Genomic DNA, 60,948 nt, shown 5'->3' on the forward strand with positions numbered 1-60,948 from the left:
AGGGAAAACAGAGAAGAATAAATACTTTGAGAAATGCCCCTTTAAGAAACATTTGGTGGGCCTCCACTGGTGGCGCAGCGGTTGAGCACTGGTTGAAAGGCTGCCTGCAGTGTCTCTGCAGGGCCAGTTGGATCCCTGGCCACCAGTGATGGTCCCACAAAAAAAAAAAAAATAAGAAAGAAACATTTGGTCTTAGGTCCTCTGATCCAGGTGAAGGACTTGCAGCTGAACTGGGCAGAGACTTCTGTGGATCTAACAGGGGAAAACAGATGTGCCAGTCCTTTGCCACTTTGTTATAGAAAGCATCAATAGGTTTCACTAATATTTTAGAAATTTGGAACTTAAGATTCAGATTCTTGAAATGCACAAAGAGGGTGCAGGGAGAGTACATTTCTATGCAGAAAGTTGCACATAGCTTGAGAAAGTGTCCCTTTTTTCCTGAAAGTCAGGTTCCTTATTTCAAAAATAAGATAAAAAATATCTCTGAGCATGGGTGGAAATGAGGTGTTTGAGGAATAGACGAGTTGCTGTTTATCTTCCTTCCCATAAGATGTCCTTCCAACTTGCTGTGTGTGATGCCATCTTATCAGAGAATCATGGAGAGTTAGACCCTGGGTAGGCCAACCCCCACCTCCTTTAAATGACACAGCCATGTTCTGAGAAATCTGATGACAGGCCTGAAACCACACAGGCCGCCAGGTTGGAACCACAACCTCCCAACCCACTCGTGAGTGGGTGGTATTTGCTGTTCTCCTTCTGGTGGACCTTGGGATCAATACCTGGGGCAACAGACTTGTACCATTAACTACAGGGCAAAGTCAACAGATGCCCCCACATTTTGTTCCATTTCCTGCCCGTGCAGGGTTGAAGATCCTGGTGGGCTTGCCTGGAGGACAAAGTCTTCAGAGAGGAAGGTGCTTTCACCTGGTCAGGGGCACTGGCCTGGGAGTGGCTGCTCATGGGCGGTCGGGGAAAGTCTGTCATCACACACAGCTGCTGGAGCTGCTGAGTGGACTCTCTCCCTGACTGTGTGACTTCAGGCATAGGTACAACCGAACCCTCTGCCAGCCACGTTCCTCATCCATAAAAACAGAGACACCATGTCTATTTTATAGCACTAAATAATATCATACCTGTGATTCATCCCCAGTGGAAAAAATCACAAATCATAGTAGTTCATAGATTTTTTTTTCTTTCTTTTGTCCCCAGGGGACTCATGTTTATTAATGGATGTGGGTGCAGGGCTTGGAGAACTTCCAGAAGTTTTCTAAATTTCTTTTTCATTAAAGGAAAGCAATGAATGCAACCTTAGCAAACCAATGAATGCAAATTATAGAAAAATTAAAAAAGGCAGGAATGTTAAAGATGAAAATAATTTATACGACACTATTAATAATAGTGACTGCATTTCTTTTTGATTTTCAAATGCATGCATCACACACATTTTTATGTAAAAATTATACTGTACTGAGTAAATTATAACATCTATATCCAACTATAGATGATAAAACTTTCACAAGTAACCCACTTACACTTAATTTTAATGAGTACATAGTATTACATTGACACTTGATAGAATTAGTTGAACCAATTCACTTTGATAGACATGTAGACTGCTTCCAAAATGCCACTATTATAAACAACCCTACGATTACCATTCTTGTGGGTGTATGTTCGTTCACACCCTTAATTATTTTCTTAGTGCAATGCATCTAAATGGAATTACTGGGCTAAAAGCAACACATAATGTAAAAGCTTTTGATGTTCTTTGCCATATTGCCCTTCAAAAAATTATAACAACCTGTATTCATATCAGTAGTGGGTGAGGATGGGTGTTAGTCCATCTCTATGAGATTCCAGTGCATGTTTTTGGGTTTCACCTTCTCTGATCTCCCCACTTAATATTGATCTTTTCTTCACAAACGCCTACACTGTGGACCTCAACCTCTATGGTCAGATACAGAGAGAGAGTTACAGGGAATGTTTACCCAGCCCCTACAATTGCACAGTTCGATTTCCTGCAAAAACCTCCCACTGGTTCTGTTCCTCTGGTTGAACCCTGACTGGCAAGAGCATCAAAAAGGAGACCATTGGAGGGGACCCTCCTGCAGAGACAGAGGTGATAGTGCAGTGAGAGAGGAAGTGAGGGATGTGAGATATATTTAGGATGTGGCAATTCAAGACTTGTGATCCACCCATTAGGGCAGTGAGGAAGGGGAGGGGTGAAGAATGACCCTGGAGGTTCATCTATGTGCCTGGGCTAAGAAGCGGGGCTACCATCACAGGTGTGGAGCAGGCCAAGAGGGGGAGATGGAGAACTGAGTCTGCAAGTGTTAAAGAGGGCCTGAAAGATCTCTACGTGCGATTTGTGGTCGTGCGTGGATACAAGGGTCTGAAGCTTTACTGAGATGAGTAGGATAATTAGTACCACAGGAGGTTGAGACAGTAGCTGTGGATGAGCTCACACTGGGAGGGCAAAAGAAGTGATAAAATGAGATTCAAGATGGAACGCTGAAAAATCTAATATGTAAGGGACAAATGGAGGAAAACAAATTAAAAAAACAATTTTAAGAGTCTGAGATTGGATGTTGCGGGGAAACCAGGCTGCACGGACTATGAAGGACTGAATAAAAAAAGGAAAAGGTGCTCAGATGGTCGGATGCCACTGAAAACTTGAATAAAATACGGGTTAATCAAGTGTCCATTGGATTCATCAGGCAGGAGGTCCCTGGCCTTTGTTGTCAGCAGTGCAGTGGCGTGGCGGGGTGAAGCCAAACTGCAGTAAATGAGTGGGAATTTAGGAAATGGCAACAAGTTGGCATAGGCTCTTGTAAGTAAAAGCTTAACTGAACAGGGAAAGCAGCACATGGAAGATATATGGGTATGTTTATACGCTGATGGTGTAGGGCCATTAGAGAGGAAAGACCAAAATTAACTATACTTACTGCAGAAGGAGGAAATGTTATAGAATGTGCTAAATATTGCTAAGCTTAATTTCTTTCTTTCTTTGTAAATATAAATAAAAAATAAATACCTTTCAGAGAGTGAGTGATAAACCAGATTGGGAGAAAATATTTATAAAAGATATATCTGATAAAGGACTTTATAAGAAACGTACAAAAAAGCTTTTAAAAATCACCACTAAAAAGTGAATAACTCAGTTTAAAAATCGTCAAAAGTTTGAACCTCACCAAAGATAATCAGATGACAATAAGCACATGAAAAGATACTCCACATCATATGTCAACAGGGAAATGAAAATTAAAACATTGACATAACACTACACTCCTATAAGAAAAGCCAAAATCAAAATACTGACAACACCCAATGCTGTGTGAATGTGGAGCAGCAAAACAATTATTCAAGGCTGGTGGGAATGCAAAATGTCATAGTCACTTCAGAAGACAGCTGAGCATTTCTTACAATATACAAGTATTCCAGCGACCACACTCCTTGGTATTTGCCCAAATGAGTTGAAAACTTATGTCCACACAGAAACCTGCACATGGGTATTTATAGCAGCTTTACTCATAATTTCTGAGCTTCTCCAGCAACAGACACTTTTCAGAGCTGAATCAATGAATAAATTATTCATATCCAGACAATGGAATATTACTCTAAACTAAAAAGAAATGAGCTATTAAGCCATGAGAAGACTGGAAGGATTATACATGGAACATAAACAAAATATGACAAAATCACAAAATATGACAAAAATAACTCTTAGACTCTAAGAAAAATCTGGTACTTACCAGAGGGGAAGAGAAAGGAGGTGAGAGGCAGGGCTCCAGGGAGTCAATCTGACATTGATGAATACAATTTGACTCTAGAACTATCATGGAGGGTGCAGTGAGGTACACACCTATATCAAAATGTGAAGCTGTACTCCCCGAATTTACATAGTATTAAACCAATGCTGTATCAAGAAAAATTTAATTTAAAAAATATAGGACAGAGCTTGCTGCTAGGTAAGTAAACACTGTAAGGTGTTAATTAACTAAAAAGAAAAGAAATATCATGCCATGTTTTTCTAATGCATTTTATAATGACACACAATTTGTTTTTTAAATTTTATTTATTTTTTACATCTTTTTTCGTTTTTGCACAGTGTATGCATTTTCATCTTGGTTATAGTCCCCATACAATTCCCACCCACCTTGTTTTGATCCTACTCCCTCCTTCCCCCCTGTAGTGTGTCTCTGGTTTGTAGTTGCTTGTTGACTTTGATTTTTACTTTATTATAGTCAGTCTTTTTCCTGGTCCCTTACTTAGGTTTTCTAAATTCCTGCTATGAGTGAGACCATCTGGTATTTTTCTTTTTCTTTCTGGCTAGTTTCGCTGAGCATGATCCCTTCCAGCTCCATCCGTGTTGCTGCAATTTGCATGAGTTTATCTTTTTTGATTGCTCAGTAATATTCCATTGTGTATATGTGCCACAGCTTCTTGATCCACTCATCTATTTTGGGGCATTTGGGTTGTTTCCATAGCTTAGTCACTGTCATATGGTAGTTGTATGCAAACAATAATGTAGTAAAATACATTATTTTCCACAGAAAGAATAGTAAAAGCTTCAGAAAATTCTTTAAAAACAGAAAGTTAGATTTCTCATACTTCTCCCCACAAGCCAGTGACTAATCTTGTGTGTGGTGGAGTTTGCACGCCCTGGTTTGTAGATCTGTGGGAACGTATAATCCTTGTGGGGGAGAGTATCAAAAATCTACTCTTTTCCCTTTCACAAAAGTTAATTTGGTTTGCCTATAGATCACCTGCCTGCCATGAAACACAACTTGATATCCATGTGCTCCCTCACAGACACACCTGTGTTTGGCAAGGGTGGAGAGCAGATTTCTTTTTTTTTACTGTTGGGTGAAAGGTATTTTTTCAGGATCCTCCTGCAAGGTCATTCAAGGAAGAATCCTGCCCAGACCACTGATTTCCACCCCTCCACCATAGATCTCCACAGCCCATCACCTCCCCATCTCACTGTCCTGCATCTCTTCCTATTCTTTGCCCTAAGTGCTCAAAATTCTTCTTCCCTGAAAACAAAGTCTTAACCCCACACAGTTACACTTTTCCAATACAACCTCTCTCTCCCCCTTCGTCGTGAATGTTACTAAGAGGGGAACACAGGTGTCTCTCCCTTTGCTCATCAGAACCACCTGGCAATCCTCTGCCACCAAGATTTCACATTCTCCTGCCTAGTAAAACTGATTCTGCTGCTGGTCGCTATGTCCTGTATGGTTACCATGACCGCCAGTCTGGTCACTAACCCAATGACCTTTCCTGTGTCCTCACTCTGGCTGTTTTTTCTATAGCATTTAGCTTCACTGACCATACCTTCCTTTAATTCCCTGGGTTTTGTGATACCTAGTGGTTCTCCTGCCTTCTTGGCATTCTTAATTTTTACTGGACTATTGGCAAAACTCTAGGCAAGAGTGATAATGTTAGTGTCAATGCTTGTTTCACTCTTCATGTTTCAGAAAAGCCTCTCACGCTATTAGTGCTAGCCATTAAAATTCCACCTGAGAGCCCATCATCGAGGTTGCTTAAAAACTTAAGCACAACTTAAGAACTACTTAATGCTAGTAGAGAAGAATGGAAATTGTCCTGGTATCATTCTATGAAGGAATTATTTATCCCCTTAGACTATCTAAGCACTTGCATTGTGTCTTACATATATGCCTGCAACTCACCTCCTCCAATTGTACTGTAAATCAGTTTTAACTTAAGGCCTTTCAACAGATTGGCTAGAAATACCAATCCCTTATCATGAAATGGCTTATATATGGGGCAATCGACAATTATTTTAAACATAAATAATGAATATATATAATTACAGTGAAAATCCAGTGTTAATTACCAATCCATCTTATCAGGGTGTGAGGGAATCCAGTGATTTCTTTGTATATACTGCTGCGCAAAAATCCTTTAGCAACATTTTCTGTCCTTTATGAAATGAAAATAATGATTTTTCTCATAAGAAAATGGACATAGGGCCTCCTCGGTGGCGCAGCGGTTGAGCTCTGGGTTACGAGATGCCTGTAGCCTCTGCAGCACCAGTTTGATCCCTGGCTGCTCCCCGGCCCCAGAGGAGGGTCCCGCATGGCACGCAGACCTCTTCTGCCACCCGCTGCTCCCCTCAGCAGTGTACTTCGGTCCTTCTTCCTGCTCTGCTCCCTGCTCTGGCTCTGGTGAATTCTCTCACAGTCCCGTGCTTCTGACTATACCCAGTGCTTATATAAATAAGTAAATAAATCTTAAAAAAAAAAAAAAAGAAAATGGACATATCCTCTGGATTTCCTCTGTATACAGGAAACGTTTATTTTCTTTTTTATTTTCACTTTGATTTTGCCAAGGGATTTTTGTGTGACTCATGAAGTAGGCAATAATCATGACCAAATACTAGCTTAGAACCTTTTTAGTAAGGAAGATCCTTCAGGCACTTTTATTAATAAGCAGATATAAACTTGACAAGAGCACCTTTCAAAGTCACAGTTCTAATTGTTTTTGTAAGGTCAACCAGAAGGCAGAGAACCCAATGGTGATGGCTTAGCATCCAAACAAGGACAACCAATTACCAGCCTATGCCTTCCAGAAAACATAAGCATCACCCCTTCTGTTTCTGTCCTCAGGTATGGAGAAAAGTTGGGGTTCAAGACTTGGCTTGTCTTGACCAAGCACTTGCTTTGTTAGTAGGTAAGGTCTCCAGGCCTCCCCAGATTCTTGGACACAATGGTGGCTATGCTCTCTGTGCCAAAACTTCTCATCCCTGACCTTCATCTAGACCTTAAAGTGTCTGATTCTCCCAGGGCATGGGCGAACCAGTGGACCAGCAGCAACGGCGGTGCCTGGCTTGGGCTGTTTCTTCGCACTGAAGGATTCTCCTGAGGCTGACTCCACAAGGCCACACTCGAGAAGGAATGGCGCAGATCATAGTGTGCTGGGGACACCGGCGGTCCCACAGGAGCTGCCACCTTGGCTGCCACGACCAGGGCCGCTGGAGCCAGATTAGCCGGAGAAGGTGCAGGAGCAGCTGCATCTGCCACAGGGGTAGGCCCCCCTCCATTGTTGCCAGCTGGTAGGGGCTGTGGGAACACATGAAAAGAAAGGACATTTCCTTAGGTTATCTACCTTTCTTCTTCCGGACCATGCCACCCATGTTCTGGCTGGAAGCTTCACCTTATTCTCTCACAGAATTACTTTTATCTGGAAGGGATCTGGCAACAAAGACCTATCTAGGTGCAAAGGATTGCCATCAGAGCTACAGAGAAGAGATAACAAGTCTATAATAGCCTCAGTCTCACCAACTGTATTGGGGACAGTGGAGTTACGCACACAAGTCCCATGAGCAAAAGCACACCACCTCACAGTTAACCCTCATCAACAGCATCACCCCCTTTATCATCTACACTCAGTCACTAGAAACTGCCAGGCAGAATGTGCCTCTGCACATTCAGAAAACCACTCCCAAACCTCTATAAATCAAAAGGTGGCCTTGTCGCTTCCCACTAGAGTAGTTCTACCCTGTAACCATTAGTTTGTGGGAAAGGAACACATAACTACAGTAGCCTTTCATTTATTGATGCTTTCACATACCCAGTGCTATTTAGACTATGGGGTCAGAAGGACAGGGCAGCAAGTACCCTGAAATTACTAACACAGTAAATAACCATGAGGCATTCATGAATTCTGAAGATGAGAGCAAGTGGATCCAAGAAACCATTCCCTGTGCTTGGAACATGGAAATTGTCTTTGATTTGGTTCCCCTGTTTTTGGGCCATTCTGTTTTGGACTCTGCCTATTTGGTTGAACTTTTGCCTATGAAGGAATGTTTGATTTCAGAAATTGATCAGGAGTCCTTTGAACTGATCACTAATTAAAAATCTTTGGGTACTCTAGAACATGATTGTTTTGTTGTTTATATGTGTATGAGTAGGAAGGCATGAACCCTTAGAAAGGGCAACATGGGTTTTTCACCTTAGCAATTTGGAGTTTCTGGGTGTAAGGTCAGGAAGGGACATGGTGCATGTTTTCTGATCCCATGCAGACCGGGTAAAGGAGGAGTCAGAGTCCTCAGTGGTTTTTTGCAGGTCTTTTATTGGGCTTCACCAGGCATATGGCAGGCAGGGGTGCTGGGGGGCCGGGAGGCTGGCAGGCCTCCCAGCCCCCAGCTGGTCTTCACTCTGGGCTCTCTGGCCTTCTCTCAGCTGTTGATTCTCTTGCTTCTCTTTCTTCTTTCTCGGCTTCTACTGGTGTCCCCGTGACACTGCCGCCCTTAAAAGCACACTTAGCCCAGGTGAATCCCATCTACCTATGCCCACACCCTATTCCAGGTGCCCGCCATCAGGCATGCATTCAGGACCGCAAGGATCCATCATCTATCCTGATGACGGGAGGTCAGAAAAGCCTGACATTATTCCTTACCCTCCACTGGGTATCCCACATTTCTCCCTGATAGCAATTTAAGCTAACTTTAATTTGTTTTCAAAATCCAACATTACACGAAGAGGGCCATCATAAAATGTAAATAACTACATGTAGAAGTTTTTAAAATTACTACATAGTAGTCCATTGAGAGTCAATTCAATTATTCAAACCAAAGTCATGTAGATTATTTCAAATTTCTGCTGTCACAACCAACACTGCGATTAACATTCTTGTGGGTGTATCTTTGTTTACACCCTTAATTATTAGTACAATGCCTCTAACTGGAATAACTGAGTTAAAGGCAATACATGTGAAAGCTATGGTGTAATTTGCCACATTGCTTTCCAAGAACATTAAGGTGGTACAGCATACACACCAACAGTGTGTAAAACAACGGGCTATGGCCTTCATTTGAATACCTCACACATGGTAAACAGAAAACCTTCCGTAGGCTAAGGTAAAAGTATCAGGCTTTTCTGCACTCCTGCCACTAGGATAGATGAGGGAACCCTGTGGTCTTGAATGCATGCCTGATGGCGGGCACCTGAAATGGGGACACCTGGGCTGACAGACTGAGTTTATAAGGGCGGCATCACAGGCACACCAGCAGAAGCCCAGAATGAGCAGAAGCAGAGAAGCAGAAGCACAAGAGAGCAGAGCAGCAGAGACCACCAGAGAACACCAGAGAGCCCAGATAGAGTGAAGACTTGCTGGGGGCTGGGAGGCCTGCCAGCCTCCCAGCCCCCCAGTACCCCTGCCTGCTGTGTACCTGGTAAATCCCAATAACATCCGGCAAAAGCCACTGAGGCCTCCAGGACTCCTCCTTTACCCTGTCTGGTGGATTAGAAACCTGCTCCATGTCCATTCCTGCCTCTACACCACCTCTTGAAAGGGCAGAGACATCCTTGATACTTGGATTTCTGGGCTGCTTAGTAGATGGATATATTAGGACTTTGGGGGAAAGAATCCCACCCTTTCAATTGTCCCTTTCTAGCAAATAGAATCACCACTCCTAGCACCATGCAGATACTGGGGATAAAGAAGCAAAAAGTGTCTACCTGCTCAGAGGGGTGCGATCACCTGAACCACAAAAGTAAATCTGAGGTGAGGCCCTAGCCCAGACCTGGGCACAGGAAGGGCAATAGGAATAGGCAAAGCTTCCTTGGAGGATGTGACCTCCCAGACCAGCTTGGAAGAGTGGACAGGGTAAGTTTCATGAGGAAATGGGGTAGGGCTGAGGGACCACATGTGAAAGGTCTTGAAGTGGGAGCCAGAAGACCTGGGAGAATTGTACCCAGCCATCTAAACACCAACAAATCCAAGCCCTGAGAGGTTTTTCGTGAGTGCCTGTTTTTCAGTTCACTCCATGGCAACAATCAGAGCATCGTTTGCTCCACTGGCACGTGCATAAGACACCAGGGGCTTCAAGTGACTGTTCTGTGACAAAGAGGGTAACCTAATGAGGAGCACAGGGTCAGGCGCTTTATCATGAGATCTCCTCTTGAAATGGGGGACACTTGGCTTGCAGCACATAATGGGCAATATCTCAGCAACTTTTGTTTTAGCATTGAATGACCCCAGAGGTTCAGGCTACGTGCCTGGGCCAAGAAGCGGTGCTTCCATCACAAGCGTGGAGCAGGTCAGGAGAGGGAGATGGAGAACTGAGTCTGCGACTGTTAAAATGAGGACCAGAAGGATCTCTGAGTGGAGATTTATGGTCGTGCGTGGATACAGGGGTCCGAAGATTTAGTGGGATGAGTAGGAGCATTAGTACGCAGGAGGCTGAGACAATGGCTATGGATGAGCTCACAGTAGGAGGGCAGGAGAAGTAATAAAATGAGATTCAAGGTGGAACTCTGGAAAAGGTAATATTTAAGGGACGGAGGAAGACAAACTAAAAGCGAAAAAAAGTATGAGAGTGAAAAGCTGCATGTAAGAAACCAGTGTCCATGGAGAGGGAAAGATTGAATTCTAAAAAGAAAAGGTGCTCAGAGGGTCTGATGCAACTAAGATCTAAAACAAATTGGGGTTAATCAAGTGTCCATTGGATTCATCAGGAAGGAGTTCCCTGCTGCCCTTTGCTGGCCGCAGTGCTGTGGCAAGGGTGAAGCTGAATTGCGGTAAATGAATGGCAATTTAGGAAATGGAAGCAAGCTGGCGTAGTAGTCTGTATTTAAAAGCTTGACTGAACTAGAGAAAGCAACACATGGAAGATATTTGTCTATGTTTATATGCTGAGATAGGACCGGAGAGGGAAGATTAAAATTGTAGCAGAAGGAAGAAATTTTATGGAATAAGACCTGTTGAATTGAAGTTGTTAGTGGATAAGCTGGCCAGGCAGAAGCTATTAAGTGAGAAAAGTCAAACCAGAAACCCAGGTTCACTAATATTTAGGGATGGGTGGAGGAGATAGAAAGAAAGAGCACCAAAGAGGATGTAGACAATAGCTCCAAATATGGCAGAGATTGAACAGTGTAAGATGATAAATCACTGGGTCAGTGGTCTGGCAAATAAGGAGGTCAGTTCTCCAGAGTAATTTTATTATACTGGTGTGATTATGAGCCAAAGTATAGTGATTGAGTTGTGATAGGGGTAGTATAAGTTACCTCTTAATTGTCGAGGGAACTGAAAGTTATGAATTTGTGAAAAGTGATACTGCTAAGTAAAGAATAAAGTTCAGTGAAATGTCTCTCTTTTAGTTTGGCAGTGTAAATATGTGAAATCTGTTTAGAATGCAATTTGACCATCAATCCCAATGATCTTAATGCATTCATATTAAGTTGGAGTATTACATTTATTAAGAGACTCTACTCTTAGAATGAATTCACATTGGAATAAAATTGGAAACATATTCATAATATTTTTTATTGCCATGTGCTTTAAACTTTGATAAGGTGGTAATCACTTAAACGTCTACAACAGAAGAATGTTTAAGAAAGTTATGGTGTGTCTGTTTCCTGGAAAAATGACAAGTTATATTACAGATATCACTACAGTAACATAGAAAAATGCTTATGTCTTAGTATTTGATTAAAAGCTATACAGACCATTGAATCTACAGGGTAATTTACTGTGTTTTATAGAATCCCCCATGGACTGTGGGTAGGATATAGAATGTATACAATACAGGAAAATGTTAAGTATGTAGGTATCCTAAAATATAGGACAATAGAAGACACTATTTTTTTAATTTCTCATATTTTTCTAGTTTAATGAACTTGTAATTTTAAAAATTTAAGTAAAAAATTCTTAAAAGAAGGTTTGATGGTAAAGGGAAAAGTGACTTGAGAAGGAGGTAAAATTGGTGGGAGAAGGACTTTTTTTTTTTAAGATTTATTTATTTATTTATACAAGTACTGGGTAGAGTCAGAAGCACGGGAGGGTGTGAGGATTCACCAGAGCCAGAGCAGGGAGCAGAACAGGCAGACTGACGAAATACACTGCTGAGGGAAGCAGTGGGCACGGCAGGAGGGGTCTGTTGCGCCAGGTGGGACCCTCGACTTTTGAAGCAGGGATTATCTGCAAGTGTTTGTGGTCAGTGGACGTAGGAGGCTGGTGTTGGGGGGTAGGCTGTTGGGGAAGGCAAGATGGTTTGGGGTGAGACACATGATAGGGGAGTAGTGCTGGGAGGAGAAATGCACTTTTTCTGAACAAGAGAGAAGATTAGAATGGGGAATTCTGGAGATACACTGGAGGGAAATTTTACCTAAAAGCATTTATATTACTTGGAAATTGGCAGTTTCAATCTATTGAGGGCTGAGATGAGAGAGTGTGTCGGGGACCTGAGAGAGGAAATGCATGGAATAGCTATTGCACAGAATGAATTGGGGTCAACAAGGATGAGGTGGATGAGGGTGGGTAGCAGTGTAGTCCATCTCAGGACAGGGAGCAGCATTTGTTACAGCTTTGAGTCAAGTGATGGAATGGCTTTGGGAGGACCCACAGACTGAGAACAGGAATGGGGAGTCAGTTGGAGTTGGACCTGAAAAAGTCTGTAGTCTCTGAAGCCCTCTGAGGCTGAAAATCAATTTTAACCTAATCTAGGGTGAATGAGAGGTGGAAGAAAGGTGATTAAGGGCAGAGCAAAGGTGAAGCAAGCTTTGCCACCAAGAAAGAGGACATTTCCTCCATGAGAGTGTGACAGTGACATCAAAGGGTGGCAGAAACAGGAGTCATAGAAGAAGGGACATGGGGAGATACTCAGATGTCAGGTGGGCGGCCGTCAGCAGGGAGCTGATAGTGATGGGACAGCAGAGGACAGACTAAAGCTGTGAATGAATGTGGGGGGGTCTCCAGGGGTGTCAGAGTAATAGGGACAAGTATAGGAATGGGCAGCCCATTGGCAGAGGAGATGAGCATGTCAGGGACCTTAGTAAAATATCCTCAATGCAGAGCAGAGGGGAGAGTGTCAACCCCTGTTGTGGGCCCTGAGGGTAGCAGAGAACACTGAGCCTCCCTGCTCTCCCTCTGCCCCTGCGGGGGTGGACAGGGAAGTGGTGTCCTTATACTGTGTTCATCTGAACAGAGATTTTATCTGAGCTTTTATAAAAAGGCAATGTCCTATGTAGGCTAAAGAATAAGAGACTGAGTTAAATATAAAGGACAATCTGAAAATATACCCTCAAAAAGTTTTTTTTTATAAAGTAATTAAAAAATGGACAGCCCAATTAAAAAATAGGCCAAAGACATGACTTCACAAAAAAAAAAAAAGATACACAATTGGCAAACAGGCATATTAAGGATACTCTACATTGATGTCATCAGGGAAATAAAAATTAAAGCAATATTGACTTGCTACTACATACCATTAGAGACCAAAATCTAAATTGACATCACCAAAAACCAGTGAGGATGTGAAGCAGCGGGACCCCCACTCATCACTAGTGGGAATGCACAAAGGTAGTGTCACACTGGAAAACAGTTTGGCAGTTTCTTATCATACTACACATACTCTTACCATCTGATCCAGCCATCACTCTTCCTGGTATTTAACCAAATGAATTGAAAACTAATATCCAGACAAAAACCTACATGTGGAAATTTATAGCAATTCATTCATAATTTCCAAAACTGTAGCAACCAAGATGCCCTTTAGCAGGTGAGTGGATGAATGATGTGGTACATCCAGACAATGGAATATTTTCAGGCCAAAAAAAGGTAAAGTTATGAAGCTATGAGAAGACATGACAGAGAAAGGCATTCATATTACCAAGTGAAATATGCTAATGGCTATACAATGCAAGCTCCAGTTAAATGACATTCTGGAAAAGGCAAAACTGTGAAGACTCTAATAAAATCAGTGGTTGCTCCAGGGAATTAAAGGTGAAGGAGGCATGCAAAAGGATATCTAGGGCAATGATACATTTCTGTATGATACAATAATGGTGGATATGTCATTATACATTTGTCCAAACCCATAGAATATCTGGCAACAAGAGTGAACCCTAATATGAAAGATGAACTTCAGTATTAACAATGTGTCAATGTAGGTTTATTGAATATAATAAATATGCTACTCTGGTGAAAGATGTTCATAATTAGGAATGCCAGACATAAGTTAGAACAGTGTTTTATGGGAAATACTTACCTTTTTTTGCATAATTTTGCTGTGACCCTAAATTACTCAAAAAGTAAAATATGTTTAATAGGAAATATATCACTGCAAATCAGTACAAAACTATCCACAGTAAAACCAGATTTTTTTTAATGAGTCAAAAGATATTAGGAGTCTGCCAGTTTGGGAGGCTTAAGTCTCAGTTTGGTGTTGTGGGTTTGTAAGTCACTCGATATTGGGTTTATTTTTCACAGTATTGTACAGAGTGATTTCACTGTGCAACACTTATTCATCTCTCCCTCCACCTATTCCCTGACTTTCACTGACATTTTCACTATTTTCAGAGTTTTGTCTTTTTCCATATCAGATAGTGGAATCATAGACAGTTTCTTTTACTCAGTGATATGCATTTATGGTTCTCTCACATGTTTTCAGGGCTTGATAACTTTTTTTAGCATTAAATAATATTCCATTGTGTGCATACCATAGTTTATCTACTCAACTATCAAAGGACAGCTAGGTAACTTTCATATCACTAGAAATGCTACAAACCTCCATGTACAGATTTTTGCATGGATGTAAGTTTTCAGTCATTTGAGTAAAGGATTATAATTACTGGACCTTATGGTATCTATATGTTTAGCTCTATAAGTAACTGCTATACTGTCTTCCAATATGGCTGTATCATTTTGTATACCCACCAACTGTGAAAGAGAACCCTGTTGCTCCACATTCTCACCAGCATTGGGGCTTGTCCATGTTCTGAAATGAGGCCATTCTAACAGTTTCATAGTGATAGCTCATTGCTGTATTAATTTTTAATTTCCTAATGACATATGAGGTGGATCTCTGTGACATATGCTTATTTGCCATTGTATTTCTTTTGGTGAGGTGTCTGGTCAAATCTTTTGGCCATTTATAATTTAGCTATTCATTTCCTTATTTTCAAGAAGGTTCATCAAGGAGGACTCTTAAAATACCACATAGCTATAAATTCCATAGCCTTGAACATTCAACATAGAAGATTATTGTTGGCAATTTGAAACAAAGGACACTCAAATGCTTAATGATTAGAGCATTTTGAATCTATTGGCGAGAGACTGTTGGATTAGTTTGCATCATAGATTTTACAGATTAGGAAAAATCCAGGGTCAGTAGGTAAAGATGAAGCATCCATGATTTGAGTCAAGGAAGAACCCGAGAAACTCAGAGGAAGTTGTATAAGCACCTGGAATAGGTGGGACGAAGCTCACATAAGAGTTTGAAGAAAGAGTAAGAGTTAATGTTGCCAGATGTGTGAAAGGGATGAGTAAATGTGAACGGCAATGTTTCCCCTGAACTTAATAAAATCATCTCAGCAACACCCCAGTCAAAGGTATTTCTCCTCCTGCATTCTCTATCTCTATCAATGGTGTCCTCATCTATTCAATAGGGACACAGTGCTGAGATATTTCTGCATTCTTTTTCAGTATGGAAGGGACTTGTAAAACCATGGGAAATCCCCTTATAAGGTTTGAAATGGTCTCCCTCTGTTTGCACCTGACCCATTCCTTCTATTCTCTCTTAAGTCTGTCTCAGGAGAATGACTGCCCTATGCTGATGAACCCAGTCTCCCCTTCTGTCAAGTTTACTATTGGGTCAAAGAGCCAATGGCCAAAGAGATCAGAGGGAAGGAGGGACAGGTCAGGGTGTTCATTGCCTGCTTCTGCTTCAGCCAGGTTCTGGCAATGGCTGCATCTCTCCACTAGGGGTCCCTGTCCACAGGCCAGCTCCCTGGCCTGGATGAGGCCATACCATCTCCTGCCTTGGGAGGCCTAGGCTGGTAAATGTTCCTGCTGCTGCTCTTCATCAGCTGCCTCCTAACCCTTGCCAGTCCTTTCAGTTGGCCCACAGGCTTCTCTGAGGTGTCTTTAGTTGAACTACAGAAATGCAATTGTGATTCTGCCAGACTCCAAAAGGGGGTCTGAGACACTAATTGACACCCCCACAAAATCATTGCTCCATCTATATGAAGCATGTAAGAGTAATAACATGTGACTATTGCCTACTGCTATTAAGCTAATGATGCCACAGCCCATGTGCATCTTTTAGGTATAATCAGCCAGGGTGGAAGACAATGATTACACCTGGAAAGTCTTCATCAAAATATCAATATGGGAGGGGACACGGGGAAAGGAGGGATTGGGGTCAGAATAAAGGGGGTGCAATTGTGTGGGGAATATAAAAATAAAAAATAGAAAATTAAAAAAATTGTAAGGCAATAAAAAAAACCAAAATATCAATATCTTTTACATAGGGAAGTGTGTGTATGTGTGTGTGTGTGTGTGCACATGCTAACTGAGGGAGAATTTGTCCTACTGATTTGTAACTTTGAGGAAAGACTACGATTGAATGTCATAATGGGCCCTTTCATATGTGTCCTCAGAGAAACTGCAAACGATAAAAGCTGTTGTGTCTGTTGTTCCCAAATGGTAAATAAACACAGTTCAGATGCACTTTTCTTCTACTCAAATAAGAGTTGCCCAACTTTGAGAGCCACAGATTTCCAGGCAGAGGAAAAGTGGCAGAGGTTGGAAATGGTATAGGGAATGCTCAGTAAAGGAATTTGGAAGTGAAAGGGATGCAGAGAGAGTGCAGCCCTCTGCTGGGTCTCTGTTCCTTGAACGAGGTGGTATTAGGGAAAGATTCATCTCAGATGAATTGCCATCATAAAAAGAGTGAAGCACATCCATAGATGAAAGGGTGAAAATATCAGTGAGAGAAAGACAAGACAGACATCTAGCCACGGCCCGAGGCCTTGAAGGCTTAGGAGGTCGGCAGCCCAGTGCACAAGTGGACAATTGACTTCATCATTTCTATGTCCAGTCAACATGCTGAGACCAAGAAGAGCCAAAGAGGTATTTATTAGCAACTTTCTACATTTGAATTGACCCCTTCTTCCCCTTTTCCCACCACCTCTCATCTCCTTCGGCCACCAGATGACTATGGAGTCTTTGATGTGGTTCTTATGGAGGAAGAAGAAGAGGGTTGTCCTCCTGGGCTGGTCCTGGGCACTCAGCAGAGCGTTGTTCTTTGGAGGGGAAAGGTAGCACCAGCACTGTCTCCTTCTCAGGCCCCATGAAGAGGAAGGAGATATCCACAGGTTCTCCCTGGGGATTCCTGGTTAGATCCAGATGCACAGGGAAGGCCTCCACAGGAACACTTTCCTGGGACCCTTGGGGCTTCTCATCACCTAGGTCTGGGAGGTATTGGACAGATCCTTTTGGCACTGCTGTGGCTGGTGCATCAGTGGGAGCTGACTTTTTCTGCTGGGAGTCTTCCACCTTGGGCAGTTGCGCAGGACCCAGGTTAACAGCAGAGTTTTCACCACCAGGAGCAGAAGTCTGAAATAAGAACACTTTCAAATAAGAGATTGCCCCCCATTTGAAATCCTTGCCATACCTATTACCAGGCTAAGCTGTCTGTGCCTTCCTGATGGAATGTTTTAAAGAGAGACCAGCTGTAGGGATGAGTCTTTGGATAAAGGATTAAAAAGTAAGACCAGTAAGGGCCAGGGGAACCAAGACCTGTAGAAGCTTGATAGCAAGTCATGCAAACTCAGAGCTGACAGTGGGCCAGGAAGGTCAAATGACTTGTTCAATACCCAATCAGCTGTCCCCCTGTTCCCAGCAGCGGTAGCAACAGCCACCTCTAATTAATGGCTTAATTTAGTTTTGTTTAGACGTTAACTACAGTCCCCTCCTCACACTTGTTTATCACAGGATCTGAATGAGAGAGCTGTTGCGATCTCATTCTATAGAGGAACCCCTGGCTCACAGTGGCAAACTTGCCCATGATCACACAACTCACAATTGGGAGGACTGGAGCCCAGGTGGCTCAACTCAACCATCCCTTTACTACACTATGCTTACTCCAAGTATGCGCTGAGTAATTATCATGGAATTGATTGAATGCCTTTTGGAAACAACTAACCCAACAGGTATGCATAAGGGTTTAGGAAACTGAATTTAATGCTACAGAGGCCTGAGTCATCCCAGCTAGTAGGTCCCTCTTTCTAAAGGAGTCTTATTTATTCTGCAGACAACATTGTTTCTGCAATGTTAGAACAGATCTTTTACTAGCTACCTTGTGGGTATGGCTTTAAAGCATTATGAGTAAAGTGGTGATCATACATTTTAGGGAGGTGAAAGGTAAGGTGAGCTAAAGGTTTAGGCACAGCTAAACACAAATATATCTTATACATATTTATAGATAATTTACATATGTATAGTTGCATTTCTTCTCAGCAAGACAAATATATTGAAAAGTACCTGTGATTTAAAGAAGTCACATGTCACAGAGACAGGCTTTACTCTGCTACTTTTTATCAGAGAACCTTTGCAAAGGCCAACAGCCTAAGGAAAGAAAAAATACAATGAAGCATATTATGATTATCTATTATTTTAAATGGAAAACAGTTTGATTTTCGCTCATGCAGAAACACAACCAATCAACATTTTTATGTACCTGCATGCAATAGGCAGGCTATCTGTTAACTCCTGCAAAATGATCCTTAGCAAATAATCACATTAACTATACTAAGTTGCTCAATGACAAGAAACTAAGTGTTTTTGGCAAACAAACTCTGATTATTAGAATTTAGTGTGTGTGTGTGTGTAGGAGAAAATCTGTTAGTTCTGCTTCTTGACTTCAAGAGCACTGAAGAACAATGATCTAGAATCCACCACAATATGTTTAAACAGATGGTCGCAATGATTCTCTATTGCCTATCTCCAGGTCATACAATGAGCAGGTTAGAAATTTTTCAGGCATGAAACTCCATTAAAGTAGGAAGTCCCTGGGGAATGGAACATAAGCCCTTCCCTTCTCCTGTTCATAACCAAGTCACATAAGGGAAGGGCTCTAAGAGAACATTCTGGAGAAAATCAGATACCACAGTAAGTATAACCTGGCCACTCCGATTCTGTCTAGGATTTACTGAGTTACCAAAATTCATAGACTTAGCTGTTGTACTAAATATATGAACTATAGAGTTTGGGGACACATACGCTATGGAAATTAGTATGTTTCTCTCTCAGAACTTTTTGAGGTCAGGAAACTGGTTAATTAGTTTACCTTAGTGTGTAAGTGGAAAGAACAGAACAAGGAAGGCTATTTCTACCTTTGCTATAGTAGAAACATACAAGGGTTCCATGGGAAAAGCAAATATGGTACAGCTATTTTGCTAGTAACTACCAATGGATGATCTTCCAGAGACTAAATAGGGGAATACATAGTTAACACAGAGGTGGTTCCAAGGAATCAGGAATCTTAGCAAGGAATCTTGCTAAGAAAGTTGTCTCTCTGGATGAACCAACACCTGTATCACTTAAGAGAACCAGCAAGAGCGCATTTCATAGAGAGCCTATGTAGAACAAGAGAAAATTGTAAATGCAAGTTTGTTATGTGAAAGACATTGTACTCTTTGTCTCTAATCTTCTTAGAACTTGGAAGAGCAAAAGTAAGCAAAAGATGGAAGAAAGGAAGCAAGAGTGAAACAGATCTTGACCACTTCTTTACAGCAGAACTTAAGTTCTACATCCACCTTGAGCTACAGAGGGAAAATTTTTTGATTGAATTAGAAATAAACATTTGATTCAGAATTGACTGAAGAAAACTTTTTTCATATATGAAAGTTAATCTTAGTTACCTAAGTGAAATTTTCTTCTAAAAATGACTAGAAAGTGATGGAATCTGCTCAAGATGTTACTGGCAAATGAGAAAGGTCACACAGAGGAGAGTGAAGAAATTTCCCTAATTATTTCTTGAACAAATTGAGAATATTCAATGGACTGATTTCAAAGGTTTTTTGAGAGTACATTTTAGATTCAAACACACACACATAGGTTGAAATTTAAAAAAAGATGGAAAGAATATACCATGCAACAGGAATCAAAAGAAAGCTGGAATGGGCCTCCCTGGTGGCACGAGGGTTTAAGACACAACCTATGAAGCTATTCACAGCCGCTGCAGGAGGAGTTCGATCCTGGCCAGGGAGCCACCCACATGGCACAGCAGACCTCTCCTGACTCGCTCGCTGTTCCCTTCAGCAGTGTATTTCAGTCAATCCACCTGTTCTGTTCCCCACTCTGTCTCTGGTGAATCCTCTCACCCCAGCACCTCTGGACTGTACCCCAGTTGTTGTATGCATAAATAAATAAATCTTTAAAAAAAAAAGTTGCAATGGTTATACAAGTATCAGGTATAATTGACTCTAAGACAAAACATGTAACTAGAAATGGAAATAGTTTTATAATAATAACAGTATTAGTATATTAGGAAGACATAACTAGTTTTAAATATATATGCAGCTAACAACAAAGCAAAAACTGAGAGCATTCAAGGGACATGTAGGCATATCTACAAAAATAATTGGAATATCCAGTTTGATAGAGACTAGAATAAGTATGCAGAACCTCAAGAAGGAAATAGAAGTGTGAATAACAATATAAGCCAACTAAAGTAACAGCAGAACATATTCTTTCTCAGTGTACATGGGATATTCTCCAAGAAGCACCTTTTATTAAAGTATAACATAAAACAAGCCTCAATAAAGTTAAGAGATTTGAGGTCATGCTAAGTATGTTCTCCAACCATGGAATAGTAATAGAAATGAATAACAGAAAGAAATTAGAATTTCACAAATATGTGGAAATGAAAAAATGTGACCAAAAAGTGCCAATTGGTGAGAGAAGAAATCACAAAGGAAATTAGAAAATACTTTGAGTTGAACATTCACAACTTCAGAGGTGAATCTAAAGCATTACTGAAAAGGAAAATTTCTAGCTGTATAATGCTTACGTTAAAAAATAAAATTAGCCATCTGTAACCTAAATCTCTCCTCTATTAAGCTAGAAAAAGAAAAAAATTAAGCCCCAAAAATTAAGCCCAAGAAAAAGAAGGCTGTAATAAATAATAAGGAAGAAATAAATGAACCAGACAATAAAAAAGAATAGACAAAATAAAACTAAAAGTAGGGGGTTTTGTAAAGATAATAAAATTGGCTAAACATTAGCTAGACTGATGAAGATAAAATTACTTAAATTGCTAACATTAGAATGAAAAATGAAACATTACTACCAATCTTTCAGAAATAAAAAGGATTCTAAGGGAATAATATAAGAACAAACTATGGTCCTTACAATGGTGGCAAATTAGATAACTTAGACATATTCCAAGGAGGAGAAATGCTATAAAAATTGAGGAAAAATAGACAATATGAACAGAACTATAAAAAACAATGAGTAGTTTTTTTTTGTGTGTGTGTGTGGGAAAAAAAAAGTCCATGAAGAAAAGTCCAGGCTCAGATGACTTCTCTGATGAATTCTAACAAACATTTAAAGAAGAATAACCACACCAATCACAGTCTCAAAAGAATGAACACACCAATTCAGAGTCTCAAAAATAAAATAGATGGGTGAAAAAATTGTCTAAGTCATTCTATAAGGTGAATAATAAACTCATTAAAATCAGCCAGAGACCACATCAGAAAACTAAAAAGACCAATATCTCTTATGCATATATTTGAATAATCTTAACACAAAAATACAGTAAAGTGAATTCAGCAACATTTTGAAAGGATTATACACCATGACCAACTGGGATTTATCTCTGAAGTGCAATATTGTTTTAACACATGAAAAACAATATTGTAATATGTAATACTCATATATTAAAGATGAAAAGATTCACACAATTATCTCATTAACTAGGAAAAGCATTTACATACTCCAACACTGTTTCTTGATAAAAGCATTTAACAAACTAGGCATAGAAAAGAACTTGCGGGCCTCCCCGGTGGCGCAGCGGTTGAGCGCTGGGTTGCGAAGCTGCCCGTGGCCGGTTCGATCCCCGGCTGCTCCCCGGCCACCGGAGGAGGGTCCCGTATGGCGCGCAGACCTCTCCTGCCGCCCGCTGCTCCCCTCAGCAGTGTACTTCGGTCCTTCTGCCTGCTCTGCTCCCCGCTCTGGCTCTGGTGAATTCTCTCACCCTCCCGCGCTTCTGACTGTACCCAGTGCATGTATAAACAAAACAAACAAACAAACCAGCAAAACAAATAAATAAAGCATGCCTCTATTAAAAAAAAAAAAAAAGTTTTTAAAAAAAAAAAAAAGAAAAGAACTTGCAACTCTGATAAAGGGCATGGAAAACCTACAGTAATCTTTTTATTAAATGATGAAATATTGAATGTGTCCTCCCTAAAATCTGGACTAACATAAGGATGTCTACTACCCCCATTTCTAGTCAACATTGTACTGTAAGTTCTACTCAGGAAAATAAATCAAGGAAAAGAATTAAAAGGTGTGCAGATTGGAAAGGAAGAAGTAAAACACCAATTTGTAGATGGCATAATCTTGTATATAAAAAATCCCAAGGAATCTACCAGAAAATGATTAGATGGTCTCATCAAACTTATAGCATAGAAGATAAATCTAAAAAATAAGTTTTATTTCTATACACTTGCAATGAACAATCCACATGAAACTAAGGAAATCGTTCCACCACATTACTACCTGAGAGAATAAACTATTTAGGTTCACAAAGCTCTGTAGGCTGAAAACTACAAAATATCATTGAGAGAAATTAAGTACCTCTGAAAACTGTGGAAAGAGCTGTTTTTCCTCATGTAGATTTGTTTTTTAGGTTAATTTTCCTCACTTTGATAATATCAACATAATTCAACTACAACTGAGTCTCTATTTCACATGCAGTATTACAAATGTAACTGGACTTTTTTTTACATAAAATCAGAACCATTAACACCACTGAGAAGATTCATCTATATTTTTGAGTCTCCTAAGATCATTCTTTTTCAGAGGCATCACATTGTTGATGAAAATTCTCCTTACAAGCGAATAAAACCTTATTAATGTGTGTGGGCCAGCACAATCTCCAACTAGCCCGTTGTTTCCTGAGGTGAACAAAAGCATCTCATGCCTTATAAAACCTCATGTGTAATTTATACTAACAAATAAGCCTGCTAAATATTTCTCACGTGTGAACACAAATCTTAAATTCTGAAGAAATTCAGAGATACTCACCTCTGAGTCAGGAGACTGATGCGTGCAGCTGCTGGCCTGGGATTTGGTACAAGGTGCCTCTTTGATTAAATATTCCACAGAGTATGAAGGTCCAGCCACCCACTGAATGAGACAATAGTTGAGAAATAAAAATCAGACTTTCCACATGGGGAAATGTTGATTGGCAGCATGATTTTTACAGAACCATACACGCCCAAGTTGGGTTAGCGCGGGTATTCCATTGTCCCTGTAACCCCACCATTATCAAAACATGTAATAGGATCCTGATATGTAGAAAACAACCACCACACCTCCCTCCCCTTCTCAGGATATAAATGGACACTAAGCCTTCACTTGGGTGACCTCATTTTTCCTCAGGTAAATGTATTTTTAGATTGGTTTTCCCCATTTTGATAGATAGCAACATAATGCAAATACAATTGAGGCTCCATTTCCCTCAGCATCCACTCCCAACCCTGACATGACCAGAAGCTGACTTGTTGAATGGCCCTCGGTCACTCAGATCTGAAATGTACCAATAAACAGTGACCCCAAGTAGGGAAACCAGAGACTGGGTTTCACATTTCCCTCCCTGCCTTAAGGCCAATGAAATAAAGGAGTCACACACTTGTGGAAATCCCATGAATAGCTCAGACACTGAAACACTATTGCGCGGGCATCAGGTATTCCAAGAACCCAAGAGGCTGCTTATCAAAAGGCACCCCTCACAGCCTCCTCTCAGCTCTGGCTCCATGGCTACACGCGGGAGACTCACTGTTGGTGTAATCACCAGGGGTGTTCAGTCTCACCTGGCGAGAAACCATGGTGACTTTGACCAGAGAATACTGCTTCGAGGTGCTCTCACTGTTGTATTTTGCAAGAGACTCAGTGGCAGTTTCCAAAACCCTGGGATCTGAGAAGTCACTGGAGACAGAACGACCAAGCACTGGGCAGTCAGGGCATGTTCGAAGAATGCTTCTTTTAGAAACTGTTGATTCCAAAGAGAGCACTTTTAAAACAAAGCTCCTTAATGATTTTTTTTTTTGTTAAAGATTTATTTGTTTATTCATACAAGCACTGGGTACAGTCAGAAGCGCAGAAGGGTGAGAGAATTCACCAGAGCCAGAGCAGAACAGAACAGGCAGACTGATGAAATACACTGCTGAGGGGAGCAGCGGGTGGTAGGAGAGGTCTGGGAGCCATGTGGGACCCTCGCCAGCGGCCGGGGATTGAACTGTCGCTGCAGAGGCTGCAGGCAGCTTCGCAGCCCAGCCCTCAACTGCTGTGCCACCATGGGAGGCCCTCCTTAATGATTTTTAATCCTGTTAACCATATAAACACAACAGAGGCAAAGACTGAAAAAAATAATAATAATACTAAATTTCAGCAAAGATGCAACAGAAAAGGTATTTTCTAGGGCCTCCCTGGTGGCACAAGGGGTTAAGCACAGCATTATGAAGCCATCTATAGCCTCTGCAGCACGAGTTCAATCCCTGGTCAGCCAGGTAGCAACACACATGGCACAGCAGACCTCTCCTGCTTCACCGGCTGCTCCCCTCAGCAGTGTTTTTCAGTCAGTCTGCCTGTTCTGCTCCCCACTCTGTCTCTGGTGAATCCACTCGCCCCTCCCATGACCCCCCACCACACCTCTGGCCTCTACCCTAGTTCTTATATACATAAATAAATAAATCTTTTTTCAAAAAGAAGAAAAGATATTTTCTGGATAGAAAGCTGCCTGGATAAAAAAATGAATTTTCTACTATGTGCATGTATTACTTTTGTAATTAAAAAACAGTAATATTTTCTTACTTCACATATATTTATTTACTCTAGGAATTTTATTAAAAAAACATACTATATATATTTATATTGATATAAACATTTTTTCTCAACTAGTTAAACATCTTCTAAAATCAACGCCTCTAAGTGAGACTGAATATCTTAAAAGCTTGGGATTTTAGTACTGTCATGTCTTACTCACAATTTGGTGCCTAACACCAAATATAATATGTTCCTTGTTTACCAAATGCTCATTGAATGAATAAGTGACTGAATGACCTAACAGAAGGTGGGTGCATACCTACCTTTGGTAGAAAATGCAAGTGAACCAGAAAAACAATGGTCAAATCACCATGATATTGGATAGTATAATTACACTAATGGTACAGTTAGAATTTCTGATTAGGTGGAAATGGGGCTGGCAATCTCTGTGTGCCAGTTAGCTAGGGAACTTACCTTAGCTTGTTTTTAGCAGCACAAACACATTGGTTTTGTCAACTGGAATCATCGCCAGGGGTCACTAGCTCCATCCTCATACCTTCGGTGGCTACATGTTCCCACTCTTTGTAATTGTTCTCTAATTTATTTTTAGGAGACTCATATGTTCACAACTAGGAAGCTTAAACCGTGGTAAATAAAATGTTTGCTCTTTTACGTTGTCCTTCCATGTAACCAGCCACATTGTTATCACCTGAAGCTTGTTTCAAATACAGACACTCAAGTCATCACCCCAGACAGAGAATCAGAATCTGCACTTGAACATGATCTAGCAGGGGAGAGCCATGCACATAATAACTTGACAATTGGTCATATCCTATTTCCTGGGCCTTGGATGCTGATTTCCCAAGAGGCCCCAGAATGATTTACAGTACATATATCAAAAATCATGAGCCTTATCCTCATTCCAGAACATTGATACATTTAAGTGAGTGTAAAGATTAATTATGGACTTCTAACATGTGACAGTGAGGAAGAATTGATAATTTTTCATTATATAAGGTAGAAAATGGAAGTAAATCAATGTATGGTGTGAGCTTCAGGAGTGGGCATATTAAAGTTTTACTGGGGTGTAGAGAGGACAGCACTAGTCATTTCTTGAACAGAGAACATTGTGGAAGAGGTAGCTGTGTCAACAGTGCTCCCAGAATGGCTTTGAGTTCAAGACAGAGGCTATCAGGGGAGGTATTCTCAGCAGAAGGAGCCAAATGAGCAAGAAGCCCAGGCTGGAAAGTGCAAGGTGTGTTCAGAAAAGAGGGGGGCATCCAGCTGCGTGGAGTGCAGAGTGGTGCAGTCACAGAGATAGCCACCATATCTTCAGACATGGTGAGAAAGGGCACCTGAGCACCAGATGTAGAAATTATGACATTTGTAACAGAACAAAGAGTTAGGATTTCATACCCAATGCTGAGTAATTACTGTGGGTGATTGTGGAAGTGGGAAAGGCCAATTCTGGGTATAGCAGGAACATGGTCTTGGAATGAATAGATAGTAAGGAAAGGAAAATTCCTACACATGTGGGCATTGCCCTATTTAAATGCTTTTGCCCTTATTTTAATAAAATGAACAAAATCAAATGAATGTCTTACCTGGGCGAAGAGTACAGTTATAAGAAAGTGTATGGAGAATTCTAGCTGTCTTGTGCATGTAAAATAATGCTTTGCATTGACCATAAACCTGGAACAAACACATGCACTTTATGACATGGAAGAAGAGTCTAAGACTTAAAAAAAACAGAACCCAAAGTGAACATTTTATTTTTAAGTTCTGAAAATCTGAAAGACTATTCTGGTGGCTTTGACTGTGGGAAACCACCAGCTGATTATCAAGTAGTTTAACCTACTTCTGGGGCACAGCCAGACCTCATCCCCCACGCTCCTTCCTGGTCCCCCATGACTGGGCACAACTGAGTTGTAACACAGGGAGGTGAGCGGAAGTGACTGTAACCACTGCCAGGTAGGGCCCATGAAGACCTCCCCTGAGCCATCTGTACTGCTGCTGGTTCTCTTCCCAGAGCTGAGGCAGATGTGCTGGTGATCCCAGAAGCCTGGACTAGGAGGTGGCAGAGTCATAGCCACAAAACAGGAAGACCCCTGGTCTCCTAATCACTCATGGAGAAAACACCTTCTTGTTCAGACATTTTTATTTTGAACTTTACATGAGTAGGAAACAAACTTCTGTCACTTTTAAGTCTAGTACACAGCAAGTACCTCCTTTAAAAGTATTAAATTTTCAGCAGGGTAAATAGATTATTTGCTTTTCAAAAGTCAGCTTAGAAAGTGTGATTAAATGATTAGGAAAGATACCTTAAACAGTTTACTAATATGATCTTGCATTCAAGTTATAAAATTCTTATTAATCCATGGAGAAAAACCACTGAATGATTAAGTATAAAGTAAAACACTTATTCTGTGATTTTCAAGACGCTTCAGTGGTCATCTTTTAAAGACTCAACTCTGAAGCCCTTTACTTTCCATTCTAGTCAGTTCTCCCATGAAATATCTGAGAATTCTATCCTGCTTCCCTCTCTCAGCAACAAACCAACATCAATGCTCATTAAAATAAAACCAAGCAACATAAACCAAATGCTATCCCATCATTATTTATACAGTTTCCTTACACCCACAATGGAGGACTTCACCTCAGACCTTTATTTCACAAGTTAAACACTGGCTTAGCATCCACAGGAGAGTCCTGGAGGTAGAAAATAAATTGGGGCAACTTTCCAATTCTGGGCTTCACAGTCCCAACGGGACTTTCAGGAATCCCTCAGAACATAAGTTAAACACTATATTCTGTTTATAGAACTAGAATGACCGCAAGGCACCATGTCCAAGAGATGATATTAATTGGCATTTAAAAGATGGTGCACCCTGAACAATCTTTACCCCAAAGCTAGAGGACACCTCTTTTCTCCCCTGGAGTCCCTGGACACAAGCACTTACTGAATGGAACAGTGCTCTCCCTTTACAGTCCTTCCATGACTTCCTGCTGAGCACATGGCAGTCAGTCTCTATCACGTCCAGGGTGAGATAGTACAGAGCTGCTGGTCCATCCTGTAGGCAGGGGCGGAGAAACAAACATGAGCAGCAACCCCTATAGACTGCCCCCAAATTCTCTGTTTTATAGCACAGTCAAGGCTAAGATGCCTGTCAAAACTTCTCATCACATCTGCAATACTAGACAAGGGTAGCGATTAGCTTTGTCTCCAGTGACAGTGAGAGCATTGCAGACACCCTGGCTGAGGGGAGCAGAGCTGCTCAGCAGCTTCCAATTTGGAAAGCACCGGCAACATGTGTCCCTGGTCCCCAGCCCTGGCCAGCCCAGCGAGCACCTGCCCGGGTAGGGGACCATCACTTGCCTGTCTGTGTTCACGGACGTCGCTCACTCGGTTGAGGCTCAGCACGTAGCCATCCTTGCGGTCCCTGTTGATGTCCCCCAGGGCAAAATTAGCAAATGACAGCACATCTGAGTCATTGCAGCCACGGGAGAGTAAAGGCGATGGGTTGAAGACTTGCTGGGGTGGAGATGTAGCCCCAGAGCCCACAGCCAGGGCGCAGAGCACCAGGGGCAGGAGCAGACCCATTCTGTGGGGAGCAGATCCCAGGAGGTGGCAGTACAGGGAACTGCAGAGAGGAGGCGTTATATAATGCTCTGTAAGGCCAAGCAGAGGTGTTTTGTAATCACAATCTGAACCTATGATATGAAACCAGTATTTGAAACATGATGTCCCATTTTATCTCCTTGAATAATAAATGTAGATTTCCCTGAGTCAGTACTTGGGAAAATGTTTGCCAAATTTTCTAACCTTAGGTCCTTGAGCAATCTCTATTAATGTGTACATGTAAACAAATTTGTTTCCTAATCTTTTCCTAGGAAATCCTAATAAACACCGATGTCAGGGCTACTGGTTGGTCATGATTGGATTCTGCTGTGTCCAGGGATCCGCCTGAATCAGAATATGCAGTATTCTCACACCCTCCCTGGTCCCCTTGCACCTCCCTCCAGCTGATGTCCTCAGCCACTCAGAGGAGTCTCAGGCTTGGGGCCTGGGGCCTTGGTGCCAGTGGTGACAAGTGTGTTCCTACTTCCTGCCTGATGCCCATGTCACTGTTGATGTTAAATGCTCAGTGACCAACATGAGGCACCACAGAAAGTACTAGGCACTTTGGGTATCTGACTAGAATTTGTTCTTTTTAGCCTTATTTGGGTTCTTTTCTTTAAACAAAGACCTATTGGGTCAAAATGAAAGTAAATGGCATACCAATAGCTCCCAAATCACATGCTAAATCTACGTTTCTTTCTGTGGGCTCCATGGTAACAAATTCATAAATAGGTTAAAAGCTATGACCACTGTTGAGAGATCAAGACTGGAAGGTGGTGGAGCACCAGTATCTACAGGCATGGTTCTGAAATGATGCTGCTGTCCTGCTGAAGGCCTCCTTCCCTCAGAGGTGCTGGTTGTCATGGGTTTCACTATAACAAAAGGCTTATTACTAGTTCCACCCTAACCAAGACATACCCACACACTGGTCAAAGAAAAGAAAGGGTATTAACAGTGCCAAGAAGCCTCCCAAAGTCTTGTTGGCTGGTATCTTCAACCTCATTTATTAACAGTGTCACCCCAAATCATGTGTCCTTTCCAATACCTTACATGTGGTGACATCTGTAAAAGTGACAGTGGCAGACCCGACTACAGGACACACACTCATGCAGAAGTTGCAGGTTTGGCACATTTTCTTTCAGTGGAAGTTCAGATATAATTCAGTTCCTTCTTCTCTGGATTGTTCTTAATGTTGGGGATTAAGGAGACCTAATGAAGAAATACAAAGGCTATGGGTTGGAGGGTGGGGGAAATGGGTGGTGTTGATCAAAGGTACAAACTTTGTTATAGGATGACTAAGTTGTGAGGATAATTAGATCCATGTGCAGCACAGTGACTACAGGTAGTGCTGTATTGTATGCTGGAAAGTTGCTAAGAGAGTAGATCTTAAATGTTCTCACCATGAGAAAAAAGAAAAAAGTCTGTGAATTGTAGATGTATTAACTAACTTGATTATGGTGATCATTTTGCAATAAAATATATATCAAATCATCACGCTATAAATCTTCAACTCACACAATGTTATATATAGTGTATATCTTAATAAAGTTGGGGGTGGGATGAGAACAATACCATGGTAACCAAATGATCAAAACTTACAACATCACCAATGGGAGAAACAGACACCACGTGTTTCTTGATGATGCACTGAAGACAATCTCACATCTCTGTTATTCCTGGGGGGGGGGCAGGAATGGCATAACAAATCTAATCATGAAGACTGGAAAAACCTGAACTGATGGACATTCCACAGAGCCATCAATAAGCTTGTGCTCTTCAAACACGTCCATTCATGTTACAAAAACAGGAGTTTGAAGGGATATATGCACTCCTATGTTCATTACAGCACTGTTTACAATAGACAAGCTATAGAAACTACCCAAATGCCCAAAGACAGATGAGTAGATTAAGAAGATACGGTGTACACACACACATTGGAATGGGACTCAGCTATAAAAAAGATAAAATTTTGTTATTTGCGATAACATGGATGGAATGAAAGGGGGGTAATGCTAAGTGAAATAAGTCAGAAGGACAAAGACAAATACCAGGTGGTTTCACTTACATGTGGAATATAGAAAACAAAGCAAAGGGGGCCTCCCTCGTGGCACAGGCAGTTGAGCGCCACACTGTGAAGTCCTCAGCCTCTGCAGTGCGGGTTCTTTTTTTTTTTTTTTTTTTACCATTTTATATTACTATCTTTATTATATAAGAGCATATACAGAAAGATATATTTTATTTTTTGAAGATGTCTTTAATATTTCAATTCCAAAATTTCATGAATTTTGAAAAACTAGATTTATCAGAGTATCTCAATGTGGATTTATTTATTTTTTTTATTTATTTATTTTTTTTGGTTTCGTGATTATTATTTTTATTTTTTTTCATCTTTTATTTTTTAATTTTTTTAATGAATAATAAATTTTATTTTTATATTCCCCATACAATTTCAAGCCCCCCATTCTGACCCCAGTCCCTCCCCTCCTGCCCCCCCACCTCCCAAAAAGTGTCTCTGGTTCATAGTGCGGGTTCTATCCTGGCCAGCCGGCAAGAATTAAACATGGCGCAGCCAGACCTCTCCTGTCTCGACTGCTGCTCCCCTCAGCAGTGTGTTTCAGTCAGTCTGCCTGTTCTGTTCCCCGCTCTGACCCTGGTGAATCCTCTCACCCTCCTGCGTATCTGGTTTGTTATTTTAACAAATAACATAGAGTGGGTGACTTAAACAACAAATTATTTCTCAAAATTCCAGAGGTTAGAAATCCTTCCCTAGAATTTCAAGGTCAGGGGGCCGACATGGTTGGGCATGTGAAAAGGACATTTTCTGGGTTATAGACAGTCCCCTTCTTGCTCCATCTTCATGTGGTAGAGAGAGAAAGTGATGATATTATCATCTTCTTTGGACAACAGTCCCATCTACAGGGATCCACCCCAATGATGCCATCCAACCCAGTCATTGGGTTGGATGAAAGAAAGAAAGAAAGAAAAGAAAGCAAAGGGTCAGACAAAACTGAACAACAAAAAAAAAATAGCCTAGAAATCTGACTGTAGAATTGAGGCTACCAGAGTGGAAGCGGGAGGGGCTGGGGCAAAGTGTGGACGGAGTACAATGGACTATAGTGGAGAACTACTAGTGTGTTGGTGGTGGGTGTGGTGCAGTGACATGCATGTGAGCCACATGGTGTTGTAAACCAATGTAGCCTCAATTAAAAAAAAAAATTAAAAAAGCAAAAAGAACAATTAGGGGAAAACATTACCAAAATATAAATTAATAAACTCTAGAACCAGGGCCTCCCTAGTGGCAAAATGGGTTAAGATGCAGCACTATGAAGCTATCTGCAGCCACTGCAACACAAGTACAATCCGTGGCTAGGGAGCCACCCACATGGCACAGCAGACCTCTCCTGACTTGCCCGCTACTCCCTTTCTGCACTGTATTTCAGTCAGTCTGCCTGTTCTGTTCCCCACTCTGTCTCTGGTGAATCCTCTCACCCCCAGCACCTCTGGCCTGTACCCCAGTTCTTATATGCATAAATAAATAAATCTTTTAAAAAATTAAATAAACTCTCAAACCCTATTGTTCTAGAGTAAAAGAGATTAAAATGACAATACGCAAATGTCTTAGATATATCTTAGGATGAGGTAGAAAGATTGCTTTAAGGAACAGCATTGGTACAGTTGGGAGATATGCACATGAAATGCAAATTGTATGTGTTAAAAGTTTCTGAATTTGAAAACCAGACAATGATTATGTAAACAAATGTGTTGTTCTTAAGAAATAGCACTGAAGTACCTTGAGATCAGGAGGAAAGTGCATGAGATTTGCAAGTTATTCTTTAAGGGTTCAGGAAAAAATGTATACTTGTGTATGTGTGCGTTTGTGTATGAAAGAAGAGGCAGAGACTGTGACAAAATATCAGCAGTTGTTAAGTCTGGACAAAAAGTGTATGGGAAGTATTTGTACTGCTGCAATTCTTCTGTGATTTTGAAGAAAATCAAAATCAAAATTTATAAATACTATAATGATTAATATTTGCTCTAAAAGTAATACATGATAAAGATCAAGAAGCAGGAGATTAAATTATTGTCATTATTTACCATAAATAGTCAAAGCTATGGACTGATTGCTTGTACCTACCCCAAAAAGTCTACTAGATGAAGCTATAGATCCCAATGTGAAGGTATTTGGAAGAGGGGTCTGAGGGAATGACTGGGTTGGATGGCATCATTGGGGTGGATCCCTGTAGATGGGACTGTTGTCCAAAGAAGATGCTAATATCATCACTTTCTCTCTCTACCACATGAAGATGGAGCAAGAAGGGGACTGTCTATAACCCAGAAAATGTCCTTCTCACATGCCCAACCATGTCGGCCCCCTGACCTTGAAATTCTAGGGAAGGATTTCTAACCTCTGGAATTTTGAGAAATAATTCGTTGTTTAAGTCACCCACTCTATGTTATTTGTTAAAATACTCCAAGCCAACTAGCACCAAATTATAGGAAATCCTGACGATAATGTGATGTCCCCGTGAGAGTTTCATTTTGGAGCCAAATGCTTATATAGCCTGAGACATTTCCAGCAGCAGCATTCTTCATGGATTCCAAGATTCACATTCCCACTAGCATTGTGTGAGTGCAAATGTTCACTTTCCATTTGCAACTAACCTCACAGGTGATCCCTGCACCTCTGCTGAAGCCCTGGGTCCATGAAGCCTGATGTTTTTCTGTGCTGACCTGGCTTCCATCCCTGAGTCTTCCTCCTTCATTACTTTTAGTAATTTCTGCCTCATCTCTTTAGATTCTAATGTCATAAAAGAAGAAATGTTTCATAGGTTGAGCCCAGGACTGGACCACTAACTGAGCTCCTAAGTCTGTTCATTCATCTAATACACAAGATGCTGTGATGGGAACACGGGAGCAGGGCCAGAAATGGCAGCAGAGTTGTGATTTGGGGAATATATGAAGGAGGAATAACAGGAAAGAGATGTACCAGGACAAGCGAGGAGTTGCCTTGAATGAAAGAGGAATGAGATAAGCCAATTTTTGGAACAAATACCAGGCTTAATGCTGGCAAAATACTCAGTTGATGTTTACAGCCCATGAGCTCACTGTTTGCCAATAAGGAGCCAGTGGAGGAAGATGACCTCTGGTTGCTGATAGCAGAAGCACTAAGGATCAGTAAGGTCATCAGGACTGAGTTTAGGATAAGGGTCAAGAACAGCTTTTCATACTAGCCTTACTGGGATTTTAGAGACTGGCTGTCAGTGTTCTATACATTTCTCTAATTTTCTTTTTTTTTTTTAAGATTTATTTATGCATACAAGAATGGGGGTACAGAGCAGAGGTGTGGGGCATGAGAGGATTCACTAGAGACAGAGTGGGGAACAGAACAGGCAGATGACTGAAAACACTGCTGAGGGGAACAGCGGGCAAGTAAGAGGTCTGCTGCGACAAGTGGGCTGCTCCCTGGCCAGGGATCGAACTCGTGCTGCAGTGGCTGCAGACAGCTTCTTAGGTTGTGTCTTAAGCTCTTGTGCCACCAGAGAAGCCCTCTCTAATTTTCTAAAGAGACTCCTTACTTTATAAGATGGACCTTGCCCTTTACCAAGGCCATTCAGTCTTTCTTATATATGTTGGCAGTGTTTACTCTCCCACAGTCAGGGAATCTAAAGGAACCCAGGCTTTCTCATATTATGAATATGCATATGGTAGTAAACAGGGAATCAAATTAAAGGTAAGATCTGGCATTTGCTTAATTCAGTTGTTACTACTCCAGATGACTTTATCAGGACACCTCCAAAACTGATCACCTAAAGAAAATGAGGAAACTATCCCCATGAGGTTTCAGGTTTGTCCAATAGCCTGGGGATTTCCTCTGTGGTTCAAACAGCTTTAGAAATGATCATTCATTGTTCATTCATAAACTCCTGCTGAGGAGAGACAAGGGCAAAGTACTAAGCAAGAATGGAGAGTAAAGCATGACTAACACAGGGCCCCGACTGAAAAAGTAGCCTGAAGAGAGCGGGTATTTCTAAGGAGAAATTACAATACATTTTCGTGTGTGTGTGTGTGTGTGTGAGTGTGTGTATGTTCCTCTCAGGTCACAAAGTTTTCATGGATCAATAATACACAACCTTATTTAAAATGAGTTTCTATTTAATATTATTAAATAGAAACATTGATTAATGATATTAAATAGAAACATTGCGGTTCATTAGCATTAAACTCAAGGACAACAGCACTATAACCCATGTCTGACTGAAGCTCATCAAACTGCATTTTCCACTTTTTAAATCTTATGAACTCCTTGTTCCAAGGAGCACCACACAGCATTTTGGTACTGTCTTTGCGGGCCAAGTAAAACAGCAAAATCATGACTAAAGAGCACAAAATTGCAAAAAAAAAAAAAAATGCAGTGCATTAAATATCCAGAAAGGTATATTTACTTACAGCATAAGAGCTGAATAAGATGGCAGAGGGCCCCCTTGTTTGACCTCAACTAAGAATTTGAATTGCATTGTGAGACTCAGCTTTTTCACTAAGACTGTGAATGATGGAGAAAGTGTTACCAATAGTGATCTGGGAGTTACACATGAGTTTTAGAAAGTAGATAAACTCGCAAATACAGAATCTGCAAATAATAGACACAAATGCACGTGCACTCTCGCGCGTGCACACACACAATAATCAATGACCCTGTTTACAGTGAGTTGAGGCAGTGATGGCAGTCATGTCTTCTGAGATGTAACACATCAATTATGCCTTTTGTTGGTCATTCCCAGATACCAATTGATGTGAACAATCCCTGTTGGTTTTTGAAGAGTGGAGGTGAATGTGGACAGAGAAGGGAGGTGAGAGCAGGGAATAGGGGTGAGACTATAGGTTGGGTAATGGAGAAGGAGGGAAGACTGAAAAGTCCTTCATAAAACCAGAGAGAGTTGTAGAAACTTTTACATTTCCTGTCCCTTCCCCACTACACCAGAATCTACACCAGCAGGATTTCAATAGAGAACAAATATCTGAAGACTTTATTTTTTTAAATTTTAATCATTACCATGGCACTTCTCAATGTTTAAGATATTTGTGAAGTTTTTTTGTGAAGATGTTACAGGGCAGGGAGAGGGGCAGCCCAGACCCCGCAAACCTGCCTGCTCTTCATAGGTTCTGCCATCCCGACCCATCAACACGAAACATGAGCCTTTAATGGGAAAGAACTTTAATACAATTAGGAAACAATACAGGAAAGGCAAAGCATATAGTTTCTAAATCAAGCACCCAAAGTTACCAGTCCCCTCGTGGGTAAAAGTCCATCCAAATGGGATTGGCCCAGAGCAAAGCTCCAAAGCCTGCCACAAGTCTAAAGCATCTTCCTGTGGGACCCACAGAAAAGGATCAGAAACAACCAGACAAGTCTGGAGGGAAAAGAGCAAAATCAAAAGCAAGACAAAAACCGCCATTGTCACCTCCCCACTGGTCTGTAACCCACATCTGTGTCACCCAGTCCATGACCAAAAGGCAAGTGCAGTTTCTTCATGTTTCTCTCAGCTCCACGTGCCCCTTCCAAGTCTCCTTTGGGCTCTCCACCCTGCTTCCTTCCTTCCTCAGTCTCCTCTGCAGCTCCCTCGCTCTCTGCTCAGTTCCACCCTCCATTGGGTGGAGACAGGAAACCTGAAACCTCCCCTTTTCCTGGGGACCACCCTGTTACAAAGATATTTGCGAAGTTTCCTTCACTTTCATGGTCTCATTGACTTGCAGAATATAAATAACCAAAGAAAACGAACTGGCGAAACAGCAGAGTAATTCCCAGGCTCTATGAATACTAGACTGGTCACCAGAATACGAGTATGCTGGTGTTGGGGGGTGCATGGAGGCAGGGAGACCACAGGGAGGTGGCCCTGAAACTTTGGTGCAGGGTGAGTGAGGCATATGTACAGACGGAGATGTGAAATTGTACTCCCAAAACTATAGTTATGTAAGTCAAGGCAAATCAACAAATACTTTTTTTTTAAAAAATGGCAGTGCAAACTCCAGGGAACTCTGGGCAGGGTGTCTAGCAGCACTGAGTGTCAGACCCTCAGGATCCAGCCGCTCTAAGCACATAGAGGAAGAAGAGGCTGTTGGGGAGTCCTGGGTAGAGACGAGGGTCTCCTATACTCAGTTTATTTCATGGAAAGCAGAGAAGAATAAATACACTTTGAGAAATGCCCCTTTAAGAAACATTTGGTCTTAGGTCCTCTGATCCAGGTGAAGGACTTGCAGCTGAACTGGGCAGAGACTTCTGTGGCTCTAACAGGGGAAAAAAGATGTGCCAGCCCTTTGCCACTTTGTTATAGAAAGCATCAGTAGCTTTCTTAATATTTTAGAAATTTGGAAGAATAGACACACAGACCAATGGAATCGAATAGAAAATCCAGAAACAAACCCACAGATTTATGGTCAACTAATCTTTGATAAGGGAGCAAAGAATATGCATTGGAGCAAAGAAAGTTTGTTCAGTAAATGGTGCTGGGAAAACTGGGTCGATACATGCAAAAGAATGAAGATTGACCACTACCTCACACCATGCACAAAAAACAACTCAAAATTGAGTAAAGAACTAGACATAAGACCTGAAACCATAAAATACATAGAAGGAAATATAGGCGAAACACTACATGACATGCACCTCAAAGACATATTTACAGACACATCACCCAAAGCAGTGATAGTGAAGGCAAAGATAAACAGCTGGGACTACATCAAATTAAAGAGCTTCTGCACAGCAAAAGAGACAATAACCAATGCAAAGAGAAACCCCACCGACTGGGAGAACATTTTTGCACACAACACTAATGATAAAGGACTGATCACAAAAATCTGCAAAGAGCTGATGAGACTCAACAACAACAAAGAAAATAATCCAGTCAAAAAATGGGCAGAAGAGCTAAAAAGAAACTTCTCTGAAGAAGAAATGCACATGGCCAACAGGCATATGAAAAAAATGTTCAACATCACTTGCAATCAGGGAAATGCAAATCAAAACTACCATGAGATAACATCTTACACCAGTGAGAATGGCACATATTAAAAAAAACTAGCAACAACAAATGTTGGCGAGGGTGTGGAGAAAAAGGAACTCTTCTGCACTGTTGGTGGAGTGCAAACTGGTCCAACCACTATGGAGAGCTGTGTGGAGATTCCTCGACCTACTAAACATAGAGCTTCCATATGATCCAGCAATTCCACTCCTAGGTATTTACCCAAATGACACAGAAACATCAATTCCAAAGGGCACCTGCACCCCTATGTTTATAGCAGCACTATTTACAATAGCTAAGCTATGGAAGCAACCCAAATGCCCAAAAATAGATGACTGGATCAAGAAGATGTGGTCCATATACACAAGGGAATATTACCCAGTAATCAAAAAAGATAAACACATGCAGTTTGCAGCAACATGGATGGAGCTGGAAGGGATCATGCTCAGCGAAATAAGTCAGAAAGAAAAAGAAAAATACCGGTAGGTCTCACTCATAGCAGGAATTTAGAAAACCTAAATAAGAGACCAGGAAAAAGACTAATTAATACAAAGTAAAAATCAAAATCAACAAGCAACTATAAACCAGAGACACACTGGGGAGGAGGGGAAGGGAGAGGCGGGAAAAGGAAGGACTAGAGTCAAAATAAGGGGGGAGGTGCAATTGTATGGGGAATATAACCAAAATGAAAATGCAAAAAAAAAATGTGCAAAGATGAAAAAAGATGTTAGAATGATATAAAATAAAATATTTAAATAAAAAAATTTTTAGAAATTTGGAACTATAGATTCAGATTCTTGAAATGCACAAAGAGGGGGCAGGGAGAGTGCATTTCTATGCAGAAAGTTGCACATAGCTTGAGAAAGTGTCCCTTTTTTCCTGAAAGTCAGGTTCCTTATTTCAAAAATAAGATAAAAAATATCTCTGAGCATGGGTGGAAATGGGGTGTTTGAGGAATAGACGAGTTGCTGTTTATCTTCCTTCCCATAAGATGTCCTTCCAACTTGCTGTGTGTGATGCCATCTTATCAAAGAATCATGGCGGGTTAGACCCTGGGCAGGCCAACCCCCACCTCCTTTAAATGACACAGCCACATCCTGAGATATTTGATGACAGGCCTGAAACCACACAGGCCGCCAGGTTGGAACCCCAACCTCCCAACCCACTCGGTGAGTGGGTGGTATTTGCTGTTCTCCTTCCGGTGGACCTTGGGATCAATACCTGGGGCAACAGACTCGTACCATTTACTACAGGGCAAAGTCAACAGACGCCCCCACATTTTGCTTCATTTCCTGCCCGTGCAGGGTTGCAGATCCTGGTGGGCTTGCCTGGAGGACAAAGTCTTCAGGGAGGAAGGTGCTTTCACCTGGTCAGGGCCACTGGCCTGAGAGCTGGATGCTCATGGGCGTTCGTGGAAAGGCTGTCATCACACGCAGTTGCTGGAGCTGCTGAGTGGACTCTCTCCCTGGCTGTGTGACTTCAGGCATAGGTACAACTGAACCCTCTGCCAGCCACGTTCCTCATCCATAAAAACAGAGACACCATGTCTATTTTATAGCACTAAATAAGATCATACCTATGATTCATCCCCAGTGAAAAAAATCACAAATCATAGTAGTTCATAGATTTTTATTTCTTTCTTTTGTCCCCAGGGGACTCATACTTATTAATGGATGTGGGTGCAGGGCTTGGAGAACTTCCCGCAAGTTTTCTAAATTGTTTTTTCATTAAAGGAAAGCAATGAATGCAACCTTAGCAAACCAATGAATGCAAATTATAGAAAAATAAAAAAAGGCAGGAATGTTAAAGATGAATATAATTTTCTACTACACTATTAATAATAGTGACTGCATCTCTTTTTGATTTTCTAATGCAAACATCACACACATTTTTATGTAAAAATAATACTGTACTGAGTAAATTATAACTTGCTTTTAATATCCAACTATAGATGATAAAACTTTCACAAGTAACCCACTTACAACTTAATTTTAATGAGTACATAGTGTTACATTGATACTTGATAGAATTAGTTGAACCAATTCACTTTGATAGACATGTAGATTGCTTCCAAAATGCCACTATTATAAACAACCCTATGATTAACATTCCTGTGGGTGTATGTTCGTTCACACCCTTAATTATTTTCTTAGTGCAATGCATCTAAATGGAATTACTGAGCTAAAAGCAACACATAATGTAAAAGCTTTTGATGCACTTTGCCATATTGCCCTTCAAAAAATTATAACAACCTGTATTCATATCAGTAGTGGGTGAGGATGGGTGTTAGTCCATCTCTATGAGATTCCAGTGCATGTTTTTGGGTTTCACCTTCTCTGATCTCCCCACTTAATATTGATCTTTTCTTCACAAACGCCTACACTGTGGACCTCAACCTCTATGGTCAGATACAGAGAGAGAGTTACAGGGAATGTTTACCCAGCCCCTACAATTGCACAGTTCGTTTTCCTGCAAAAACCTCCCACTGGTTCTGTTCCTCTGGTTGAACCCTGACTGGCAAGAGCATCAAAAAGGAGACCATTGGAGGGGACCCTCCTGCAGAGACAGAGGTGATAGTGCAGTGAGAGAGGAAGTGAGGGATGTGAGATATATTTAGGATGTGGCAATTCAAGACTTGTGATCCACCCATTAGGGCAGTGAGGAAGGGGAGGGGTGAAGAATGACCCTGGAGGTTCATCTATGTGCCTGGGCTAAGAAGCGGGGCTACCGTCACAGGTGTGGAGCAGGCCAAGAGGGGGAGATGGAGAACTGAATCTGCAAGTGTTAAAGAGGGCCTGAAAGATCTCTACGTGCGATTTGTGGTCGTGCGTGGATACAAGGGTCTGAAGCTTTACTGGGATGAGTAGGATAATTAGTACCACAGGAGGCTGAGACAGTGGCTGTGGATGAGCTCACACTGGGAGGGCAAAAGAAGTGATAAAATGAGATTCAAGATGGAACGCTGAAAAATCTAATATGTAAGGGACAAATGGAGATAAACATTTTTAAAAAAACAGTTTTAAGAGTCTGAGATTGGATGTTGCAGAGAAACCAGGCTGCACGGACTATGAAGGACTGAATAAAAAAAGGAAAAGGTGCTCAGAGGGTCGGATGCCACTGAAAACTTGAATAAAATACGGGTTAATCAAGTGTCCATTGGATTCATCAGGCAGGAGGTCCCTGGCCTTTGTTGTCAGCAGTGCAGTGGCGGCGGGGTGAAGCCAAACTGCAGTAAATGAGTGGGAATTTAGGAAATGGAAACAAGTTGGCATAGGCTCTTGTTAGTAAAAGCTTAACTGAACAGGGAAAGCAGCACATGGAAGATATATGGGTATGTTTATACCCTGAGGGTGCAGGGCCATTAGAGAGGAAAGACCAAAATTAACTATACTTACTGCAGAAGGAGGAAATGTTAAGGAATGTGCTAAATATTGCTAAGCTTAATTTCTTTCTTTCTTTGTAAATATAAATAAAAAGTAAATACCTTTCAGAGAGTGAGTGATAAACCAGATTGGGAGAAAATATTTATAAAAGATATATCTGATAAAGGACTTTATAAGAAACGTACAAAAAAGCTTTTAAAAATCACCACTAAAAAGTGAATAACTCAGTTTAAAAATCGTCAAAAGTTTGAACCTCACCAAAGATAATCAGATGACAATAAGCACATGAAAAGATACTCCACATCATATGTCAACAGGGAAATGAAAATTAAAACATTGACATAACACTACACTCCTATAAGAAAAGCCAAAATCAAAATACTGACAACACCCAATGCTGTGTGAATGTGGAGCAGCAAAACAATTATTCAAGGCTGGTGGGAATGCAAAATGTCATAGTCACTTCAGAAGACAGCTGAGCATTTCTTACAATATACAAGTATTCCAGCGACCACACTCCTTGGTATTTGCCCAAATGAGTTGAAAACTTATGTCCACACAGAAACCTGCACATGGGCATTTATAGCAGCTTTACTCATAATTTCTGAGCTTCTCCAGCAACAGACACTTTTCAGAGCTGAATCAATGAATAAATTATTCATATCCAGACAATGGAATATTACTCTAAACTAAAAAGAAATGAGCTATTAAGCCATGAGAAGACTGGAAGGATTATACATGGAACATAAACAAAATATGACAAAATCACAAAATATGACAAAAATAACTCTTAGACTCTAAGAAAAATCTGGTACTTACCAGAGGGGAAGAGAAAGGAGGTGAGAGGCAGGGCTCCAGGGAGTCAGTCTGACATTGATGAATACAATTTGACTCTAGACTACCATGGAGGGTGCAGTGAGGTACACACCTACATCAAAGTGTGAAGCTGTACTCCCAGAATTTACATAGTATTAAACCAATGCTATATCAAGAAAAATTTAATTTAAAAAATATAGGACAGAGCTTGCTGCTAGGTAAGTAAACACTGTAAAGTGTTAATTAACTAAAAAGAAAAGAAATATCATGCCATGTTTTTCTAATGCATTTTATAATGACACACAATTTATTTTTTAAATTTTATTTATTTTTACATCTTTTTTCATTTTTGTACAGTGTATGCATTTTCATCTTGGTTATAGTCCCCATACAATTCCCACCCCCCTTGTTTTGATCCTACTCCCTCCATCCCCCCTGTAGTGTGTCTGTCTCTGGTTTGTAGTTGCTTGTTGACTTTGATTTTTACTTTATTATAATCAGTCTTTTTCCTGGTCCCTTACTTCGGTTTTCTAAATTCCTGCTATGAGTGAGACCGTCGGGTATTTTTCTTTTTCTTTCTGACTTGCTTCACTGAGCATGATCCCTTCAGGCTCCATCCATGTTGCTGCAAATTGCATGAGTTTATCTTTTTTGATTGTTGAGTGATATTCCATTGTGTATATGTGCCACATCTTCTTGAGCCACTCATCTATTTAGGGGAATTTGGGTTGTTTCCATAGCTTAGTCACTGTCATATGGTAGTTGTATGCAAACAATAATGTAGTAAAATACATTATTTTCCACAGAAAGAGTAGTAAAAGCTTCAGAAAATTCTTTAAAAACAGAAAGTTAGATTTCTCATACTTCTCCCCACAAGCCAGTGACTAATCTTGTGTGTGGTGGAGTTTGCACGCCCTGGTTTGTAGATCTGTGGGAACATATAATCCCTGTGGGGGAGAGTATCAGAAATCTACTCTTTTCCCTTTCACAAAAGTTACTTTGGTTTGCCTATAGATCACCTGCCTGCCATGAAACACAACTTGATATCCATGTGCTCCCTCACAGACACACCTGTGTGTGGCAAGGGTGGAGAGCAGATTTCTTTTTTTTACTGTTGGGTGAAAGGTATCTTTTCAGGATCCTCTTGCAAGGTCATTCAAGGAAGAATCCTGCCCAGACCACTGATTTCCACCCCTCCACCATAGATCTCCACAGCCCATCACCTCCCCATCTCACTGTCCTGCATCTCTTCCTATTTTTTTCCCTAAATGGTCAAAATTCTTCTTCCCTGAAAACAAAGTCTTAACCCCACAAAGTTACACTTTTGCAATACAACCTCTCTCTCCCTCTTCGTCGTGAATGTTACTGAAGAGGGGAACACAGGTGTCTCTCCCTTTGCTCAACAGAACCACCAGGCAATCCTCTGCCGCCAAGATTTCACATTCTCCTGCCTAGTAAAACTGATTCTGCTGCTGGTCGCTATGTCTTGTATGATTACCTTGCCCGCCAGTTTGGTCACTCACCCAATGACCTTTCCTGTGTCCTCACTCTGGCTGCTTTTTCCATAGCATTTAGCTTGACTGACCATACCTTCCTTTAATTCCCTGGCTTCTGTGATACCTAGTGGTTCTCCTGCCTTCTTGGCATTCCTTATTTATACTAGACTATAGGCAAAACTCTAGGCAAGAGTGATAATGTTAGTGTCAATGCTTGTTTCACTCTTCTTGTTTCAGAAAAGCCTCTCACGCTATTAGTGCTAATCATTAAAATTCCACGTGAGAGCACATCATCGAGGTTGCTTAACAACTTAAGCACAACTTAAGAACTACTTAATACTAGTAGAGAAGAATGGAAATTGTCCAGATATCATTCCATAACGGAAAATATCCCCTTCGACTATCTAAGCACTTGCATTGTGTCTTACATATATGCCTGCAATTCACCTCCTCCAATTGTACTGTAAATCAGAGTTTTAACTTAAGGCCTTTCAACAGATTGGCTAGAAATACCAATCCTTTATCATAAATTGGCTTGTATATGGGGCAATCAAAAATTATTTTAAACATAAATAATGAACATATTTATGTTTTACAGTGAAAATCCAGTGTTAATTACCAATCCATCTTATCAGGGTCTGAGGGAATCCAGTGATTTCTTTGTGTATACTGCTGTGCAAAGATCCTTTAGCAATATTTTCTATCCTTTATGAAATGAAAATAATAATTTTTCTCATAAGAAAATGGACATATCCTCTGGATTTCCTCTGTATACAGGAAACTTTTATTTTCTTTTTTATTTTCACTTTGATTTTGCCAAGGGATTTTTGTGTGACTCATGAAGTAGGCAATAATCATGACCAAGTATTAGCTTAGAACCTTTTTAATAAGGAAGGTCCTTCAGGCACTTTTATTAATAAGCAGATATAAACTTGACAAGAGCACCTTTCAAAGTCACAGTTCTAGTTGTTTTTGTAAGGTTAACCAGAAGGCAGAGAACCCAATGGTGATGGCTTAGCATCCCAACAAGGACAACCAATTACCAGCCTATGCCTTCCAGAAAACATAAGCATCACCCCTTCTGTTTCTGTCCTCAGGTATGGAGAAAAGTTGGGGTTCAAGACTTGGCTTGTCTTGACCAAGCACTTGCTTTGTTAGTAGGCAAGGGCACTTGCTTTGTTAGTAGACAGGGTCTCCAGGCCTCCCCAGATTCTTGGACACAATGGTGGCTATGCTCTCTGTGCCAAAACTTCTCATCCCTGACCTTCATCTAGACCTTAAAGTGTCTGATTCTCCCAGGGCATAGGCGAACCAGTGGACCAGCAGCAACGGCGGTGCCTGGCTTGGGTTGTTTCTTCGCACTGAAGGATTCTCCTGAGGCTGACTCCACTGAGGCCACACTCGGGAAGGAATGGCGCAAATCATGGTGTACTGGGGACACCGGCGGTCCCACAGGAGCTGCCACCTTGGCTGCCACCACCAGGGCTGCTGGAGCCGGATTAGCTGGAGAAGGTGCAGGAGCAGCTGCATCTGCCACAGGGGTAGGCCCCCCTCCATTGTTGCCAGCTGGTAGGGGCTGTGGGAACACATGAAAAGAGAGGACATTTCCTTAGGTTATCTACCTTTCTTCTTCCGGACCACGCCACCCATGTTCTGGCTGGAAGCTTCACCTTATTCTCTCACAGTATTACTTTTATCTGGAAGGTATCTGGCAACAAAGAACTACCTAGGTGCAAAGGATTGCCATCAGAGCTACAGAGGAGAGATGACAAGTCTATAATAGCCTCAGTCTCACCAACTGTATTGGGGACAGTGGATTTACGCACACAAGTCCCATGAGCAAAAGCACACCACCTCACAGTTAACCCTCATCAACAGCATCACCCCCTTTATCATCTACACTCAGTCTCTAGAAACTGCCAGGCAGATGTGACCTCTGCACATTCAGAAAACCACTCCCAAACCTCTATAAATCAAAAGGTGGCCTTGTCACTTCCCACTAGATTAGTTCTACCCTGTAACCATTAGTTTGTGGGAAAGGAACACATAACTACATTATCCTTTCATTTATTGATGCTTTCACATAACCAGTGCTATTTAGACTATTGGGTCAGAAGGACAGGGCAGCAAGTACCCTGAAATTACTAACACAGTGAATAACCATTAGGCATTCATGAATTCTGAAGATGAGGGCAAGTGGATCCAAGAAACCATTACCTGTGCTTGGAACATGGTGCAGGAAACCTCAACCTCTTCCCCACCGAGCCGTTGAATGTGAGACCCTTTACAGAAGCCATATTGCTGCCCATAAAGAGAGAAATTATATGAGTTGATTCAAAACACGGACTCCTCCTTCAGTCACTGATACTCCAACATATCAAGGCAAAAAACAGAAAACCTTAATTCCTTTTTAAGAAAGCACTTTTCCAAAGTTTACAGTTTTCTGCTTAGAGAAGTTCTGTGATAAATAAATTGATGTATGATACAGACAATAGATTCTTTTGAGATAGAAGAAGATCACCAATCATCCCCCAAATCGCGGTGACCCAGGAGAGTTTTTGTTCACAACCATGTGTGTCTTTCTTACTTTTAGATACTATTAAACATTATTTAAAAAATTGAGATATTTGTGATAATACCATTCTGTATCCTGTATTTTTCACTTACTACAGTGTAACATTTTCTTATATCATTCATTATTCCTTGAGAATATACTTTTAGGATGTGCATAATTTTCTGTTTCCTGATGTATCATATTTTATTCAATGACCCCTTTATGATGGGCATTGAAATCTCTTTTGGGTTATTTTACAACCATGATAAATCATCTTTATAGATACATTTCTGTCAAATATTTAGGATGACTTCTTTAGGCTGAATTTCTAGAAGTGGATGTAAGAGCTCGAGGACTTAAAATGTTTCAAGTCAGAGGTACGCTCTGGCAGTCTACACTTCATACCCTCAGTCATCCAGCACCACTCAGCCTAATTAGCAAATAGCCTGTGTCTTACTCCCAACTCCAAGGGCGTCCAATGGGTGAGATGATTTGGCAGCAGCTCTAAAGGAGGCAGGTGACACCCCAGAGGACCCAGGGAGAGGCATGTCAAACTGCTGGCTGTTTCTGCAGCCCTGGCCACTCACTTGCTCAAGTCTACTGTGTTCTAGGACCAGCTTTACTGCCCTGGGGACTGGCTCGCTCACCTTTTCTGCCAACAAGTTGCACGCAGCTGGGTCTGTCACCTCTTTAGCAACACAGTCTGTGGCAGCCACTACAAACTCCACGTAGGTGTAAGGTGGAACAGGCTAATGAGAAGAAATGAAATGCTTGTGAGGAAACGTGACTTAGCATGAAAACGGCAGGAAGGAGAGATGGGAGGAAGCAGAGGGAGCCACAGCCTTGCCCAAGGCCAGGGAGCACATTCCTGCATAGCAGCTGCATAGCCAGAGGCTTCCAGGGGATCCTTGCTGAAGCCTGACCTGAGCACGACCCCTCCTCCTCCTCCTCTGCCCCCTCTTCCCCACACAGGCTACTGCAGATGGGGCAGGAGAGTGAAGAGATGAACCCCTCTTCCACCTGTTTTATGGAGCAGGATCAAATGGAGAATGTAGGTGAAAGTATGGATGATGCTTGTGCTCTTGTTTTTTATAGCTCTTGGAGTATACACTTGCATTGTCACAATCAAAATTTTTTTTTAGTGATTTAAAAGCCACTTTCAGATCCTGCATTATATGCCTTTTAGTATTTAAGTAGGCGCCTCCCTTTCTACCAGTCAATTAGAGGAGTGTTAACTTGCACAGGGGTGATGAGCGATGATGAGGTGGACATCACTCCCACCCTTGAACAGGGAGCCCAGCTGAACTAGAAGGAAGAACTGAGGACCCGCCTATCTGTGTGGGAGCCCTTTTCGGTGACAGCACTTTAGCACTGAGAGTCTCAGAAGCTTCTTTGTCCTCTGGACACTCAAGGTCCTCTACCCCTAAGCCCTCTTTTTTGCTTTTTCTCCCACCACCCACTTTGTCCTCTCTGTTGCAATCCCCGCATCTGCTCTGTCCCTCACCCATTTCACCACGTATATCCCCAAAGTTCTACCGGACTGTCAGAAATTTCGGTCTCAGTCTTACCACAATTTGAGCCCGGGAAATTTCCACAAGCAGGTAGTAGGAGCCGTTGCTCTGAGCGTTGAAGGCAGCCAGCGCCTTGTTTATGGCTTGCACCACTCTGGTGTCATTCATCGGGGCTAGCAGGGGACACTTTGGACACACCTTCCGCACGTCCTCAGCCGAGTCTATGCACAGACAGAAGCACCCCCGATATGGGTTGGAATTTTGTGGAGTTCACCCCAGCTTTGTTTATTTAGAAAAGCTAAGCCATGTTTCGTTAGTTTCGCTGCTTCTTAATAACGGACCCTTCTGTTGGCTCCGGCCTTTCTGATCTTTCTTGCAGGAGCCTCTCAAAGGAGACTTTTTCACCTCAAGAAGGAACAGTGCCTTAAAAAACAGTTTTAAAATCCGCCAAACTCTCCTGGCAGATTTACGTTCTCCCTTTCCTCACTAATAAAGTGGCAAAACTACTTATACTGAAAACAATTTAGATTCCTTCCTCACTTCCCTCTACAAGATTAAAATAACAAGACTGATCATCTTTACCTGGACTGGAATCACATTTTGCAGACAACACTGAAAACTTGCCATCCTCTTTCAGCAGGTGGAAATCACAGTCTCCTTCCACAGCCTGGAGAAATAAGGCCACAGTGAAAGCCAGGAGGAGGGCTGGCCTTCCACCTTCTCACCCAGGAGGAGTGGCCTCAGGCATGGTTGTCACAGGCTAGCCTCACCAAACCATCTTCATTGGTTGATACTGCAATTCGACAACTTCTGGTATCAGACCAGAGAGTTAGACTGTTGCAAAAATCAGCTCAAAGGACAGTGGCCTAAATGACACTCTTAGAAACTGCCCAAGGGCCAACTTGGAAGGCAGGCTGGGAACTGGATAAAATGGGCCTGCTCTGTGCACAACCACAATGGAAGTGGGAGGGGCACCACCCTCAGTCACCCAAGAGGGGCACTTACATGCTGTGCCACCTGCCTCACGGTGCAGTTTTCCACAGGGGTGGGGTCTAGGGCGTGGCAGGTGGTTTCCAAGGTGTCTAGTTCAAGCTCAAATACCTCTCCTGCGGGCCGCTGTGGAGACATTGAAAAGAGGTGAGCGGTCAGTTCCCTGCTTCTGTTGAGCCAGCCAAAATATGATCCCCCATTGGGTTTGAACCCACCCCTGCTGGAGACGTGAGGGGGATGTCATCCCTATAGTTAGTCTGCACCTCCGTCTAACTGCCGGTTGGCCTGTGGGTAAATGGAATGAGCTTCTCATGTCTTCCTGAGTTGGCTGGGCAAGCTCTGAATGGGGTTTGCAGGGAGGAGAAGTGCTTGGTTTAGACAGGCTGATGGAGCCAGTCATCTTTCTGAATGCTACCTGGGGGCTGAACATGAGTGTTCATCCTTATTTAACATTTAAACTTTCACCCCTTTAGTAGGTTTTGAAAATGTCAGCTTTGGACTTTTTTCAGTCAATCAGCTAAGAAAAGGTGTTGTAATTGTCTTCACTTTATCTTCTCCACCCTCCCTCTACTTTTTCTTCCTCCCTTTTCAGCATCTACTTGCTTTCTTTCCTGTTTTCTTTGTCCTTCTAAAGGAAAGGTTTCTACTTTTTGTCTTTTGGCCAGTAGATAGCTGGATGGACACTTGTTGCTCTCGACTTCCCCCTGCTGGTAGTAAGGAGGAAGAGCGCGCCTCCCGCGGGCACTGAGGATGCTGTGTGTAAGGCACTAGCCAGGCAGAGAAGACCATGGTAGCCCAGCTTGCACAGCTCCTTGGAGCTTTTCTTGTCTGTTCACCTGTTCTGTATTCTTTTTTCAAAGCCCGGGAAATACAGAAGGTATAAATTTGCCTTTTTTTCTTTCAACTCAGCTCTGCCTGCCGCCCTAGTGCTAAAAGATTTAGTCTCCCCTCCTGCAAGAAGCAGTGTTTTCTGATCATCTGAGCTACAATATAATTGCAGCTCTTCTCAAATCCACCTGCGGCAATCCTGATTTCAAATATTTTGTCCCATTGTGAGATCAGATGTCAGTCAGTCAGCCCAGATGTCCTGTATTTACCTTACTTACCTTCCTAGGTCATAAAGCTCTCAAGGGCACATTGTCTTTCTCTCCTTTGTGAGAAGCTGAGCCACAAAAATTGCCAGTATTTGGCTGGTTTAGATACACAAAAAATGGAATTTCATATGGTTCAACCTAATATCTCCCATCGCACCCAAAACTGAATCAGAGGAAGGAGCAAAGGTCTAGAATCAAATCCCAACCCTATGCTTACTAATTATATGACCTTGGGCAAAAAAAAAAAAATGCCCTAATATGTCAGATCCTTGGTTTTCTCATGTGCACTACCTACCATGCAGGCCTGGAGAGCAGAAGGGGTAAGGAGGGGATATTTGAGGAAGGGATAAGGAGATGATATCTCATAGTAGTTAGCTGTCAAATATCAATTTCATTCACTCTCAGTCTTCTTCAGAGAAATGGAAGCCAAAAGAGATAAATGATTTCTAGTTAGTGGTGATTTGACATAAGAATCCTATCTTTTCAGCCCTAGTTTTTCTGATGAAGTTACACTTTCTACCTGTGATCTTCAAAATATCATTCGAAACCTTTTACATACTCTCCAACCGCCTCCCACCCCCAATTCAGGACCCTCCTTGAGACCTGTGACTCCGGTAAAGAATGTCTTCTTTTGACCTCTGCCTGACCCTTTCTTCATGCCTGCAAGAAGCAGAGCGCTCACCCCTTTACAGTTCCACTTGTGTGGGGAGATGTGCTCTTTGGAGATGCCAAGTTGAGCTTTCCATGCACATTCTTTCAGCTCCTACATTGCAGCTTCACTTACCCGAGGCCACACCCTCACTTTATCAATCCGGTTCAAGATCTGCTTGAAGCCCTTAAGAAGGTTGGCATTGATGAAGGTTATGGCCACCCCGGCTGCTTGCTCCGTCTCAGGATCATCACAGCTCAGCTCCCTGTAAGCCAGCCCTCCGCCAAGAGGGACAGATTGGCAGCCCCAGAGCTGAGCAAGGCAAAGAAGCAGGATGAGGCACTGCATGGCTGCTCCAGAGAGGCCCCAGCAGGTGTGCAGGTGATGGGAGCCTTCAGGACCAACCCAAGTGCTCTGCTGGAAAAGGTACATGGATAGAGGGGCTGAGGGTTTTATTTATCTGTCAGAGCCACCAGAGAAATTGCATAAGGACTTGGGATGATTTCTGTTCTGTTTCCAAAAAACTCCTGGCAAACATCAGGCCCGGAAAAGCAAACAAGTTATGACACTCCTGGTGTCCCAGAAATCTGCCAAAGTCAATGCTGCTGGGGGCTGAGGTAGGAGAGAATGCTCCAAAGTCAGCTTGGAACATGGGAACAGCAGCAAAGAGAGGAGGCAGTGGAGGGAAGAGGTGTGTGCAGAGGTGAGGAGAGGCGGCTCAGCCACCATGCAGTGCTGAGGAGTTGGCAGCAGAGGTAGTGCTCTTGTTGTGGCCTGAGCACACTGTGGGGTCTGTGAGGGGGACTGGGGACTTTCAGTAGTTCGATAAAATCCTTTAATGTGAGGGAGGATTATCTCCTCCAAGAGGAGGAGGATGTGGCCCACAGACATAGCAAGGGAACAGATCATCTAGAGGAAGAAGGAGACCGTGGGTAAGATGCTTGGAGAATCAAAGGATGCAAGGGACATGTTTCTACTTGAAGTGGGAATGGGGTGAAAGGGGGGACTTCCTGCAGCAGAGGTTATGTAGCCCCAGAAGGGCTATACCCAGCAGGGCGGTGGGGAGTTGCCTACTTCCTCATCCTCTTTTCCCCAGACCTCACTGCCAGGACCCTGCCAGTTACAACACCAAAGGGCACTAATCTGAGTGAGTGTGATTGGTGCCAGTAGCCCCAGACCCCCAACCAGTACACACAGCAGCAGAAGGGACCTGAGTCTAACAGCACACACCTGGCAAACACACGGCGGGGGGTGGGGGTAGGGCCAGCTAAGAACACAAGTGCCCCTTTTGTGCCCTTCCCAACCTTAGTAGGAGTAGATTGAGTCTTTCTGACAAAGGCACTGGGATCTGCTTTAAAGTGGCCCTGGACAACCTCGGGCGTGACCTCCAAGGAGGGTGGGCAGGATGGCGAGGTATTTGGAGCTTGTCATATCATCTGAGGACCTGGCGTGGTTCAGCCTGGAGCAAAGGAGACCCAACATGGAAGCTAGTATGCTCTTCAAATATTTAGAGGTCACCACTGTGTAGGGGTATATTTGTTCTGTTGTTTGATATTGCTTCAGAGATGAAACCTTGGCTGGAATAAAAAAAAGGGGCCTTCTATGGGGAAACTTAGTAATACTGATTTGCTGGGGGAGGAGAGGAGGGACATAGAGAGGTGAGTGTGAAGGGGCAGAGAAGGTAGCTAGAAGGACTCCCAGCTGCTCATGCACTCATGCAGAATCAAAGTGCCAGGGGCTTAGGAGTCATGGTCAGGACTTCAAGCTCTCTCTGAGAGAAAGAGCCTGGCCCTTAGAGACTACAGACCAGTTCAGGTTGTCTAACAAGATGAACCTCAAAGTCATGGACAACTTTCCAAGCAGTCTTATGCCCCATTCTCTTGAGTGCCTTGACGAATAAGCAACTTTTGGTGGCTGCTATACTTTGTCTTTAAATAATCTTTCAAAATACAAAATGCACTCATTACTGAAAATTTGAAAATCACTAAAATCTATGCAATGAGTTTTCTTTCCTATTTCAGAAACTCAGGTGTGTGAGATGTAACTGTATTTTCCGCAACACCGTTGAATTTCTGACTGAGCCCTCTTCTGTGAAAATTGAATCTAGTCATTGCCAGGTATCCTGATTTCCCAGAGACTTCAGCTGAAACCCAGTGCCATTTAGGCCTGTCCTTATGCTTCTTCTCTCTCTCTCCCCAGCCCCAGGTTAGATGCAAACCTGAAGTGGGGGGAGTAACATATAAATACTATTTTACTGAAGGACAGAGAGAGCTGTCCCAGCCCCAGCCACCCCGTCACCACCACCTTTACCTTGTGCTCCAAGGGCCTGTGCTGGCATCTCTGCCAGGTAACCTGTCTCACCTGGTTTTCAGGCACTTCCACCTGCAGGTTCATGTCCTGCTGGTCTCCTTCTAATCCATAGGAGGACAGTTGTCTCTGTGTCCTTTGAAGAGTTTCCTTATCTCAGCTGTGGGACCCATTCTAGATCACATGCCTTCTCTCAGCTAAGCATGAGAAGATTTGGCTGCTGTGCCCAGTAAGCTGCCTTCAAGCCTGTCTGCCTAGACACCCCCCTCCAGTTGTGGCACCCCCACTGCTCTGGTGCCCCCTGCTACTTAGGGCCTTCTCGCTGTGGTGTGGTGCCTCTGTACCACCTCTGCTTCCCTTCCATGCTCCCCAGCCAAGAAGTGTGACTCAGGTCTTCTCTGCTCTGGGATTTTCCCATGATTCTTGAGGTGATTCTATTGCCATCCCAATCTGAGGGTAGGGGGAGGGTGTGAGGGAAGAAAATAAAGTTCCTATTTGATCATCCTATCTGATCATTTCTCATCCTTGAAGCATCCCTTTTGTTTTGGGATTTTCCATGGGTGACAATTTCTAAAGCATCAGGTATCGTCCTATTTCAGTGATGCCAGAAAAACAAAGCATATAATCAAGACTAATTAACAGCTCACCTATCAGGCTACCATATAAAAGCAAGAATACACAATCTCACCACCCAGAGATGAGCAATCTTGGTGTATAGCCATCTTATTTTTTTCCTATGCAAAGGATTACTTTAATATAATTTATATCACACTACATATACAATTTATATTCTTTTTCCATTTAGTATTATAGCTTGAATATTTTCCCATGTCATTACATAGACTTAAAGATCATGTTTATAGATTGATGGAGGCTGTGCCCAGCAAACATGGCAGAGTAAGCTTCATCAGGAAAATACTTCCCAGAAAATAGATTAATATCTCATACATCTCGTATCAGCTTATCACCGGAGATGTCTGATTATGCACACACCTGCAAAAGGAAGGTGTAAGGCCAAAATCCCATCGATTTGGTGCTATTGGGAGGAAGGGTGAAGCTGCAAACACAAAAGAAGCATAACACACAGCCACTGCCACCACCAGCCTTGAAATAGGGAGCAGGTGGAGGAGGGTCAGATTTGAGGGGACATAACACTAGAACTGCTGCACAGAGGTGGGGAGTCCCCATCACCCTCTCTCCCTAAAGCTGGAGGCAGTGGTCAGATTTTGAATTCCTGCAAATTTCACTGCCTGGGGTAGGCGGCAGAGGGCTCTCCTGTCATCCCTAGGAAAAGCAGGGAAGTTTGTTCTCAACATCTAAGCCTCAACTGCTGGATGTTGCAGCTATAGAACCCATCTTGTTTCCCTTCATCTCCTGGTCCACCACAGATGGGCAAACTCTGCTTACTATAAGGAAAACTGGCAGTTGAGCAGGCATGAATCTCACCTACTTGAGCTGCTGGCAGCTAGCTGGGCAACCCAAAAAACACCTCTCCCTCTCTCACCTTGACTCCTGGGGCTTCCCTGGGTTTCCAAGCCTACTACAGGTCTGTGAGCACCACCTCTCTGCTTCTCTGCCTTCCTAAAAGAGCGCAAACTTCTAGACAAGCCTGGAATTGATTTACCTGGGGATGCAGGTACCTCATTTAACAGTCATAAAGGGTATCTCCTTCTCCTCCCCTCAGAATCCCGAAACTTGCCTGAGCGCTTAGTGCATCTGAAGCAGTCAAGCACTGTCTACCATGAGGAACATGACTGTTGAGCAGGTACTGACCTGGGGTGCTGGCAGCGAGCTGTTGTCCTAAGAAGCACCAGCCCCTCCCACATCAGGACTTGCCAGGTACTTGGACAGCTTAACTACTATGCAATCTGCAATTTCTCTTAGTACCTGCCTAAGTGTTAACTTAGCTGGTTGGAGAATTCTTTGTTGAATATCTTTGCTTTCAGCACATTGAAACTACCATGCCATTCCCTTCTGCTTGTAAGCTAGCATGCAGAATTGAAGGAGTGAGAGTTTCATGGGCCGACAACAGTGGAAGGCATTCACTTTCTCGAAACCTGCCTTATTTCATTATTTTAATTACTTCTTCAGTGAGGCCCACATCATGGCATTTAAGCAACTCTCTTTCCATTCACATTATGTTTGACAATGTCTTGAGGAGATCATGGGCTTGTTCCAGCAAGTTGAGGGGAGCAGACCCAAAGGCCTAAGGAGAAAAGGACCAACAGCCTCCAGGAGATGGCAGCAGGGTGCAGGGCAGCACTTGCTGGTAGAGCTCCAGGTGGCTGAGAGTGGAGTTAGGAAGATGGCAACTCAGGATGGCACCAGGCCTTCTGAATTTGCAGTAGAGATCGCCACTGAGGAGGCAGTGATACATTCAAAACTATTCCAAAGCAGAATAGCACTTATAGCCAGTGAAGAGTCAGGACAAGCAGGATCATGGCAAACGGGGTGAGAGTTGTTGGGGATTAGATAGTACTGTTAGCCCTGCCAGCAAATACAGGACTCAGAGGGAAAGGATAGAGCAAGAAGGGGGCATAATATCCAATCAGGCAGCAAGAGCAAGGCACCAGTATGTCACAAACAAGACATGAACATGTCAATACACATCAGCAAAAGCCAGAAGGCCAATTGGTTTTCATAGGGAGGAAGTGACAGTGGTTGGTGTTTAAATCATTGGGTCAGATTCCTGGCACTGCCCTTTTTAGTCTTAAACAACCTGGGCCCTGAGAGGCTGAGTGTTCGTTTCTGATGAACCTGGTATTTCTTCGGTCACATGGACATTGGACACGTACTATCCACACCTTTAGGTGCCAGGATAGTGATGAGGAGACAATGTCTGCCTTCAGGGGCTTACTTTGGTTCATATGGTAGAGCAACATCTTATCAGCCAAGAACTATGAATTATTATATGAAATTATCATAATGTTTGCTCTGTGGAGACAGATTAGGATTTATTTCTCAAACATAAAACATGGGTCAATGGAAGGCAAATCACTCTTTTCCAAGGACCCATCAAGTCTCTTGTGGAGGTAACTTAGGACCAGTGTCCTGTGCCGCGGACCAGCACAGCGATGGACGATGAGGCCGTCTCAGGGTTGAGAGATTGCGCAGGGTGGTCAGGGATTCGATGAATAAATGACACACAGACACACTTCAAGAGAGTGAAAATCTGAGTGTGTCTTTATTAAGCTAGTGGTCAGTATATATATGTTTTTCTAAAAGCATAGGAACAGTGAACATCAAAGAGATCAGTTTGCTCATAGACTTAGCTTAATTGACAGGGCAGTGATTTATGTCCGAAGTTACATCTGGACCTAGCCTCATTCCTAATTGGACAGGCTATAAATTCTTTCTACTGTTTTATATAATTATTTTCTAGTTGCACTAACTATCATTTTTACTCATAATTAATTGTCATGGGTGAATTTATTTTATAATGCAGTTAATATCAAAGGTACTAAAGTTAAGCACATAATAGAAAGATTATTAAACCAACAATTCTATTATAACACAGTGTTTAGTAATGTTTCATTTGCATTAGCCTAATTATTAAATTATGTATGTTTTTTAATTAGCAATCAATGACCAGAAAAAGGAAAGATTTTAGAAAGACAGTTGTAGCAGAATAAAGTTTGTGGGCCTTGAGAAAGCGAGATAAGGTTCCAGGTGGTCAGCATTTCTTTTAATCATCTTTGTGGCAGCTTCTGGTGGTCGTTATCTCTTGGCAGGCATTCGGCTTCTCTGCATCTTAGGGAGTTTGCTGTTCTCCCCCTGCGCGCATGGTTCCTTGCCCACGCCGGACCTCAGGGACCATGGCAACAGCCATTAGCCCTGAGGGTCACTGCAGGGGGGGGTGCAGCAGGTCCCCCTTTCTTTTTAGAACGAAGTTGGTAAGCATACATGTCACACTGGATGTGGTAGATGGATTTGTGAAGTGAGCGGACACAGAAGGGAATAAACAAACAGAGAAGTAGGACAAGTAGGGAAAGAACAAGGAAGGAGAGAACAAGATGATACCAGTGAGTAGGAGTTAAAGATTGGAGAGTGGAAGTCAGAGAATGGGCAAAGGAAGAGACTGAAGTATTTAGGTGAGATTTACTGACAGCAGAGATTTTAGACTGAAGAGATGTAAGGTTATGAGAGAGGTCATTGTCATGCCAGATGCCCAATAGGTGATGTTTAGTAAGATTCCAATGTAGAGAGGAATTATAACGCAAAGGTGTAACACAAATGAAACGAAAGTGAACGTGGCAGCGAGTGGATAATTGCTGCTTAAGCAGCTGAACTTCATCTCCAATGGCAATAACAATTTCTTCCAGGGCATTTATCTTTTTTTCTAACTTGTAGTCAATGTCCCGCTGCACAGAGAGTGCCATGGTCACATTTTTGGTAAGGTCATTTACAAAAGAAGCTGTCTTAGCTTCCTGAATCAAAGCAACAGAGGAAGTAGCTAAGGAGGTAACCAGGGAAATTAGAGCAGCAATTCCTAGAATAAGGGTGGCAATAAAACGTTTAGGACGAAGAAGAGCATGTACTTCATCTAAAACTTGCATGGCAGTATTATCATACCAAGGCATATCATGTAAATCAACAGGTAACATAACATAGGGGGGTCTTTTAAGTAAGACCACCACAGGATATATACGAGCAAGAGAGGGGGTAATACAATTAGTAACAATGCAGCCAGAACAATGAATGGAGTAAGAAGTCTCACGCAATTGAATGCGTGTAGCTGAGGCATTCCCCAGAAGTATAACGAAGGGGTATCCAACGTAGGCACGTACTGGGATCTTATCGGTGTCCTGTCCAGGTTGTTTGAAGTGTACATTATTAATGGCAGTGAAAAGACGAAAAAGTTCAGGATTTATGACAGAGCTTTCTGTCCAGGGAACCGGGTTATTCAGTCCTGTCAATGGAGGCAAGCTTTGTCATCATTTTCAGAGATTTCTGGAACCCTACGAACAAAGCAGCAGTTTTTCCACATTTTAGTTTAGCTCTATGTCAACTTTCTGGAAGAATTGTACTCAAAGCCACACAGAAGGTTAGCTCTGCTAGAAAAAGAAAAAAAAATATATATCTATAACATTGTTGTAGAGTCTGGTCAGTCAAAACAAGAAAACTTTGTTGAATCAAGGCAAAATGTAAAAAAAACATTTTCAATGTTATGCCAAACAAAACAGTAAAAATTAGGTGTATTTCCAACAGTCTATACAGTCCTTTGTAGAAAGATTTTTACTCTCAAAAGTTTATCATTTTGAATCAATTGAGGCCTTTTGTGTGTGTGTGTGTGTGTGTGTGTGTGTGTGTGTGTAGAAACAAGTCCTGCAGACATTAAACCATTGAAGTATATAATATTGCAAGGCAACAATAATCATTGACAATTTACATACATATCAGGTATTGAAAGATTTTGTTTAAGAAAACCAATGTTAACATTTTTGTACATATTAGAGTTTTTCCATTTTCCCAAGTGACAGTGCTTTCCTTGTAGTGTAACTTTACCAGGTAAACCAGATAGGATAAATTTATCTAATGTCCTTCCCAGGAGGAAAGGGAGAAAGTTTGTGGAGTGTCTCTAAAGCTTTGCTGAGGTTCCACAAAATTTCCTTTAATTGATTAAATGACAGGCTACCAAATTTTACTTTAATTAAATGTTTGGGAAGCTGTGTCATAAATACTAGAAAACAGCAAAAACAACCATATTTAATCTCTATAAAAATTTTAGCCCTAAGTGATAATATTGACAATTAAATCATAACCTTTAATTGTCATCTCAAAAACCTTAGTTCTTCAGACACTAAAAGACATTATGTACCCAACATTATTAACCTAGACAAGGGCCAAGATTATACCCAATGGTAGTGTATAAGTACATGTTTTGAAACAATCCATTAGATTATAACTCAGTTACTATTAACAAAAATTATTTTAGCTAATGTGTCCCCAAAACACTAAAATAATATAAATCATTTGAGTATACAAAATTTGTTTTCCTAAAATTCCTTTTTCAGATGTTCAACACTTTACTTAGCTTTGTTACTTTTAATTGTTTTAGACCTTTTAATATTTGTTTTAACACTTATCACTTTACTTTTAAGACCATTAAAATATCTATTTTTAATACATGTTTTTTTTTTAAACACACATTTCACATTACATTGATTTAGGATTGTTACATATTTCATTAGCAGTAAGGCATTATAATATATTATAATACTGTCATTTCTTTGAACTAGATGACTTAAATGTGAACACACAAGGTAATATGACATTAGAATTTTTAGCTTTTATAAATAGTTGCAAAAAGTAAACCTGAAAGTTTAGTTGTAGCTTTAGTTTCTGTTATGACTGGAATTCCATTTTGCATGGCTGTTAATAACATAATGGCACATACCTAGGTTTTTCTAGGATGGCTAATAAAGAAGCAATTAGGCAAATCAATAAAAACAAAAAGAAATCAGAGCATCATATAGATACTATGTACATTTTTCACATACATGTGACTCAGTAGGAAAGACAAAAGTACCTTTTATACCAGAAATTTCTTTTGAAATAAACACATTTAAACAAAGTATTAATACTTAACATAACTTTAAGGCATATATGCTTTGAATTATATTATAAAATTTAAACTAGTTTTTGTTTATTAAAAAATTGTTTGATCAAGATCTCAAGATTTGTTTTATGATAATTTATAAAGGCGCCATCTATAATTAGTCCTCCGGAGGTAAAAACAAAACAAACACAAAGAAAGACAAACAGATACAGAGATCTCTTGATATACATTTAAAATTTTGGCCATGTGCATATATTTTGAAACATAGTTATTTTATCAATATGTGTGGAGATACTGAGGTTTTTAATGAGTTAACAACTAAAATCTGTACACAGAATAAGTGTCTAATCTTAATTATTACCAAAGACCTTGGGCTTGAGACCACAGCAGTCATGGCAGTTTTTACTAACTTTTTTGATAAGAAAATATTTTTGGAGTTTACATTTTTAAGAAATGATTTTTTGGCTTTAGGTTGTTAACACATTATGTCACTGGGAACGGTCATATATTAAAACATAAAAGAACACTTATTTTGAGAACAGAAGAGGTAAATTTTTACAGTCTGCCTGTAAAATTTGAGGTTTAGAATTTAGCTCAAAAATGTTTGTATTATTACTTTATGTTTTACCAGGTTAGTTTGTTTTAACAAGAAACTTAATGTTTTACAGGTCCCATAAGTAAAATTAAAAGCTTTTATTCAACCAATAAGCATTCTGTATAGCTTGTTAGCAGGTCAAAAGTAATTCAGCAGTTTTTGCCTAAGACAATGTAGATTTTAAAATCAGAGAAACACAGGGAAATGGAACTTTTTGGTAGAATGAACCAAAATAGTTATTTAAGGTGGATAATAGAAAAGTTTAGTTCCCCACAGCAGGAAGGTAGTAGAGACCTGTCAGTGATCCCAACACTGGAGAAAAAGTCCAGGCAGCTGCTTGTTGAGATCAAGGGCAGCCCCCACCAGCCCACTGCAGTGGGTTTATACTATATTAATAAAAACTTTTTATTCATATTATAGTCATATAGTCTCATACACTCATATTTAACCATTTTTTATCACTTTAACAATTGTGAATGAACTTTGAATTTATAAATGTCTTATTTATCTATTTATTTATTTTTAAAGAAACAAATGGCAAAACTCCACCAGGGGGAACCTAGCCTCCTCCCCAAATAATTAACAGGAAAAGATTGGAGCATTTTTTTTTGTTTGTTTTATTTAAGATTATGACACATTATTTGTTATTTGTTTTTGAGTTTTTATTTTTATTTCAACAATTTTAGCCAAGTTTGAGCTGGAAATTTGGGCTGGATTTTGGAATGGTCTCATAATTGGGAGCCGATGCCTCTGCAAAGAGGTCAGTATTGGCTCTAGAATTAACTTTTGGTTTTTGAAAAACAGTTTCACTATCCCAATAATTCTGATCACTTTTTTTTTTTTTTAATACTGCAGGCTATTTTTTCTTTTACCTTTTGTTTTGCATGTTTTATTTTTGCCTCCAGCCAGGCAAAAACGACCTATTTGTTCAGGCAATTGTTTTATTAATATGGGGCTGTCAGCTGAGTCCTCTTTGATGTTATTTAGGGATACAGACAGCCATAAGTTTTTGAGTTTTTTATTTATTTATTTATTTTTAATTTAGACCCTTGATCTAGTGCCGCGGGGGAAGCATTTAAGGGAACTTTCATGAACAAGATTTTTATGTGATGCAGTTGTAGGTTTAGTAATGACTGGAAAAAGAGTGGTGGCTGGGCGGGAGAGCAGAAATTCCTTTAGAGAAACGCTGTATAGGAGGCTGATCAGGATGATATACTGCCAAAATTCCAGAGGAGGAACCGTCAGTAAAAACAAGGCAGCTCCGGGCAGAGGCTGCGAGGAAACAATTCTTGGAAAAGTTAAAGCAGTTTCTGTAGCAAATTTTAAAATAGGGTGCTGTGGCAGGTGGAATTTGACCTGACCAGGAAAATTGAGCAAGGCTATGCCCCAGTCATCATCATTTTGAAGCAGAAATTCAAACTGTGTTCTAGTATATGGGACAACAATAGTGGCAGGAAGTCTGGCAAACAGTTCTTTAGAACGTGTCAACCCTTTCATTATCAGAAATGCACACATAGATGTATAAGATGTAACCATTTTTGTTTGATTGTGTGCTAAATA

At 41.5% G+C, this 60,948-nt stretch overlaps 1 protein-coding gene across 1 annotated transcript; it reads right to left on the minus strand.

Moving 5' to 3' along the window:
- Window positions 1-6,780: 6,780 nt before the first annotated feature.
- Window positions 6,781-50,275, minus strand: AHSG (alpha 2-HS glycoprotein; the record flags this gene model as incomplete). Its single annotated transcript, XM_084232710.1, is given in 15 exon segments — window positions 6,781-6,902; window positions 6,905-7,085; window positions 17,074-17,364; window positions 23,062-23,163; window positions 23,850-24,028; window positions 26,406-26,493; window positions 28,178-28,403; window positions 33,527-33,585; window positions 44,442-44,705; window positions 45,347-45,430; window positions 46,331-46,432; window positions 47,252-47,415; window positions 47,777-47,861; window positions 48,200-48,310; window positions 50,063-50,275. Coding segments are annotated over 15 exon segments (2,271 nt in total).
- Window positions 50,276-60,948: the final 10,673 nt, after the last annotated feature.

This window comes from Talpa europaea, assembly GCF_964194135.1.
Source record: "Talpa europaea genome assembly, chromosome: 4".
NCBI lineage: Eukaryota > Metazoa > Chordata > Mammalia > Eulipotyphla > Talpidae > Talpa > Talpa europaea.